The sequence below is a fragment of the Myxocyprinus asiaticus genome, chromosome 37 (genome assembly GCF_019703515.2).
Source record: "Myxocyprinus asiaticus isolate MX2 ecotype Aquarium Trade chromosome 37, UBuf_Myxa_2, whole genome shotgun sequence".
NCBI lineage: Eukaryota > Metazoa > Chordata > Actinopteri > Cypriniformes > Catostomidae > Myxocyprinus > Myxocyprinus asiaticus.
In genome coordinates, this window is record NC_059380.1 from 36,474,895 (window position 1) to 36,539,312 (window position 64,418).

General features: G+C 39.6%; 2 protein-coding genes and 1 pseudogene across 4 annotated transcripts; 1 reads left to right on the forward strand and 2 right to left on the reverse strand.

Annotated features, from left to right (window-relative positions):
• Positions 1–29,676: 29,676 nt before the first annotated feature.
• Positions 29,677–40,440, reverse strand: LOC127428030 (prolyl 3-hydroxylase 1-like; annotated as a pseudogene).
• Positions 40,441–43,293: 2,853 nt separating this feature from the next.
• LOC127427921 (uncharacterized protein C1orf50 homolog) lies at positions 43,294–47,674 on the forward strand. The gene is made up of 5 exons (XM_051675866.1): positions 43,294–43,440; positions 45,374–45,489; positions 45,579–45,665; positions 45,775–45,906; positions 46,231–47,674. Exons 1-5 carry the CDS (start codon positions 43,392–43,394, stop codon positions 46,414–46,416), a joined length of 570 nt encoding a protein of 189 aa, XP_051531826.1. The 5' UTR covers positions 43,294–43,391; the 3' UTR covers positions 46,417–47,674.
• A 69-nt stretch (positions 47,675–47,743) lies between these two features.
• On the reverse strand, positions 47,744–51,471 carry LOC127427852 (AP-5 complex subunit beta-1-like). Of its 3 annotated transcripts, none has more exons than XM_051675694.1 (3): positions 51,350–51,471; positions 51,080–51,234; positions 47,744–50,547 (listed from the first exon to the last, which is right to left on the reverse strand). In XM_051675694.1, the coding sequence occupies exons 2-3, from the start codon at positions 51,221–51,223 to the stop codon at positions 47,887–47,889; spliced, it is 2,805 nt and encodes a 934-aa protein (XP_051531654.1). In that variant the 5' UTR covers positions 51,224–51,234; positions 51,350–51,471; the 3' UTR covers positions 47,744–47,886. The 3 variants fall into 3 exon arrangements, with proteins under 3 accessions (XP_051531654.1, XP_051531655.1, XP_051531653.1); XM_051675695.1 differs by having other exon boundaries at positions 51,080–51,273; positions 51,350–51,432; XM_051675693.1 differs by having other exon boundaries at positions 51,080–51,460.
• Positions 51,472–64,418: the final 12,947 nt, after the last annotated feature.

Below are 64,418 nucleotides of genomic sequence, written 5' to 3' on the forward strand. Positions count from 1 at the left end.
AGCCAATCATGTGGCAGCAGTTCAATGGATAAAATCATGCAGATAAGGGTCAGGAGATTCAGTTAATGTTCACATCAACCAACAGAATGGGGAAAAGTGTGATCTCAGTGATTTCGACCATGGCCAGTGACGGGCACAAATACACGAAAATTCATTTAAAATAAAAATACAAAATACCCAGTTTAAATGTATCAAAATAAAATACAAATTACTATGTGGAAAAAATTTATTTAAAAAAATATAGTATTTTGTATCTTGAAAATATGCAAAATACATGAATTGGCCATTCAGTGAAGTGACACTATTAGGCTGAAATCTATCTGTAGCTATTCTGAATGCAAAGAACATTTTGGTGTGCAGCTGCTTAGAAACTTTTGTCTTCATTTCACCTACCTCTTCAGTCAATTAATGACAATTATATATAAACAGGTACATGATTACAAACTTATGTTTATGTTATGCAAAATGCCAAATACAGTAGCAGCCATTTCTATACTTATTGCTGTCCAGGTTACACTGCAGCCTGCTAACTTATGGTGAACCCTATTAAATAAATCACGTGTAAAACACTGGGTACTTTTCTTGCTATCTAGCAAGGAGTAATGCTTTACAGATTTGACTACCTAGTAAATACACAAGCAGTTGCTAACCAACCACGGATTAGCTAGCAAGACTGACTAGCTAGCACTAATGTCCAGCGCTAGTGCTAACGTTATTTTCCCCTTGCTAGTGCTCTTTTGTTCCTTCATGTTAACTGAGGGCAAATCTGAATTATGTTCCATTTTAGCTTGCTAGCTAGCGATCTAGCTAACAATAGTGAACTCCCTAACGATAGTTAGACTAGCTCACTAACTGGCTGCTGACTAGTTTTGATTTCCTCACTGTTGACATGCATTGCATTGGCTGGCGAGAAGAATCATAGCTACCTTAATATTTTAATGGAAATTAAATTACAGTTGCCAGCAATTATTATGTTTTTTGCAACAAGTAGAACCATCCTCTGTTGAAGACCATCTCACCCTCACCTTATCTTATGCTGCGATCCATTCAACTCAGAATGTCGGATTTTCCAACTACCTACTAAGAAAAGTGCAATGTACGCCGATTCAAGTAGGCATTCCAACTGGGAAACTTGTGCGGAAAGTTTCAACACATGTGCCCTTCAAGTGGAGTCAGAAATATCGTAATTACGAGTTCCGAGCATATGAATGACCCCGCGAAGGCATATTAACAAGTGGGAATCTCAGAATTCTAGATGATACATGAGTTTCCGAGTTGGGACGTTGGAAGGGGCGTGTCAACAGGAAAGATGATGAAAAGCAACTAATGACTCACCTTTCATGGCTTGTTTTAAGCAAATTAATGAATAATATGTTAGATACCATACATTAATAAATCATAAATGTCATTTATAAGTGATGCAGGTTTATTCACTAATGTTTATTCAGTACAACAGAAAAAGGGCTTTTGCCATCGTTCATTGCGTAATTGTTTAAGTTTGGCTTCATCCGTATCATTGTACCGCATGCCCGACTTGGAGGTCCAAGCTTCCTAGGTGCAGTTGAAGGCATCATCCAATTTCGCCGAGATGCAGGTGCGTGACTTCACACAAACATGCCGGCACCAGGGGAGATGTACAAAGTAATTGATAAACATTCACTTTTATTAAGTAATATTGATAAATGAGTCAAAGTTCATACATTACATGATTTTAAAGCTTGTTTAACAAACGCCTGCAGAAATTGGTGTATAAAACATGGTAGGCCTATATTATAATCTCTATTGCTAATCGTACACCTGTGGCACAAATGCTAGCGTTGCCGCATTGTTTATCAGTTGGGTTGATAGGAGACATATCTGGTGACAATCGCACACCTGCTAAGCTAACGAGAGCATTGCAGTTTTGTTTCCTTACACGTCACCTTCCGAGCATCTGGCAATGGAATGCATTTATGGTCGGAGATTGGAGATATCAAGCAGGAATATACCACATCCGAGTTGAATGGAATGCAGCATGACTCCATATTTCCTAGCATGAATGCAGAAAATGTACTTGTGTCATATAAAATGTCTAACATCATTACATTTCTCAGGCAGTCTTGTGTTACCCTATCTAGTGGTGTTTTCATGTTTAATGTGGACTATAAATGTAGCAAATGTTTTAATATAGGTTGAATATGGGTAAAGTGACAAAGCTATACATTTAAGGTTGATCCACATTGTATCCAAATGTATTCCTTTAAATGACTGTAAATCATTACTAAACTAATCTTTGGAGAGTAAACAATTAAAGGGATAGTTCATTCAACAATGAAAATTCTCTCATCATCTACTCACCCTCGTGCCATCAGAATCAGAATCAGAATGAGCTTTATTGCCAAGTATGCTTAAACATACAAGAAATTTGTCTGGTGACAGAAGCTTCCAGTGCACAAACAATACAACAAGACAGAGATAATAATAAAATAGAATAAAAATAAAAAGCTAATCGAAAATATAAGTATATATAGAAATACACAATAAGACTATATATATATATATATATATATATATATATATATATATATATATATATATATATACAAATCTGTTATATACAGATAGTGCAAGGGAATGTAATGGCAGAAGAGGTAGGAAATGTTAGATAAATATAAACAGACTAATCTGTGTTTTGCACATAATTATTGCTCAATAGGGCAGTTTTAACTGTTCGTGAGATGGATAGCCTGAGAGCAAAAACTGTTCTTGTGCCTGACAGTTCTGGTGCTCAGTGCTCTGTAGCGCCAGCAAGAAGGCAACAGTTCAAAAAGGTAGTGGGCTGGGTGAGTGGAGTCCAGAGTGATTTTTCTAGCCCTTTTCCTCACTCTAGAAGTGTACAGTTCTTGAAGGGAGGGCAGAGGGCAACCAATAATCTCAGCAGTCCGAACTGTCCTTTGTAGTCTTCTGATGTCCAATTTCATAGCTGAACAAACCAGACAGTTATTGAAGTGCAAAGGACAGACTCAATGACTGCTGAGTAGAACTGGATTAGCAACGCCTGTGGCAGGTTGAACTTCCTCAACTGGAGAAGAAAGCACAACCTCTGCGGGGCCTTTTTCACAATAGTCAATGTCTCCCAATTCAGGTCCTGTGAGATGGTAGAGCCCAGGAACCTGAATGACTCCACTGCTGCCACAGTGCTGTTCAGAATGGTGAAGGGGTCAATGTTGGGGTGTTTCATTCTGAAATCCGCAATCATCACCACTGTTTTGAGCGTGTTCATCTCCAGGTTGTTTTGACTGCACCACACAGCCAGCCATTCAACCTCTCTTCTGTATGCAGACTCATCATCATCATGGATGAGGCCGATGACAGTAGTGTCATCTGCAAACTTCAGGAGCTTGACAGAGGGGTCCTTGGTGGTGCAGTCATTTGTGTACAGGGAGAAGAGTAGTGGGGAGAGCACACATCCCTGGGGGGCACCAGTGCTGATCATACAGGTGCTGGAAGTGAATTTCCCCAGTCTCACTAGCTGCTGCCTGTCAGTCAGAAAGCTGGTGATCCACTGACAGATAGAGGTTGGAAGAGAGTTGGGTTAATTTAGTCTGGAGAATAGCTGGGATGATTGTGTTGAAAGCCGAACTAAAGTCCACAAAAAGGATCCTTGCATATGTCCCTGGTCTGTCTAGATGTTGCAGGATATGATGCAATCCCACGTTGACTGCATCATCCACAGACCTGTTTGATCGATAAGCAAATTCAAGAGGATCCAGAAAGAGTCCAGTGATGTCCTTCAAGTGGGCCAACACCAGTCTCTCAAATGACTTCATGACCACAGATGTCAGAGCAACAGTTCTCTAGTCATTAAGTATTGTGATTTTGGGTGGTGATGGTGGAGCATTTGAAGCAGCTGGAAACTTCACAGTGCTCCAGTGATGTGTTGAAGATCTGTGTGAAGATGGGGGCCAGCTGGTAGGCACAGGCTTTTAGACAAGTGGTTGAAACACTGTCTGGGCCCTGTGCTTTCCTTGTCTTTTGTTTCCAGAACACCCGGCACACATCCTCTTCACAGATCTTAAGTGCAGGTTGAGTAGCAGGAGGTGGGAGGAAGCTGATTGCAGGAGGTGTTGGTGTTTGTGTGATGTGAAGGTCGGAGTGGGTGTGGGGTGTGAGACTGGGCTTTTCAAATCTACAGTAAAATACATTCAGGTCATCAGCCAGTTGTTGATTCCCTACAGTGTTGGGGGATGTTGTCTTGTAGTTGGTAATGCCATTCAGGCCTCTCCACACTGATGCAGGGTCGTTAGCTGAAAACTAGTTTTTGAGCTTCTCAGAGTAGCTTCTTTTAGCCACTCTAATCTCCTTTATCAGTGTGTTTTTGGAATGATTATACAAGATTTTATCCCCAGTTCTGTAAGCATCCTCTTTGGCCTGAAGAATCTGCCAGAGTTTTGCTGTAAACCATGGTTTGTCATTGTTAAATGTTAAAACATTCAACGTTCAGCGGCATAAGCAATGTTTATGCTGCCTTTATGTGCTTTTTGTAGCTTCAAGGTTTTGGGCCCTGTTGACTTGCATTGTATGGACTGAAATATTCATCTAAACATCTTCGTTTGTGTTCAGCATAAGAAAGAAAGTCATATACATCTGGGGTGGTATGCGGGTGTGTCAATGATAAGAGACTTCTCATTTTTGTGTCAACTATCCCTTTATCTTTTTGAGGTTTTAAATTGATGATTTTACTTTGGGATATGTGGCAGAGCTCATTTCATGTCCACTGGTGGGAAAAGCAATGGGATAGAAATGATAGAAATTTGAGGTAAATCTTGTTTTGGTTACAAAAACTTAACGTTATGATATGAAAGTGCGTAAGAAAATATCAAACATTAATTCCAAATACTTTGTAGATATTTTCTAGAGAATAATTTTTCCTCTGTCCCACTTTACCAGTAGTGCATAAAACATCTGGGATTTGGTCAAAAGTGGGTCTTCAAAGGTTCTACTTCCCAGTATTGAATATTTCTTCATTTTTGCTTTTGACTAAGGTAGAAGACATCCTAAGCATTCTTCAAAGGTATAATGTTATGTTATGTGGCATTTGGATTATAATTCAAATTCACAAGAAAAGTCAAATTTCCAAAAGTGTCCCACTTTGCCCATATTCACCCTATTATATCAATGAATTTTAATTTTAGAATATTTTTTTATTTATATTATTTTAGTTAGTTTTTGAGTTATTAAAAAGTATTTTAGTATAGTTTTGTTTTTTCAAACAATTTAAGTTTTTATTTTTATTTTATTTAACGAAAATGATTTAGTTCGTTTTCTTTTTAGTTTTCATTAACTATAATAACACTGGACCGTGGCATGATTTTTGGTGCCAGATGGGCTGGTTTAAGTATTCCTGTAACTGCTGATCTCCTGGGATTTTCACAAACAACAGTCTCTAGAGTTTACTCAGAATGGTGTCAAAAACAAAAAACATCCAGCGAGTGGCAGTTCTGCGAACGGAAACACCTTTTTGATGAAAGAGGTCAACGGAGAATGGCCAGACTGGTTTGAGCTGACAGAAAGGCTATGGTAACTCAGATAACCCCTCTGTACAATTATAGTGAGCAGAAAAGCATCTCAGAATGCTCAACATGTAAAACCTTGAGTCGGATGGGCTACAACAGCAGAAGTCCACTTCTGTCTGCCAAGAACAGAAAACTGAGGCTGCAGTGGGCCTACCATCTGTGTACCTCAGCAGAAATTGAGATTCATCAGACCAGGCTATGTTTTTCCAATCTTTAACTGTCGAGTTTTTGTGAGCCTGTGAAGTATAGAAAAACTTACATGTAGAAAACTTGAAGGGAAAGTTCACCCGCAACTAAAACATTGATATTATTGTACCATCCTAATGTCCTTCTAAATGCATATAACATTCTTTATTGAGTGGAACCCAAAAGTAGGTGTTAGGCAGAATGTTAGCCTTGCAGTCGCCATTGCTTTCATTAAATTTTTTTCATACAATGAAAGTGAATTGTGTCATGATGTCAGAGAAGGACAGAGGCTCAGGACCCAAAAGCAGAGTTGAAAAAATAAGATAATTTATTCACACAAAAATAAAGGAAAAAACTCAAACTACCCCATAGGGGAAAAAACACTAAGTCCAGGGCAGAGCTAAGTGAAGAGTGGCTGGGGCAGGTGAAACAGGGACCAGGACTGACCAGACCGAACAGGGAAGGGGAACCAGATTGATAAGACACAAACTAGACTGACTGGAACACAAGACCAACACCGACTGAACAAACAAGATAAACTGGCACTGGACAGCACACACAAGGATACAGGGCAGGTGAGACTAATAAATTAATAATGGGCAAACAAGGAGGCGGGTATGACACAAGACAGAGAGAGACATGCAGCGATACAGAAACAAAACAAAGCCACATGCTCTCACAAGAACTCTCAACAAAACACCCGAATGGCATGAGTGCACATTGCCAAGACAATAAGGCAATATACGCTCATGCCAACCGACAAACAAGACGAGAGAATGTGTAGCAATGCCAGGGAAATGGCCTCTGTGTCCGTGGGCACTGGCAGGGGTAGGGAAACGGCCTCCGTGGCCATGGGTGCTGGCAGTGACAGAGGAGTAGGTGCCCTTCTCATCCTCCTCCTCTTCCGGGCAGTGAGGAGCACTGCAGAATGACCGCCACCTCCAGATGGTCGGTAGCAGGAACGACCTCCTCCTCCTGGCGGTAGGTAGCGGGAATCAGCAGTGGTGGATTCGGCCGATGGGCTGGGCTTCCTTCTTCGCTTTCTCCTTTGAGGTGCGGGAGCAATGGCCGAGGCATCCACCTCCGTGTGGGGAGTGCCTTGGTCCTTGAGTTGGGATGAGAATGGGAAGTCTCCTGAGGCACTGACTGTGATCAATTCCTCCCATTTGAAAGCTTGCCTGACTGCCTCAAGAAAGTATTCATCCTCACCCAATTCTGGGACACAAGATCTAATAGGTTCATTAAGACCTGCCAAAAAAAGATCAATTAGGCAGGTCTGATTGTATCCCAGACCCGAGGAAAATGACAAAAACTCTACAGCATATCCCCACATGGACTTGTCCTCCTGCCTTACCCCATGCAGCCTCTTAAAGTGCTCTGCACACTGGCGAGCAGGAGAACCAGTCAGAAAACAATATCCGCTTGATTCATCTTGGCCAGTTCGTAATGACACGATGGCAGAGAAGGACAGACGCTCAGGACCCAAAAGCAGAGTTGAAAAAACAAGGGAATTTATTCACATAAAAATAAAGGAAAAAACTCAAACTACCCCATAGGGGAAAAAACACTAAGTCCAGGGCAGAACTAACTGAAGAGGGACTGGGGCAGACGAAACAGGGACCAGGACCAACAGGACCAAAGAAGGATGGGAAACCAGACTGATAAGACACGAACTAGACCAACTGGAACACAAGACCAACACCAGCTGAACAAACAAGACGAACTGGCACTGGACAGCACACACGAGGAAACTAAAATAGGGAGAGAAATCAGCAGGTTAACGAGACAGGGCAGGTTAGACTAATAAACTAATAATGGGCAAACAAGGAGGCGGGTATGATGCAAGACAGAGAGACACTCGGCAATACAGAAACAAAACAAAGACACGTGCTCTCACAAGACAACAAAACACCCAATTGACATGAGCGCACATCGCCAAGACAATAAGGCAATATATGCTCATGCCAACCGACAAACAAGACGAGAGAATGCGTAGCAACGCCAAACAAATGATGCCACGCATTCCCGCACTAAACAAAGCCTGAGCATACATCACGAGGCAAACGCCACACGTTGCACGCAACAGGTGATAAAATGAGACAGGACACCTGCGCGAGAGTTCGGCCATACACACACACGACACCTCAGACTGAACCTCAGCACAACATGAAGACAGCTCATGACCCGGGCATATAGTAGAAAGCGAGTGCAACGCGCGTCTGCAGTCGCAAAAGACAGGCACAAAGACAAAGAACATGGAGCATGCGTGTCCAGATCCCGACACAGACTGAAACCGAACCAGACAGGGAAGTCAGGATCCAGACATCATGCTCCAGACATGAAACAAGACAAACCAAAAAGACTGACGTGAACGCATGCCTCCAAGATGACAAAAATGCAATGCACTTACGGCAATAACAGACAGAACAAGGAGCATGGGTGTCTGAATCCTGACACCAACTGAAACTGAACCAGACAGGGGAGTCAGGATCCAGACACCATGCTCCGAACATGAAACATGAGACCAACAGAGGAGCGTATGGCAGGGAACTAACCACCGAACCCGCACGCTCACACAGAGACAGAAAACAAAACACAAGGCAGACATGGGACAATGATGCCACGGTCCTGTCACACCAAAACCCAGACTGACAGAGTGACAGGACCATGACAGAATGGTGTCTGAGGCTGTCAGATCCTAAAATCTCCTATATTGTGCCACTGCAAAAAAAAAAAAAAAAACACTTTAAAGTTTAATGAAAAATACACATTATTATAAAAATGAAATGTATAACTTTTTGTGGTGGGACCAGTGAAAATATTATTGTAGAAGTAGATCTGACACTACTTTACCCACTCACAAGGTGCATGAATAGAAACAACAGGAATGGCACTTAGGAATCCAGCAACACTTGCAGTGAAAAACTTTATTAGACTTAAAATTAATAACATTAACCAATGTGTTTCGGCTCGTAGGCCTTCATCAGGGTTAAGATAAAAATACACAACATGCTGATTTAAAACAACCAGTGAAAATATTGCCTGGGAAAGTACAAATCCTTATTGTTAGGTCCTGACTACATTTTATTGACAGTATTACCAGTCTCAATGACAGGTCCTGTGATTTCACAGAAATCACTTGAACCTGTTGACACTCTGTGTAACATTAGGCAAGGGGCAATTGCTGTTATGAATGTCTAATAATAAAAGTTATACAAAAGAGCTTGTGTAGACACAACAGAACATGTTTCATAGTGCTTGGTACATTTCAATAAAAAAGGCATAGGTCCATGCAGTACTGTATTGTATGCAGGACAAAGTGTGAAAGCTTTGCTTTTCTTTTTGGTCCAAACAATAGCCAGCCACATACACCACAATCCCTGAAGCAGACAATGTGCTCTGTGTCTCCCAGCATTAACCAGAATTTGTGCGACATGGCAGGCAGCCCCACACAAAGACGGCATACAGAGAGGACACACAACCAAGGGCTGTAAATGCCCTCGGGCCACTAAGAAACATTTCAAAATGCAGAAAATTTTCATTTAAAAGGGTTAGTTCGCCCAAAAATGAAAACTCCTTCATCATTCACTCACTCTCTATTTGTGTAGAAAAAGAAAGTCATACGGGTTTGGAACAACATGATGGTGAGTAAATAATGACAGAATTTTAATTTTTGGGTAAACTTTTCTTTTAACAGTTTCAAGATCACGCTGTCCCTTTTGGACATCTCCACAAAAATAAATCGTACATTTTATGGTAATTGACATGCAGCTTATTTTTTGCTGACCAATAAATGCTAACTGACCACAGCCCTTTAGCACACAAAGTCTCTGTCCTCATGTTAAAGGTCAGATGGACATATGTAGGGTGTGCAGATGACAAAAGAATAGATATAACCCTAGTAAGTGTTTCCAAAGCCCTCAACATAGACCTCTGAATTATTTTGCATTTGTTTAACATCTCATCAACTCAAAGAAAAGACAATGGATGCATGGTAACAGTAAAGATCTGCACCAAACATCAGAATACTTAGAAATTAACACACACACGAAAAACCACAATAGAAAGACAAAACAAAATGGAAAAAATGTGTTGTCCTTCTTTTTGACATATGGTCACTTTCAGTGGTGGACTCCCCTTCTCAGTCATTGTTGGCAAAGGCTGTTACACGACTATGGTGACCAATAAGTACATGGTGTAAAAATAATAATTTCCTCTTTGGATAACCCCCTTAAACAACATAGTGAATCTGTGGTCCTTTTCATAAACCTTAGGACATTGTTTACTGGCTAGCATGAAAATACTATGGATGCTAAACCTATGATATGCCAGAGATAATTTAGTAGAGACAGGCCATTTCTCTTAAAATGAATGGAAGAAATTGGAAGGCTCAGCCGAGGAGCTCGTGCCCAACGGTCAACGGATGTAGAAAGAAAGTCCTGCCTTACAGGTTAAAGAGCCAATAACCTTTTAGAAGGCAGACATCGCCTGTCAATCAACTCAAGAATGTGCATGCGCATTAGCAAAACTAACCGGTAGAATTGCATTTTTCAGCACAATCTGAGGTAAAGAAGCACAATTTACTGACTTGCTAGGAAGCCTTTGGCTATACTGTAGGCTAGCTTAGCCAATGAAAGTGCAGAGTTATGCCTTTTTGTTTCTCTCATCCAAAAGTAATTTTCTGTACAAAAAAACATCTCTACTTGAGTACTAAGTAATATGATATTTGTGTGAAAAACACATGGACTCAGATTTTTTTTTTTTTTAGATAACTTGCTCACCTGCTTGAAAATCATGCTAACACTACCTTGATTGTGAAACGACTGTATTTTTAAACATGGTAGCTGGTTTCTAGCAGGTCCAAGCTGGCTTAGGTGATTGGTCAGCTGGACTGTAAGCTGATGGAGACCTAGCTGAGCAGCTATAGCCTATAGACCACGTTAAGCTGGCACCTATTTTTCTTGTGTTTTTTTTAATTATTATTATTGTTATTATTAACTAAGATGGTCTCCCAGCTCGGCCAGTACCCCAAAGGCTGCTCGTCCAACTTTTCAACCACCTAAACCAGTTTGGATCATCTAGAAAACTAGTTACCACGTTCCAAAATACAGTAACCACATTTGGTAGTTTCTACAGAGCGCCACACATGACTTGCGGGGAACAAAATTGTATTTCGTGGCCACGAATTAAGAAATCATTGCCATTCCCACGACTTATTAATACGTGAGTACGTTTTATTAATTCGTTTGCTCATTTTTGTTAAATCATGGCCACATTTTACTAATTAATTCCCTCGTTTTAGTTCAATTGTAAAAATAATTGCAAAATTTTACTAACTTAACTGCAAAAATAAAGGGCATCTTGTGGAGCACTTGCTTCTGTTTCACACACGACAATAAAAGACTGAGCACAAGCTGGTCCATGAATAAATTATTTAATCAATTACAGTAATGACAATTGTGCATGTGTACAATTAAATTTTTTACTCTGTGTTTGTGCATTGTGGGATTTACATGTATCCAAATGGCTCGAGTGTTTTGACTACATTCACCAAAATTCGTTTAGATCCATTTAATGATTCAGTGACCATTTCTGGTGATGTCGGAATGTGGTGACAAATGAGTGTCTTTTGTGAAATTAGTTAGTCACTGAATCAACGATCAAAAGAAAATTTGAATCCTTTAATATTTGTTTGTCTACAAACCTACATAAAGACTTTAGTAGAGGTTTTAAGCATTATAAGAACAAAGAAAATCATTTCCCTATAGTTTGTGAGCTGCTGAGCATGACTTTTATCAAAAGACAACAACAATAGTCTTATAATAATTATAATAATTTAATTAATAATAATTTCAATAACATCCATACCTTTTCATGTATAAAAAGCATGTCTACATATCTATTCACTTCAGTAAAATGCCTAAGTTTTCTAAGAACACAGCAGATCTATCATTTTTCCTACAGTCTGTCGACTGCACACCAACATAGAGGTAAAAAACAGGAGCTGATATTAAAAATAGCTTAACATATTTAAAACAGATCTAGTAATCTGCTTAAAATGGCAAAAAGAACCGATCAAACTATTACCTCACAAACATAATGTGAAAAGCATAACCTAATGAAAACTTAGGCGGTGATATAAACTCCACTTACAGTGTGTCAGTTTCACGTAATGCTGCCAATCAAGAAGGATATACCGATAAATAACTCTCGTTTGTGTGTTCCTCATCTCTACATTATTCAATTAGATCAATATCAATGCCGATAAAAAATGGAAAAATGAGCATTGTTGAAAGCAACTTTGTAGAAATGAACGGAGATTCGTTGATTAGACTGTCTGACTGATGGCCTATAACATAAGGGTTGTTTTGACTCATGAAACTCACCTGTGATTGGCTGGATGGTCGCTCAATCAGCCCAAAGTAACAAAACGCAAAGAATACTGTATACAAATCCACTATTTGGACTCGATATGGGTTTAGCTTGAAAGAGTGCGGAGGACGTGTCGCCCACATCCCCCATGGCTGCTACGCCCTTGCTATTAAGTGCAACTTAAACAGATCTTTCTGGAATATTTCATTATTTATCAAAGACAATGGGACATTTAATAAATTGTATTAATATATTTTGATCATTGGAAAGCCATTGTTAACTATTTCAGAGGATTAAAAAGTGTTGAAAAATCGTTATGAAATCAATAGGCAGTCTCCACAGTCTGCGCATGCGATGTGATAGGTCTAAATTTACAAGACACATAATACAGTATAACGATTTCCTCGCTATCTTCCTCCTCCTCCTCCTCTTCTTCCTTCCACCAATGGCTGGTTCAAATCGGCTCACCTATAGTCTTTTTACAAGGCAGGTCTTTTTACAACTCTAACCAGATGATGTATTATTATTTAGATAGGTTTATGATTAGTCCAATACTGATGCCCGTCATTTTAATCCTGTTCTGTGTGCATTTGTTCAGTTTCCAGCCAAAGGAACAAAACTTTAGGCTACGTAAGAGCGTCTTATAATTCACATCGTGTATATTCACGTTACATGTATTTATTGCATCACTTTCATTAATTTCTATGATTGAGCATCAATACATCTCCATCTTACTAAAGCCATCTGTAATGTTGCTGGCAACAGGCAGACAAAGAGACGATGATGAAGTGCGAACCCAAGTGCAGTTTATTATAAATCGTGATATCCAGAAACCCAAACTCTAAACGTGAACAAAACATAAACATGAACTTGACTTAACATAACTTTACATGACTTGACTAGATCATAGAACTGACAACGATACATTCACATACAATACTTGACAAAGGACAATGGTAAACACGAGGGCTTAAATACATGGACAAGGGGTAAAACAATGATGACGGAACCAACAAAATGCACATGACATATCCCCCCTACTAAGGGGCGGCTCCTGACGCCCCAACACATGAACAAACATATAAAACATGAATCAACCCAAAGTTCTGTAGGGAGCTGGGGGGGGATCTTGAAGCGTGGCTTGGCAAGACAAGGCGTGGAGCATGGGATCAGGACAATGCCATGAGAGACTCAAGGGGCGGAGCCTTGATACTTGAGGGGCGGAGCCATGAGACTTGAGGGGCGGAGCCATGGAAGGTGGAGCCGTGAGAGACTTGAAGGGCGACACCATGGAACTTGGTGCCCGGAGAGTAGCTAACGACTCGAAGGACCATGGTGGAGCCGGAGGTTCGGAGAACCGAGGTAGCGCCCAAGGCTCGGAGGACCGAGGAGGCGCTGGGGGATCGGAGGGCAGAGGCAGAGCCGGTGGGACTGAGGACCAAGGTGGAGCCGTAGGGAAGGAGGTTCCCAGTGGAGCCACAGGCTCGGATTGATGAAGCGTAGCTGTGGGATTGGAGAGCTCAGGTGGAGCCAGGTGACTGACTGACCAAGGTGGAGCTGAAGGGACGAGGGACCCTGGTGAAGCCGATTGGCCGAAGGACCACGGTGGAGCTGAAGGGACATAGAGCCAAGGTGAAACCGAGGGCTCGGAGAACAAAGGCGGAGTCCAGGTCTCGGAGGGTCTTGGCAAATTCGGAGGGTCAGAAGTTCCCCTCCGGGAAGAAAGGGACAGGGCACGACCGTGAGCGGCGCTCTGGGCCCAGGAACCAATCGTCGAGCCGCGAGGGTTCGGGGGGAGTGGAGGAGTCCTCTCCATCCCGACGCTCGCAGCTGCCCGGGCAAGCATGGCCGCCAGTTCTGCGTCAGCCTGTGACTGGGCTACCGCACCCGAGGGTGGGAGCCCAGCCGAGTTCTCTGCGCTGGACTGGGCGAACCCATTCTCCAATGCTGCTATCGATAACTCATCCTCTTCGCGAGCTCCGAATGAGATTGCGAACTCACCCTGAGACAAGCCCACATCTCATCCCAGAACCCGACCGGGGCACATGAGCGTGCTGGGGAATGGGAGGTCTGCGGGGGGTTTCCCAGCGGAGAAGCTCCCATTGAGGTACCCAAATCGCCCCCCAGTGCTAACCGTCTCTGCCTCATACCCGTAGGTAGAAGGACTGAGGCCGGGAGCCGCTGGGATGGCTTTTCCTCTGACGAAGGAAAGCCACGGCCGCAACGTTGCCATGATCATGTTCTCGCAATGAGGACACGAACCATCCACGAAAGATGTCTCCGCGTGGGAAGCACCCAAACACGTGAGACAGGAATAATACACAAACGAAAGGGCATCTTGAAAAAGACGCTTTCGTAAGTGCCACAATTTTAGTAGAAAATATACTCTTTATGAGGAAAGTATATACTATGTTAGCTGCTGAAGCGCCCAGGGGCATTCTCTGCACAACACCGGTGCAAGAGGGGGAGAAACCGCTGTAATGCGCCGTAAATCCAACAGCTTTCACTGGATAGAGGTGAATGGATCGGCAGAGTAATTCAGCTCGCTGAACACAACTACTTGGCTCCGAAGAAAAAATCTGAATGGTTACAAGCCAGCTCCTTTTATACCCGTATGTCTGGGGGAGTGGCATGCAAATTCCACTCACCAATTCCCATTGGCCTTTTCCCAAAGATCAGAGGTGTTTGGGGCTCCCAAGGGCGACACAATGTCGAGTGAGTGACAGAAGGGGAACATAAACATAAACATGACTTGACTAGATCATAGAACTGACAACGATACATTCACATACAATACTTGACAAAGGACAATTGTAAACATGAGGGATTAAATACATGGACAAGGGGTAGAACAATGATGAAGGAACCAACAAAATACACATGACACCATCATTATTTCTTTAACTAAATTCTGTAATAGTTAATACATTTCTGCGCTTCAACAAGATTACAGACAACTTCTATATTTGTTAGTATTTCCAGAATATTTTTATTTTGAGAAGACAAACTCCTGGACATATATTGGCCAAAGTGATCAACGGCAATTTGGACTGGACAGTTCCCGTAACGAAGCACTTAAGTTCTACTTTATAATGAGCGATCTACGTGCTGGTTTGGGAAACAGGCGTTACTCCATCGTAAAATAACAAGCAACATTAGTTAAGATGAATATAAAAGCTTAAGTTGCAACGTTATCTTGAAACCCAATCTCTGTCCATAACAGCAGCCATAGATGTATCTTCACTACACAGTAAAATGACTATGGATTCATCAAATTGCGGGCACAAATTAATAAAACATGGCCAAGATTGAACTAAAACAAGGGAAATAAAACGTGCTCACGTATTAATAAATCATGGGAACGATTTCTTAATTCGTGGTCACGATATACACATTTTTCCCCGCAAGTCATGTGCGGGGCTCCGTAAGTTTCTATGGTTTTAGTTAAATTTTCCACCACACAACACTGTAAATTTAAATTGAATTAAAATGCACACCAAGCCCTCTCCCATTTAACATGACATATGTTGACACTTTATCAGAATACACTGGTATTATGGGCACCTTAAATGAAATTAGACTTTGTTTTTTATTATCATTTGTTTTTAGAATATTGTTCTAGAATAGTCAGTGTTAAGATATTAGTTAACTCAATTTACAGAGTTATAGAGTAAATTTATTAAATCTTCCAAGGATAACTTATTTCATTAAAAATGAAAATTCTGTCATTTATTCACCCTAATGTTGACCCAAACCCAAAAGACTTTCTTTCTTCCATGGAACTCAAAAAGGAGAAATTTGAGGAACTTCAGACAGGTTTTTTGCCATATAATGGAAGTGGATAGAGGCTGGTTTGAGAGGCAAATAATTACTTCAATTTTTGTGTGTTCATCACATAAAGTGATCATATGGCTTCAGAAGACTTGGAAAACAGTGCATGAATCCAGGGTGCGAGTTACAGGGGGTCTTGGGTGTAAATGGAGACCCCCCTGAAAGGAACAGGAGACTCCCTGAAAAGCTATTTTGCAAATATCCTGATTGAAATCTGAGCTGATGAAGATCTGAGCAGATCCCTTCTTGTTTGCTGTTACTCCACATTGGCATATGCTATCAAGTCATTTGGGGTGAAATGCTTATGATGCTTAAACACTCTGCAGTGCTGAAGTCTAGCAGAATTGTTGACTTGCAAATTTTAATAAATGATAATTAGACTTGTTCCAATCGTGAATAGCCGTGCAATTTACTCGTTCAAAGCGTAAAAGATGGTCATTTGACGCAAAATTACGCAAGTGTAATTTGCAGAAATGGTCAGTGAACGAATGAGTTAACTTATCTTTTTGAAAATGAACAGATTCAAGACTGGAGTCACTGAGATGAATAAAAGTCACCATCACTACTGGACTGAGTACCTACAAGTTCTTTGAGCCAATAGATGGATCCACTGATGTAAAATGAAGTGGCCTAAAATGTAACATTTCACACAGATTTTAAATTGTTTCTATTTAGCCTACAATAGATAAACGTATAATGAAAGTTCTGCTGAAATGACTGGACCTTCTCTTCAATAGAGAAGTAAATTGTGACGACTTTCTCATGACTGCACACACTTAACTAGGGTTAAAGGAATAGTTCACCCAAAAATTATGTCTTTCATCATTTTACTCACACTCATGCCATCCCAGATGTGTATGGCTTTCTTTTTTCTACACACAAAGATTTTTAGAAGAATATTTCAGCTCTATAGGTCAACACAATGTAAGTGAATGTGTACCAAAATAGTGATGCTCCAAAAGCAAATAAAGACAGCATAAAAGTAATCCATATGACTCAAGTGGTTAAATCCAAATACAGATCAATATTTAGGGCCGTTTTTACTATCAGTCTTGACTTTCACTATCACATTCTTCTTGTGTTTTTGGTGATTCATTTTCTTCATGCATATCGCCACCTACATGGCAAAGAGGAGAATTTATAGTAAAAAATAACATAAATATTGATCTGTTTCTCACCCACACCTATCATATCACTTCTGAAGACATGGGTTAACCACTGGAGTCTTATGGATTACTTTATGCTGCCTTTATGTGAACTTACAAATTTGTGTATACATCTGGGGTGGCATGAGAGTGAGTAAATGAGGAAAATATCTTTAAATATCTGAAACATCCACTGTAACGGGCCCTTAGAGTAACATTTTCACTGAAAGAGTCATTGTGCCCATCAGTCGCTGGCATTCTGGTCATAGCTTGTTCCGCCCACTCCTTAGCAGTGGGAGGTTCACAGAGAGGGACTGTTTGTACCACTAACAGTGAGAGAGAGAGAGAGTTGTGGGGTCAGCGAGGTTCTCATTGCAGCTGTCACAAGTCAGTGTTTACTTTCACCTTCACTATTCAACTGCAAGCACAGTCCAACACAGTCCAGGTGGTCTATCCAGCAACTCCAGAGTGATTCTGTTGCTGGGTCAATCTATGCAATACATTTTCATATCCCAATGATAAATGGCTTAAAGGAAAGTTCTGAGTTTATTACAAGTAAAGCACTATCTACAGCATTTGTGGCATAATGTTGATTGCCACAAATAATAATGTAGACCCACGTTTCCCACGTTTATTTAAAACAGCAAAAATCACGGTTACAGTGAGGAACTTTCAATAGACATTAAAATAGACACTGTTTTAAAAGTATAGCCACAAGACATAAATGTTATTTATGTTAACACAGCTTTAGTGTGATAAACTCGCATACTTACCTTGTAAAGTTATATCCAATATCACAATTTTGTTTTGTCATGCCAACTTAACGCTACACTTTAATGTTGTCATTACTGGAAAAATCATGTTGTCTTAATTAAATATTACTTGAAATGTCAAGTTATAGGCCCACGACTCAAATATATGTTATATGTAAGGGATAATCCACAGCTAGGTGTGCGTTAAACGATTTTAATGCACAACGTGGAGGTGAAGAATCGGTTGCCTCCGAGAGGTGCATTCAAATCCTTTAACGCACACCTAGCCATGGATTATACTGCTTATACCATGGTCACTTGCCAACGTTGATTAGTTACAGCTGTCACTGATTTTTACAGAGCAAATTTTGACTGGAAGACAATACAATAAAAATAATGGTAAACTTTTTCTATGGGTCATTAGATCTAGAGCAGGGGCAGAGCTAGGGGGTGGCCAGCGAACAAGGGGAGAAAATACCCCCTCCCCCAAAAAAAGAAGGGTTGGCAACCCTCAGAACATGTAATATTTAATTTTTATTCTTTGTAGTTTTCACAATAATGAGGAAAGACCAGCGTTGCTGACGTGACAGGTGTAAAAGAAGCACTTACTGTACAAGACCAGGAGAAAACCATCCAAAATGCCCAAAACCCATAGACTTTGACTTCTGAGACATCCATATGCTATGCATGATTGATTGAATTAAGAATGAAATCACAATGTGGCTTTGCTTGATTTCAAAACAGCTAAACATTGCAGGTTATAAAACAGTATCCTTCAGAGCTTCAGTAAGTGATGTGTGATCATGGGGTGCCCTTTAGCGGCCATAGACGCACATGTTGAGCAGACAGTGCAGCTATTTTAGATGATGTAATATAAATAATCATGCCTTGTCTTGCCAGACAACGACAGATGCATTTGATGGGTCCCGGTTACCTTTACTCCCCCTCCTGGTTAAAATAAATGCAAATGTCAAACCATATTTTCCATTTTATTCATATTTTCCAGTGCTTTGGGTGAGTAATACAGGGCTGATGAACACTGTTGTCTTTTCCGTGTTTTCTGTAGCACTTCTCAGTTGATTTAAAGATGGCACTGCAAGACTTGATGATGTTTTTTTGTGATGTGATGATTAATCCCAGCTCTGAGACTACATTCACATCAGGAGATCATTTGAACAAAGGCATAAACCTCTAGCAATGTCTCATTGTAGAGTAGGTGCATTAAAACAGAACAGTGATTAAAACTGACTGGAACTACCTGTGCATTAAATGGTTTTAATGCACACATTCCATCCAATCAGAATTGAGGATTAAACCAGACAGTAATAATCAAATTTCTTTAACCTGTGTTATTAAAAACCTAAATTTGAGTCCATTCAATTAAAATTATTAAGTAGAAACAACAACATTTAAATAGAAAATCTGAGTTAAATTTACTTGCTTTTAGTTACCTTAAATTAAATAGTTAAGTTAATTCTATATGATCACCAGGTTAAGTGAACTACTCAATTCAACTGAGCAAAGAAGTTTACTCAATTAACTGAGTAAAGTCAATGTATTAGGATTTTCAGTGTGGCAAACTCTGTAATCTCGTAAATGCCGAAATGCCAGTAAATCCCTGATTTCATCAGATAAAATCATGGTAATGTATAATGTTTACATCTTGTCTTGTTCCTTAGAAAAGTGTGTCTTTTAGAGTTTATAGACTGGCCCCATTCACTTCCATTCCATGCTGTTTTTGAAATAAATGACTGACAAGTAAAAAAAGAATTTTTGGGGGGTAATCAACACCACAAATGCTATCAGTTGAGCTTAACTTCTATTAAACCCCACAACATTCCCTAATATATTGCATAAAATATACAAACTCCCAACTTTTTTATGTTAGTTTTCATTCGTCTTAATATCACAATTAAATGAAAATATGCATGAGTTTCAAATAATTTCACTATTTTGCTTTCAATTTTTTATTTATTTATTTATTCATTCATTTTTGTCCTTAGGAGAAAACGTATAATGTGGAAAATTTCAATGTATTAATGTTCCAGTGTTTCTTTAGTTTTTACCCTTTTGAAATGTTTACATTTTTCAGTCTTGAAAGATCAAGTACTGTAAGTAAATAGCTGACATCTAAAACACAATTTCACAATTATGAAGTTCACTGATGGTCTTTTAAAGTTATATTGATTGCTATTCTTAGTCCTGCTGCAACAGTTGTCAATATCTATATTAATTAGACACTGTCAGATATAGCTGCATTGATATTGTGGCTAGGGGTTTAATATTTGATGATTATGCAATCACTATGCCATTAGAATGATGTATTATCTGAATGAGAGTAGATCTAATATCTGTCTTTGCATTATGACAATGCATATAGTATGTCAGCAACAATTGTGTAGGTGTGATTCTAGTCACTTGCAAAATCCACAGGGCTGTCTGGCTGGATTACTGTATACAACACCCACAAAGAAATACTGTGGCTACTCTGGTTTCCTTTTAAAGACACAACCAATTTTGAGACAGACACCTTTCAGGAAATACATAGAATGGACCCTCAGCTCTATTTTGCCACCTAGTGCAAAGTTATGTTAGTGCATATGTACAGTTACATGCATATTCACATAAATGTGTTTGCTTTCTATCCTTTTAAAAAAAAAAAATGTGCAGCAAGACAGAAATTCAGTATGTTGATGGGTGAATCGCTTGTTTTGTGGTAAATTAAAACTGATTATTGGACGTTCTTGCAAATGCAAGCATCACTATTAGCAATATTGATTATACTTACGGTTAAACTATAGGAATGTTCCAGGGTCAATACAAGATAAGCTCAATCAAATAGGTGTTCATATAGGATTAACTTAACTATTTAAGGTAACTAGATGCAAGTAAACTTAACTCAGCTTTGCTATACAAATATTATTGTATTTCTACTTAATATTTGTTGAATTGACTCAAATTTAGATCATACAATAATACAGCTCAAATAAACATTGACTGCTTCTAGGTCAGTCATTAAATAAACTTAATTCTCCATTGAAATGCATATATGCCTGTACTTCAGTTGCCCATGCAAAGGATGAACTAAAGTTAACAGGGTTAAACTTGACCAAAGGGGACACTGATCACCCTAATTGTGACACACGAATCAACTATTTGTAACAAAACAACATTAATACTACAATATAGCTAAAACCTCAAGAATTCTTAATAACAACTATTTAATTTATACAGAGGTCTTCAGGAAGGTTGTCAGGTAACCCTTAAAAAAAACAAAAACAAACTAGAGTTACTGGTTTTAATCAAATCAAAATATTATTTAATATAACTATCAACCTTACTATTTTAGACAACACCAACAATTCATTTTTAAGTCAGATCAGGTAGAAATAGTTATTTCCCAGATAGCACATGTACATTTTCAAGATGTCTGTTTTATATCTTTTCATCTGGAAAAGGGAACAAGTTTAATCATTTGAGTAAAGTCAACTTATTAGGGTTTTCAGTGTGGTAATGTAACGAACTGGCCATGGAGACGGTGTTAGGATCCATGTGCAGGAAGTTTATTAAAGTACACAAGCAAATAATCCAAATTGGCAGGCAAATAGAGGTAGTTGTTAAGCAGGCGGTATAATCCAATAAACCAAAAAGACAGTCCAACAAGACAAACAAAACAAAGGGGTATCCAAAAGGCAGTAAATCCAGGAAAACGGGCAATTGTCATAACAAGAGAACAATCATCAATGGCAATGGAAAAACACTTGGTAAGGCAGGGTAAACTGGCAATACTTCGCAAAGTCAGAATGGAACAGCATGGTATTTATATAGTTCAAACAGGAAATCACCAAAGAAGAAACAGTACAGAGTTAGTATTTGGGAGAGGGCTCCCTCTGGTGTTTGGTAGGAGGGGTAACAACCTCAGATGTTAAAGAACCCCCCCCCCCACGACGAACAACTCCTGGTGTTCTTCTACTGGGACGTCCCCTTGGTTGTGGTGCTGGACAATTAGGATGGGCATGATGAAATTCTTGGATCAGGGAGGAGTCCAATATGTCCTTGGCGGCTACCCATGATCTCTCCTCTGGTGTGTAGCCCTACCAGTCCACCAAGTATTGCATCTGGCTCCCTCGTCGTCTTGAGTCCATGATCTCTGACCATATACGCTGGGGCTCCATCTACCGCCAGTGGAGGTGGAGGCTCAGAATCCGTGGTTCCAGAGCCAGATGCCAGGTGGATGGGTTTCAGCAAGGACACATGGAAGGAGAAATGCGGTAGTTAGCAGAAAGCTCTAAATGGGAAGTAACTGGGTTTATTTGACGGATAATTCTGAAAGGACCTACATACCTTGGACTGAGCTTCCTGCAGGGCAGCCTCAACTTGAGATCCCTTGTGGACAACAAGACCCTCTGTCCTGGCTGATAGTTGGGATGGGGGCGCCTCCGTTGGTCAGCCTGGAAGCATTGTGCTCGGACCGCTTGCTGTAGCCAGACATATGCACTGTCCCACACCCTTTCGCTTCGCCTAATCCAATAGTCCACCACTGGCACCATAGAAGGTTCTCCTGACCAAGGGAACATCGGGGGTTGGTAGCCCAGCATGCATTGGAAGGGGGTTAAACCCGTAGAGGTATGAGTGAGGGAATTGTGCATATTTGGCCCAGGGCAGGAAGTCGCTCCACTTCTCCGGTTCAAGGCTACAATAGCTCCGAAGCTATCTGCCAATCTCTTGGTTTAGACATTCCACCCATCCATTGACCTGAGGGTGATAACCAGAGGGGAGACTCACATTAATGTCCAGTTGTTTGCAGAACGCCCGCCAAACTCGGGACGTGAACTGTGAACCTCGATCGGACACGATGTCCTCTGGTAATCCATAGATCCTAAACACTTGGAACAAAGCATTCGTGGTTTCCATGGCAGTGGGTAAACCCTTGAGAGGGACAAGTCTACATGATTTAGAAAATCAATCAATTATTACCAGAATGGTAGTATATCCATGGGAGTTTGTCAGGTCTGTGACGAAGTCGATGGACAGGTGAGACCATGGTCTTTGCGGTATGGGCAGTGGTTGAAGCAACCCCGCGGGCAGTTCTCTGGGGGTCTTGGATTGGGCACATACCTGACAAGACTTCACATAGTTAGTCACATCATGAATCAGTGATGGCCACCAGAAAGAATTACGTACCAGGGTAACAGTTCTTTGGATACCAGGGTGTCCTGTGCTCAGGGAAGTGTGGACCCATTGGATAGTCCTCCGACATAGAGCTTGGGGTACGTAGTGTTCAGTAGGGGGGGCAGTTAGGTGGTGACGGTTCATGCTGTTGTGCTTGTTGTATCTCCTCCATGAAGTCCCAGCTAATCGATGCTACGATGACAGATGGTGGTAGGATGGACCCAGGGTGAGGTTGGAGGTGGGTTGGATCATGTCTGCATGATAGTGCATCTGCCTTGCTGTTCTTGCTGCCAGGACAGAAAGTGACTGTAAAATTGAACCTGGTGAAAAACAATGACCATTGAACCCACATCAAGCACAATCTCTTGGCTGCCTTGATATATTCAAGATTCTTGTGATCGGTGATAACTTGGAATGGGTGGACTGCCCCCTCTAACCAGTGATGCCATTCCTTGAGTGCCGCTTTCATGGAAAGTAATTCTTTATTCCCCATATCATAGTTATATTCAGCGGAGTTCCACTTTCTGGAGAAAAAGGCACAAGGGTAAAGCTTTCCTGGTGTTCCGTGACGTTGTGACAGGACCGCTCCAATCCCACAATCTGAAGCGTCTACCTCAACGATGAAGGGAAGATTGGGGTCAGGATGTTTCAGTATCGGAGCGGTCATGAAGCTTGACATGAGGGAGATGAAGGCTTGGTATGCGGCATCATTCCATGGCAACTTGCTTGGCTTTCCCTTGAGCAATGACATCAGTGGTGCTACAATGGTACTGTAATTCCTAATGAAATGGCGATAGAAGTTGGCAAAGCCCATGAACCGCTGTAGTTCCTTAATTTTAGAAGGTCGAGGCCATTCGGTGACTGCTGTTACCTTTGAGACATCCATCTCCACTCCATGATGGCTGATATTGTAACCCAGGAAAGTGGTATGGAACTCACTTTTCTGCCTTGACAAATAGTTGGTGTTCCTGGAGACGTGATAAGACTGTCTTGACCTGCTGGATATGTTGTTCCATGTTTTGTGAGTAGATGAGGATGTCATCAATGTAGGCCACCACACAATGATTCAGTAAGTCTCTGAATATTTCGTTGATAAAGGACTGGAAAACTGAAGGGGCATTAGCAAGTCCATACGGCATGACCAAATATTCATAGTGCCCCCTGGTGGTCTTCCACTCATCCCCTTCTCGAATCCTGATGAGGTTATAAGCTCTCCTTAGATCAAGTTTGGTATAGATCTTGGCTTCACAGAGTTGTTCAAGGGCCGAGGGGATAAGTGGTAATGGGTAACTATATTTTATGGTGACAGTTCAGGCCTCGATAGTCGATAAAGGAACGTAGACCTCCATCACTCTTTTCTACGAAAAAGAAACCTGCAGCAGCTGGGGAGGTGGAGGGATGGATGTAACCAGAGGCAAGGGCTTCCTCAATGTAATTCTCCATGGCGAGGGTTTCGGGGCGTGACAATGCATAGCCCTTGCTTCTCGGTGGAGCTGTAATGGACAGAAGTTCAATAGCACAGTCCCATGGACGATGAGGAGGAAGTTGTGTAGCTTTAATCTTACAAAACACTTCACTGAACTCTGCATACTCCCTGGGAATCGTGGTCTCCTTCTGTGATTCAGGACTCTCAGTACTGGTGATAAGGCAAGGCCTGGAAACAGCAACATGGAGACAATGTTTATGACAGAAACTTGAACAATGTGCGAGCTCACCTTGGTTCTAGGATATCGATGGGTCATGGATGGCCAGCCAGGGATGACCCAGGATAAGAGCGTGCTTGGGTGTGTTGATGACATATAGTGAGATATCCTCTACATGAAAAAGTCCAATCTTGATGGTTATAGGAACAGTCTGTTGTGTTATGCCAGTACCAATAGGTGCGTTGTCGACAGTGGTGATGTTAATCTTAGGAAAGCATTCAGTGGTGGGTATGTTGAGTTCTTGAACAATCTCCTGATTGAGATTAACAGCAGCCCCAGAATCCACTAATGCTGTAACACATCTTACATGATCAACAATGGAGATCTCTACAGGCAACAGAATTATGTGAGATGGGTGATATAATGTTCATGGTACTCACGTGCTGCCTTGACTCAGGGGAACTTGATTTCTTGGGTGGACACGCAGCATTGAAATGACTTTGTGAACCACAGTAAAAGCAAAAGATTTCATTGCATTGACGTTGGCGTTCCTCCATGGAAACACGATTGTATGCAACTTGCATGGGTTCGGGTGATACAGTGGATGCCTGGGCCTGTACTGAGACTGTAGAATTTGAGGTGAAGCGAAACTGAGGCCGTGAAGCATTCTGAAGCAGGTTATCAATCTTGATGGCCATAGTTATGTATTCAGAAAGATTCATACCTTCACCCTTGCAGGTCAGTTCCATCCCAAGTTTCAGGTTAAGCCCTACACGGAAAACAGTCTTCAGAGCGACATCATTCCACCCACTCTGAGCCGCTAGTGTCCTGAACAGAACTGCATAATCCGCTGCTGATCGATGACCCTGGTGCAGATGAAGTAGCTGAACAGATATATCTTGGCTGCCCACTGGATACTCGAAGACTTCATTTGAACAAAGTAATCAAATGAAACCTGGATTTGAGTATCTTTATCCCAAACAGTGGCGGCCCAATCGAGAGCTTTGCCGGGAAGCAGTGACATCAAGAAAGAACTTTTCCTGGCATCTTGATCAAATGATTCAGGCTGATTTGAGAAAAATACCTTGCATTGTCATAAAAACCCCTGGCATTTATCAGCAGAACCATCAAACTTGTCAGGTAGAGCAAAGCTTACCGGTTTAGCATGGGGAGCTGGCTGTGAGTGAATGTATTGTGTCAAACATTCGTTGGCAGCTCGTAGGTTGTTCAGCTGGTCTTGGTAACCCCTTAATACTTCGCACTAGTGGGCAAATGCAGCCTGGAGCTGTGAACCTTCCGCTGAATCCATGTTTGGCGAAGTATTCTGTAATGAACTGGCCATGGAGACGGTGTTAGGATCCATGTGCAGGAAGTTTATTAAAGTACACAAGCAAACAATCAAAATCGGCAGGCAAATAAAGGTAGTTGTTAAGCAGGTGGTATAATCCAATAAACCAAAAAGACAGTCCAACAAAGCAAAGAAAACAAAGGGGTATCCAAAGGCAGTAAATCCAGGAAAACAGGCAATGGTCATAACAAGAGAACAATCAGCAATTGCAATGGATAAACACTTGGTAAGACAGGGTAAACTGGCAATACTCCACAAAGTCAAAATGAAACAGCATGGTATTTATATAGTTCAAACAGGAAATCACCAAAGAAGAAATGGTACAGAGTTAGTATTCGGGAGAGGGCTCCCTCTGGTGGTTGGTAGGAGGGGTAACAACCTCGGATGTTACAGGTAAACCCTGTAATCTGGTAAATGCTGAAACGCCACTAAATCTCTGATCTTATCAGACTAAAATCATGCTAGCATGTATAATGTTTACATCTTGTCTTGTGGCTATACTTTAGAAAAGTGTGTCTTTTAGTGTTTATTACACCATTAACTTCCATTCAATACTGTTTTTTAAATAAACGATTGACAAGTCGAAACAATTTTTTGTGGTAATCAACACCTCAAATGCAAACAATTGAGCTTAACTTGTATTAAACCCACAATATCCCTTTAATATATTGGTTAAAATATTAAACTCTCAAGTTTTAGAGATCACAGTAGTTTTCTTTCACCACAATATCACAATTAAGTCAACTTAGGTGTACGTTATTTTTTTATAAAAAATTTTTTCTATTTGGCTTTCAAATTTTTTCTGCCTTTTTTTGCTTTATCGTTCGCAGCAAACTTCTTAAAAGGATAGTTCACCCAAAAATGAAAATTATCTCATTATTTATTCACCCTCAAGATATTCCAAGTGTTTATGACTTTATTTCTTCACCAGAACACATTTGAAGAAAAATATCTTAGCTCAGTAGGTCCTTAAAATGTAAGTGGGTGGTGATCCGACTTTTGAAGCTCCAAAAATCACAGAAAGTCAGCATAAACGTCCTCGATACGACTTCAGTGGTTAAATTAATGTCTTCTAATTGTGAGAGAAATTATGAGAGAATTTTCATTTTTGGGTGAACTATCCCTTTAAATGGAAAATGTTCAATTTATTAATAGTGTTTATTCGCTTTTTCCTTTTCCTAATCGAAAAGTTTCAATCTTGAAAGATCAGGTAAGTAAAGGACTGACTTCTAAAACACCACATAAGCTTCACATGGTTGGATTCATATGGAAATGATGTGACATTATTTCACATATACAAAGTTCACTGATGATCTTTTAAAGTTATCTTGATTGTTTTTCTTAATCCTAATGCAAAAGATGTCAATATCTATATTAATTAGACACTGTCAGATATAGCTGTGTTGATATTGTGGCTAATCATGTTTGATGATTACCCAGATAGAAAACTTACACCTCCCAGATGTCTGTTTTTTTGATCTTTTCATCTGGAAAGAATCACAATGTAATTAACATCTGCTAAACATCTTAAAAAGATCAGATTTACAAACATTCTAAATCATAAATGTCTCAAAGACATCTCTAAATGTCTTACTGACATCTGAGACATACTTATTGACACACATCTTATGGAAGTAAGGCAGATGAGCAATCAACAAAAAAAGAAAAAAAAAAGTCTTCCAGATGTAAACACATGCATCAAATAGACGTCTGGGTAATGTACGTGTGCTATCAGGGTTAAGTTAACAACGACACATTGTAATTTTTTAGTGTACTACTAAGTGTTGGGCCTCATGTATTCAGACAGAAGACAAAGGCAGGCCTAACAGTCATAAAAACATAACTCAAGCCCCACCTTCCAAGTCGTAAATTTTACTGATAAAAATCACGCCAAAATCAAACAAAGGGAGTCCAAAACAGACTACAAATCCATGAAGCCTTGCTCACTAAAGGATCGAATTCTCAACTCCTATTGGATGAGGCACACAACAGAACGTCCCTCAAACATGACATCATCAGGAGTTGAAATAATTCTGAAATGCTTCCAGAATTCACTTCCAGTGACTTCGTTCACCGAATATAGACGTAGCTCTTTGCTTCTCTCAGGTGCAACCTCGTGGCACAAAGAAGTAATGTCCGACTTGAAACTGTAGCCATACAATCTCCATCTCGCTGGACGAGTTGAGATTACTCTGTGTTCCACCGAACACTCTAACGGATCCGAAGAAGACCGCCGAGCAATTCACATCTTCATCCGTTTGCCTACAGAAGAGATTAAAGATTTCTCTTCCATCTTCAATCAAGTCGACATTTCTGAGTTCTCCGCCAGCCCGCCGACAATCAACAGCCGTACCGCCCGCCGACAATCAACAGCCGTACCGCCTGCCGACAGAGCGAGGAAACGGCCTCCTGTCATCACACGAGCCTCAAGGAACCGGGTCAAAGTTAAAGGACGGAGGAAAACACATTCTACCTGTGTCCTCATGCGATACAAGTAAGAGGTTTACGTCTGGGCAGAGATAGAATATTATAGCGTGTTATTCTTGTGTTTCAAGGTATTTGCTTGTACAGTTTACGGATTGCCATGTCTGTTCATTATTAATACTCAGGGTATTAATTATCACAAATTTGTTTTGCTGTATTGTGGTCCAACCAAATTGGATTGTGCAATTTCGCCATTGCGGGTGAGACAGAAACTGAGTTCATCCATTAGAGTCAAATAACGCAGGACTTTTACGAGCCCCGTTCGTAAAACCGCGTCTCTGAATGATGAACACAGCTGCTTTCTCTCCCACTATCGCGAAATCGGCTTTAGGGCTGTCACTTAATCATCTCTCTCTCTCTCTCTCTCTCTCTCTCTCTCTCTCTCTCTCTCACTAACCACACTGACACACACACACTGTCACACACACACCTTATGTGTTATAGGATTATTTTATTTCCATATCTAATCATATCACTGTTTAGTTTGTAGTTGTAAGTCGGAAGTTTATTGACTGCATTGTATTAATTATTAATTGATATTACTGCATAAATAAACTTTGTTTATATTACAAAGAGAAGTGTTTTGGTTTGTTTTGGTTTTGCATACGCCTGTGTCATGCTGACGGGATGTCAGTGCACAGATTCAAACCTTCATTCATTGTTTTTTTCCCGAAAATCGATATTCTTCGGATGTCGATTTTCCTAAGAAAACAATCTAATATTGAGACTGTTTTAATATTTGGTTACTAGTCCCTGATTCCAGGGTGGTGCCCCGTCAATGTTAATCCTTATTAATATTCTATTGATTTTTCATAATTGATAATTATCTTTGATGATTGTTGAATTTGAATGATCAATAAGCTAGTGTTAATTTTAATTAATGTTTCATCGATGTTAACAATTAACGATTATCTTTGATAATTGTTGATTTTAAAGGATTAAAAAAGCTAACATTGATTCTCATCAATGTTCTATTGATTTTAATAATTAGTAATTATCTTTGATAATTATTAATTATTGCTAATAACCAAACTTGCTCCTAAACGTAGCATACTACATTTACTGGAGCCCCATATGAGGTTTTAATGAGTTAGATCCAATTAATTAATTTAAATATTAATTAATAACTACAGAAATAATTATTAATTATTTCTGATAGTAACACTGATCTAAACAACCAGTAAAGCCCTACATAAGGGACTGAAGATGTACACTGGAGAGGCGATGAAGTTCTCGACACTCGTTGTCCGTGGTTACGCCATCCAGAACGACTCGTTGTGAACCATTTAGGGCTGTGGATGTCATGGTTACTGTGATGGCATCAAACGGGAGTTTGTTGCCAGTCGTCTGGGTAGGTGTTGGTTTGATATCTGCAATAGCACCAGTTGAGGAATACTGAATTATTGAATCGATATTGGTATCAGAGTATCTGGTCATGTGACACATACTGTACAGTGAATTTTACTGATTCTGCACCAAAAGTCTTACCATCTTTTACCATCTTGGCGAGGTCTGATGATTCTTTGCTCTTTTCTACAACAAGTGTCTCGATCTCTTTCATCAGGTTACCGATTTCTTCTGTAATACGAGCAGCTGTCTCTCTGTCAGCCCTAAGTGCAAGAAAATACGTAAACGAGAGCAGATCAGCTTAACTTTCATCTCATGAATTTTCTTCTATTTGAAACAACAAGAATGTGCTTTACTTTTGTTTTTCTCTTAGTTTTTTGGGCATGGCATCCTCAGGGGTCCATGTGTCCTGAGATCGAATGAGATAAAGATTAATCTATGACTTGTAATTGAACGAAAAACAAATATGGTAAGTTCTGGGCAAATACAGTGCATCCGGAAAGTATTCACAGCACTTCACTTTTTCCACATTTTGTTATGTTACAGCCTTATTCCAAAATTCATTATTTTCCTCAAAATTCTACAAACAATACCCCATAATGACAACGTGAAAGAAGTTTGTTTGAAATCTTTGCAAATTTATTAAAAATAAAAAATCACATGTACATAAGTATTCACAGCCTTTGCCATGACACTCAAAATTGAGCTCAGGTGCATCCTGTTTCCACTGATCATCCTTGAGATGTTTGTACAACTTGATTGGAGTCCACCTGTGGTAAATTCAGTTGATTGGACATGATTTGGAAAGGCACACACCTATCTATATAAGGTCCCACAGTTAACAGTGCATGTCAGAGCACAAACCAAGCCATGAAGTCCAAGGAATTGTCTGTAGACCTCCGAGACAGGATTGTATCGAGGCACAGATCTGAGGTAGGGTACAGAAAAATTTCTGCAGCATTGAAGGTCCCAATGAGCACAGTGGCCTTCGTCATCCATAAATGGAAGAAGTTTGAAACCACCAGGACTCTTCCTAGAGCTGGCCGCCTGGCCAAACTGAGCGATTGGGGGAGAAGGGCCTTAGTCAGGTAGGTGACCAAGAACCTGATGGTCACTCTGACAGAGCTCCAGCATTTCTCTGTGGAGAGAGGAGAACCTTCCAGAAGAACAACCATCTCTGCAGCACTCCACCAATCAGGCCTGTATGGTAGAGTGGCCAGATGGAAGCCACTCCTCAGTAAAAGGCACATGACAGCCTGCCTGGAGTTTGCCAAAAGGCACCTGAAGGACTCTCAGACCATTAGAAACAAAGATCGAACTCTTTGGCCTGAATGGCAAGCGTCATGTCTGGAGGAAACCAGGCATTGCTCATCACCTGGCCAATACAATCCCTACAGTGAAGCATGGTGGTGGCAGCATCATGCTGTAGGGATGTTTTTCAGTGGCAGGAACTGGGAGACTAGTCAGGATCGAGGGAAAGATGAATGCAGCATTGTACAGAGACATCTAAGCACACAGCCAAGATAACAAAGGAGTGGCTCCAAGACAATTCTGTGAATGTCCTTGAGTGGCCCAGCCAGAGCCCAGACTTGAACCCGATTGAACATCTCTGGAGAGATCTGAAAATGGCTGTGCACCGACGCTCCCCATCCAACCTGATGGAGCTTGAGAGGTCCTGCAAAGAAAAATGGGAGAAACTGCCCAAAAATAGGTGTGCCAAGCTTGTAGCATCATACTCAAAAAGACTTGAGGCTGTAATTGGTGCCAAAGGTGCTTCAACAAAGTATTGAGCAAAGGCTGTGAATACTTATGTATATGTGTGTTGTGTGTGTGGTTTTTTTTTTTTTTTTTTTATACATTTGCAAAGATTTCAAACAAACTTCTTTCACGTTGTCATTATGGGGTATTATTTGTAGAATTTTGAGGAAAATAATGAATTTAATCCATTTTGGATTAAGGCTGTAACATAACAAAATATGGAAAAAGTGAAGCGCTGTGAATACTTTCCGGATGCACTGTATTAGTACACTTACTGGATCAACGAAAGTTTTATCAAATATTTCAAAGCCGAAGTAAAGCAGCTCTTGTTCCAAGAGAGACCTTTTAATATGCTGCTTAACAACCTGCAATAAGACAAAAAATACTTCAACTTAAAAGAAGCCTAATTAGTAGTGCTAAGGCATGCATTTCGTCTACACCCTAAGTCTAGTATTTAACTTCTGCTTACAACTCATTCTGCAGCATTTGTGCTACAAACATGAATGAAATGATGTAGTTTGCTGAGGAAAGGTGTGCTATTACTTTTCAAAGTGATCAGACTTACAATAAAGGAGGGACCCGAGCCATATATAGGGAACAGATATTCATAGAGACTGGGCTCTAATGTGGTTCCAAAAAATAAAGCTCCCATTCATTTTCTCCATAGATTTTTAACGATAATTAATAAGCCTTTCAAGTCAGATCTTCTGTGAGCTCTGAGGTTGTTAATAGATGGTATATACTTTTGTTGAATCTATCAGTCCTCATTATTACAACTTAATTTCTAAAATACAGTGTTTGATATGGGAATTCCTGGTGATTGAACTACACTTCCCGAGATCCTGAAGGGAAACGATTTAGTAATTGGAGAATCACGGCGAACAAAGCGTGCAAAAATAGCTCTGCTGTGGCTGCTCACACCCATGATGCATTTGTGAATGACGAGACCAACTGAGATGGTCTCACGACCAGGGCTGGTACTTGGATGTGATCTTTGGAGGGGGAAGGGGGGTATTTTGAACTTTGTTTTGCCATCTTACTAGTGGGGCAGAAGGAAAATTTAGGGGGAAATGACCCAGCCATGCTCCCTACACTCTCAAACTACATATAGATATGTGCATACATCTGAATATCAATCACATATATTGTTTATATACTTAAATAAACAACTTTTGATCAATTGTTTTTAATTTTGATCAATTTTGATAGTTTTTAGTTTAATTTTTAAACTAATAAAACATTTTGGTTTATAAGTATTTTTTTAAATAATTTTTATTTATTTATTTATTTCCTTCATCTTTACTTCTTTTCTTTATAACTCAGTGATTGTATTCATACATTGTTCCATCTGTGTAATTTTATTGAACATTTATATAGCAAAATATCCACAGTTTTAGCACAATGTGTGGACTTTTTAGACGGTCCCTTACCACACCCTCCACAGTAGTTAGCACATTTTAGCACAATGTGTGGACTTTTCAGATGGTGCCTTACCCATCATAGGCAACATTTCCACCTTATGTCAGTGTTTTTTTTTTTTTTTTATCCTGTTTTTATTGGCCGCGAATGTCAGCTTGTAAATCCACCGGCCACCCCAAAAGCGACACTGCGTCCCCTTCCGTTGATGGAGGTCCCCTACAAGAGAATTGGAATGGACCTCGTCGGGCCATTAGAGCAGTCAGCACGCGGACATCGCTTTGTATTGGTCCTAGTGCATTATGCAACGCGATATCCGGAAGCAGTGCCTCTACGCAACATCTCAGCATGCAGTGTAGAGGAGGCGCTCTTCAAAACAATCTCCCGGGTGGGGATTCCGAAAGAAATCCTCACCGATCAAGGCACAACATTTATGTCACGGACACTACACGAGCTGTTCGAGTTATTGGGCATTAAGTCAATCTGCATCAACGTGTACCATCCACAAACAGATGGCCTGGTGGAGCGATTTAATAAAACCCTTAAAAATATGATTTGTAAGTTTGTACACAAGGATGCTAGAAATTGGGACAAATGGCTCGATCCCCTGTTATTCGCAATACGAGAGGTCCCGCAAGCCTCCACGGGGTTTTCCCCATTTGAGCTACTATACGGGCGGCGCCCGCGTGGCGTGCTTGATGTTATGTGCGAAGCTTGGGAGGAGGGATTAAGAATGAAATTCAATATGTTCTTGATCTTAGAGCAAAACTCCACACCTTGGGGCAACTAACACGGAGAATTTGCTCCAAGCTCAAGAACGACAGCGCCGACTGTATGACAGGGGAATTCGGCTGCGGGAATTTGCACTGGGAGATAAGGTACTCGTATTACTTCCCACATCGAGCTCCAAATTACTCACCAAGTGGCAAGGACCCTTTGAGGTCACACGACGAGTGGGGGATCTCGATTATGAGGTAAAGCGAACTGATAGAGGGGGCGCACGTCAAATATACCACCTCAACCACCTGAAATTGTGGAGCGAGGCGGTCCTTGTGACGTTGGCTACGGTAGTCCCGGAGAGGGCGGAGCTCGGGCCAGAGGTGAATACAAAACACAATCATTTCACCCCAGTAACTTGCAGAGACCACCTCTCACTGCATCAACTCGCAGAGGTTGCCAAGTTGCAGAAGGAGTTTGCAGACGTGTTTTCCCCTCTACTGGGTCGTACGAACCTCATACAGCACCACATCGAGACCGAGCCGGAGGTGGTGGTACGTAGCCATCCCTACCGATTGCCCGAGCACAAAAAGAAAATTGTCCGGGAAGAATTAGATGCTATGCTCGATATGGGGGTAATAGAGGAATCCCACAGTGATTGTCCAGCCCAGTTGTTCTAGTTCCTAAGAGCGACGGGTCTGTACGATTCTGTGTGAATTATAGAAAAGTCAACACAGTGTCTAAATTTGACGCATACCCAATGCCTCGTGTTGATGAGTTGCTCGATCGGTTGGGCACTGCTCAATTTTATTCAACAATGGATTTGACCAAGGGTTATTGGCAGATCCCCTTGACACCAATTTCCTGTGAAAAAACAGCTTTCTCCACACCGTTCGGATTACACCAATTTGTGACGCTTCTGTTCGGTTTGTTTGGAGCCCCGGCTATGTTTCAGCGTCTCATGGACCGAATCCGCAGACCACATTTGGCTTATGCTGCTGCCTATTTGGATGACATCATCATTTACAGCAATGATTGCCAGCAGCATATGCAGCATCTGAGGGTGGTTCTGAGATCGCTGCGACGGGCTGGACTCACAGCAAACCCCAAGAAGTGCACGGTTGGGCGGGTGGAGGTACGGTATCTGGGGTTCCACTTGGGCCACGGGCAGGTGCGTCCCCAAATTGACAAGACTGTGGTGATTGCGGCATGCCCGAGGCCCAAGACCAAAAAGAGGGTGAGACAGTTCCTGGGGCTGGCTGGCTATTATAGGAGATTCGTGCCTAATTATTCGGACTTCACCAGCCCGCTGACTGATCTCACTAAAAAGGGAGCTCCAGACCCGGTCCAGTGGATGGAGCAGTGTCAGCAGGCGTTTATGCAAGTGAAAGCCGCACTTTGCGGGGGGCCGCTTTTACACTCACCCGATTTCTCTCTCCCTTTTGTCTTGCAGACGGACACTTCAGACAGAGGGCTGGGGGCCGTACTCTCGCAGGTGGTGGAGGGGGAGGAGCACCCGGTGTTGTACATTAGCCGTAAGCTTTCGTTGAGGGAGACTAAGTACAGCACCGTGGAAAAGGAGTGTCTCGCCATCAAGTGGGCTGTCCTCACTCTCCGGTACTACCTGTTGGGGCGGGTCTTCATCCTCTGCTCGGATCACGCCCCACTCCAATGGCTACGGATAGAAATGCCTTGTTGATGAGAGAGGTCAACAGAGAATGGCCAGACTGGTTCAAACTAACAAAGTCTACGGTAACTCATATAACTGCTCTGTACAATTGTGGTGAGAAGAATATCACCTCAAAATGCTATTCTGAAATGCTGGTTGCCGCTGTTTTGGCGGCATGAGGGGGACGTATACAATATTAGGCAGGTGGTTTTAATGTTGGGGCTGATCGATGTATGTATATATATATATATATATATATATACATACATATATATATATACACACACACACACACAGTATATGCTATATATTTATAGTATGAAGTTGTTCCTTGTGCTTAAAGGTGCTTGTTTAACAAAATCAGAGTAGATTTTTTTTGCGGTTGTTGTTATTTCATCATATATTCGGGTCACAGTTCAGTACCCAGGTCCCTGGCTGAAGTATGCATACCTAAAGAACACAGTTTTTACCGACTGAGAAATGCATCCTTCATCAAACATACACATACATACTGTGACAGTATACGATTTCGTAGGCAGGGTGTGTTTACAGTATGTATTGTAGGTAAATATTCCACTTTACCTGTGCTCCAGTATCCCATTACAGTGTCACAGAGTGAAAAATAACTGCAAACGATTCAGTACATGTGTAGGAGCCATCTGAATGATTCAGACTGAATCACGAACCGATTCAGAATATTTTCTATCCAGTTTGATCATCAAATAGATCTAACTCAAAAGATTGATTCATTCGTGAATCGGGCATCGAAAGTTCTGATTCTAAACAGTCGACAGAAAATTCCAGACATACAGCTTGATTGTTGATATATCATTTGATTACAGTATTCAATTTCTGAATGTTTAATTGTATAATTGATACTGATGTTAGAAACCTGATAAAGTTCAAGAACTATTTTTATTTAATTTGTTCTATTTCTTGCAGTTTGGATAACTGCTAAAGAACTTGAGAAAGAATGTTTACTTAAAGGAATAGTTCACCCAAACATAAAAAATTCTGTCTTCATTTAATTACTCTTATGCCATCCCAGTTGTTAATGACTTTCTTTCTTTTGTATAACACAAATTATGATTTTTAGAAGAATATTTCAGCTCTACAGGTCCATACAATGCAAGTGAATGCATGCCAAAATTTTGAAGCTCCAAAAATCACATGAGTCAACATAAAAGTCATCCATACGACTCCAGTGATTAAACCAATGTCTTCTAAAGCAATATGTGTGGGTAAGAAACAGATCAATTTTTAACTCCTTTTTTTACTATAAATTCTCCTCCCTGCAGTCAGTCTCCACTTTAACTTTCACATTCTTCTTCTTGTGTTTTGGTTGATTCACGTTCTTCATGCATATCACTCCCTACTGAGCAGGGAGAAGAATTTATAGCAAAAAAGGACTTAAATATTGATCTGTTTCTCACCCACACTTATCATATCACTTCTGAAGACATGGATTAAAACACTAGAGGCTTATGTATTACTTTTATGCTGCCTTTATGTGCCTTTGGAGTTTAAAAATTTGGCACCCATTCACTTGCATTGTATGTACCTACAGAGCTGAAATATTCTTCTAAAAATCATCATTTGTGTTCTGTAGAAGAAGGAAAGTCATACACATCTGGGATGGCATGAGTGTGAGTAATTGATGAGAGAATTTTCATGTTTGGGTGAACTATCCCTTTAATTTAGAACTTAATAATAGTTTTTTTCTATGGTATCGAAATTGGTATTATGACTCATGAAATGTTATTGTCATTGGTATTTACTACTGAAATGTAAAGCTGCTTTGAAATATAATGCATTATGAAAAGCGCTATACATATAAATGGAATTGACTGTGTCATACTGTTATAGTATGAGAACTGAAGGTAGTTGAAATGCGATGGCAAGAAATCTTCAAATGGTTTCTCTCTTCCAGTGGTTGACGCCAGCTCCACTGCACAGTTCTGCTTACAGCTTAAAACATGCAGGTAATGATCTGTGATTAAAGCAAATATAAACTCATGAATGCCTCACAAATCCACATTTACAATACATTTAGTTTAACAGAAATGTATACAAAGAACATAGACATATAGACAAAAAAAAAAAAATGTCTTCTAGAGTAGCAAGCAGAGTGTTTTCTAATTTTTCTCAGGACTGAAGTAAGATTCGGAAAATAAGAGCAGAAGTCTACTTAACTGTCATGGATTGAAAGAGGTCAGCATTGTACTGCATGTAGTTGTAACCGTCATAATCGAACGCCCCCTCGCAGAGAACTCTGCACTCCTTGTCCACAGTAAAATATTCTTCAACAGCGGCCTCAAAATGCTCAATGGCTGGGGCAAATTCTTCCATACTGTAATGCTTCTTGCCTTCTAAAAATTCAGCCTGAAAATGTAATAATGACAATGTTACTAATTGTCAAATATAGTCGCTTAAATCAATTATATTTCAGCATCATAAACATGTTTTACAGGGCTTAGAATGCAGCAGTCAGATTAAATGAAAAAACTCCTTTTACCATGTGCGGTCTCTCATCCAGGTCTTTGAAATCCGTCTCTCGCACCCCAGCCATCATGCTGTAGTATTCTAAATTCTGTTTCATCTCTACATGGTCAGGATTTGCCATGAAAAATTTATTTGCTGCTGCCACTGCCTTGTCAAGCTTATTTATCTGCAAACATACAGAGATGAAAACAATATTATTATATTTACTGGAATACACCCGTGATTTTCAAGTATCCTTTAACTGTTTTATGGAGTGAAAAACAACTCCAAATGATTTAGTCTGTGCAGGAGCTATCTAAATGATTCACACTTAATTGCAAACTGATTCAGCCCATTTTGCTAACCTGCTTAACCTATACGGAACAGAACGATGCAAAAAAAAAATAATTTGATTCACAAATGGAGCATCGCTACTTCTGATTAATCTGTCGACAGAAAATACGGGACATATAACATGATTGCTGATTTTACATTTATTTGACATTTTTACACTTACATTCAGAGATGAAAACAAAATAAACAAAAAAATATTTTATTTACTGGAAAACACTTGTGATTTTCAAGACAATTATTATCAGTCCTAGGCTGTATAGTATGATGTGTATAGCAACAAAGTACAAATACTTTATTCCTAAATGGCTGCTTAAGTAAATCTCATTAATTATAAATATTTCTTTTGACTTTCACTTTTATATTACTTCAAACACTTTGGAGAGAAAATTAATGCTTTTAGTGTAATCTCTTCAGTTACTTTTGTGACTAAACACTGCAAAAAATAACATCCCAGATGTGCATGACCTTCTTTCTTCTGCTGAACACATACGAAGATTTTAGAAGAATATCTCAGCTCTGTAGGTCCAGACAATGTAAGTGAATGGGTGCCAGAACTTTGAAGCTCCAAAAGCACATAAAGGCAGCATAAAAGTAACCCATGAGACTCCAGTGGTTTAATCCATATCTTCAGAAGCAATATGTTAAATGTGGGTGAGAAAGTCATTTTTTACTATCAATCTCCACTTTCACTTTCACATTCTTCTTCTATTGTTTTTGGCTATTCACATTCTTCATGCATATTGTCACCTACTGGGCAGGGAGGATAATTTAAGGTAAAAAAAAAATAAATAAATAAATAAAAAGCCCACACCTATCATATCGCTTATGAAGACATGGATTAAACCACTGGAGTCTTATGGATTAATTTTATGCTGCCTTTATGTGCTTTTTGGAGCTTCACATTTTTTGTAACCATTAACTTGCATTGTATGGACCAACAGAGCTGAAATATTCTTCTAAAATTCTTCATTTGTGTTCTGCAGAAGAAAGAAAGTCATACACATCTGGGATGGCATGAGAGTGAGTAAATGATGAGAGAATTTTTTGTTTTTGTTTTTGGGGCTGAACTATCCCTTTATAAGTACATTTAATGTAATTAAAGTTATTTTAATACTTAAAACGTTTTCTTGTGAGCTATTTTAACTTTTACTTGAGTCAATTTGCATAACTTTTATTAAAACTTTTTGGTACTTTATACAACACTGGGGATTGGGTTACGCATGGCATTCATCTGAACTACAATTGCGTTCTAAAAGCGCCTTATTACACATTTATTGCACAATTATTTAAGCGTAATAGCAGCAGGTAGAACCCAAGTCTAAAAAAATAATAATAATTGTCATTTATATGCAGATAAGTAGCCATTATTTTGACAGGAATAACACATTTCTGATTTATATCATCATTTTAAAAGATATTATTCTGAAAGCATCTCACAAGAGTTCTGGAAGTACTGTCTGTATCTGAGTCGGCATAAAAACTTTGCAAGTCTCCACCTAAAGACGTGGCACAGGGTTTGTTGGTTGGGTAACCGTGGAAACGCTTCTCATACATTTAACCATTCAGTTGCATTTGCATTAAAAAAAAAAACACACACACACATTTGCACAGAAAAGCCCTTGTTAACATATAGGCCTAACCGATGCACACATATGCATTAATACAATATATCTGATACAAACGCAAGCTGTGGCAATGAGATGCACTGATTTTATCTTCTTTTTAATGTTTGCATATTATTTTTTTATTATTATTAAAGGCCCTGCTTATCTTAAAGTAAGCCACTTGGAGATAATTATAAGGCGTCCTCTTCTTAAACTCCAGTTCAACAGTGTCAACAGTGGTCCCAGTTTCTCAACTTCACATGCACTCACATATTCGGCCCGTTTGAGAACCTTCTGAAAAAATGCTAAATCTTCCACGGCACCGGTTCCTGGGACAGGAACACCCAGACCTGGGAAAGGATCCCCGAAAGCGGTCTGATTTGCGCAGGATACTCGACAGTGCGTCTGGACTTTACGCAGCGTCGCTTTATTCCGCAAAGCTCTTTCCATATTCAGAATAACAGACAGCCAGTCCTGCTTATAATAAGCCTCCACCGCATTGTTAAAAAGCAGATCGTATGGTTCAAATATTCCATTGATTTGTGTGTCACTGAAAGTGAAATGAAAAGAGGAGAGGATTGAAATCAAGGACAGTGAGATCCACATCTTAAAGACTCCGGGCCTGTGAGGTAGAGCTCAGTTTGGGGATGTCGGTGGTTCTTCTGAACTCTGTGGATAAGGTGGAGCTCCAGAGCTTTGAATACCTGTGTTTGCCATTAAAAAATGAAGTGAAAGTCACTAAACTGCAACAACATGCATGAATTGAGCTGGGATTTAGTGGTCTACTAATAAGGAAAACTAATTTTTCCTAAAAATGCATGAACTAGGTTGGTATAAGAAATCAGAGTTTTTTTTTATTTTTTTTATTTGACATAAATAAGCCAGATAAATTTTGTCTTTGACAATTGAATTGAACTGCATTTTAAAAGCGCCTTATGTTTGATTTTCAGAATGTATGCTATACATTTCAGTTGCTGTTCTTAACCAAAGGCAACATTAAAACATAGTAAGTTTCTTTAAGTAATGTGCTTAAGTAATGTATTTTCAAATATCAGTGCATCTGTTTGAATGCATATTAGTGATTTAAGTGTTACATAATGTAATAAAGTTTGTTCTTGTTTTAATGTAACTTATTTTAAAGGTTTAAAAAAGTTGAGCTGCATCCATTGCCCTATGTTTTCTTCTTGCATTGAGTCTACAAAGTCACCAACAAATGAAATGGAATAATTCAATACACTCAAAAAATGTACATATATTTAAACAATATCACACTAAAGCTAGGAAATAGCTTTAAACAGCTTTAAACTAACAACTTCAGCATTAAGGCTGAGATACACAACAGACTGATTAATTAAACAAATTCAAGGCACTTACCTCTTACCGGACTTTCCACATTGGAGAGGACAAAATGGTGGAAGAGATTGCGGTTTCTATAGTGAAAGATTCTTGCACACCGGCTACTGCGAAATAGGGAGGAATACCCCCACTTGGATGGTTATTTTTCCACTGAGAAAATACGATGCATTTCACCAAAATGACATTATCTTCAGAAAGCTGAGTAACAGACTACAGCATCATCAACAGGTAATCGTACACGCTCCATCTCTCTCTTTATCTCTCTCTCTCTCTCTCTCACACACACACACACACACAAACTTGTTTTTATATCATTGTGGGGACTCTCCATAGACTTCTATACATTTTATGGATTTTATACAAATCTAATGATAATTTCTATCCCCTAACCCTTCCCCTAAACCTAACCCTCACAGAAACCTTTTTGCATTTTTACATTTCCAAAAAAACATCGTTTAGTATGTTTAATAAGCCATTTCCCTTGTGGGGACCGCTGGCTGGGCCCCACAAGGTAGGTGATCTCAGGTTTTACTATCCTCACAATGTCCCCACAATGTAGTATAAACATGTACACACGCACACACACACACACACACACACACACACACACACACACACACACACATACACACACATCCACATCCTTGTTTCTCCAATAACATGTTCGAAACAGCCCAAGCTGTGATACTAGTATTTCTGAAGTGATGTTTCTGAGAGGCTTGGACGCATTATTTGGTTCGAACCAGCAATGGCAGATTCTTATCCACCACGTAAGAAAGTAGTTCCATTCACAAATGTGTTTTTTGTGACTGTACTATATATATATATATATATATATATATATATATATATATATATATATATATATATATATATATATATCTTTATAAAATGTATTTTACATTTCAATTTGATACAATTTTGTTATGAAATGTATATGCGTGAATCTAAAATACTTTTTTTGTGTGTAGAGTATTCTTTACATATTTATTTCTATATGCTAAGTAGGCTACAATATAATTCTTATCATGGGTTCTCTTGGAGCATGGATTTGTTTCAACTAACACCTTTTTTTCTAGACATTTTGACATTAATAGGTCAAATAGGATTATATTTGATAACATAACGAATCTTTGGTGATCAAATGTAAGTCGTATGAGCATCTCATTCATCACACAACACTGGCATATGTATTTATATTCCTTTCTATGATTCAGCAAAAATATACCTTATAAGCTCTGTAATGAAAAATCAAAAATTAATAAAAACAGAAAAACAGCTTGCATAATAAGACAGAAATGGCAACAGTAAAGGTCAATAGTGTAATACAAAACAAAAGATAAACTTGTACATGCTTGCAGTTGTTTTGTTTTTTAGACAGGCACTTGTGATCTGTTGCATTTTTCTTCCAATAAGTTAACAATTTATGTGGCTTCCTCTTCAAACCCGGATCAAAAATCACTGATTGCTTCTTTCTCTTTTTTTGTCCACATCTGCATCTCTTTTCTCATCATTGTGAGCAAGCCAAGCATTAACCAGACTAAAACTGCTTAAATGAACTTTCTAAAACCCAAGAATTAAATATGTAAAAAATAAAATAAAATAAAAATGATATGATATAATGGAATATGAATTAGCCTAAAAAGATGAAAAATAAAGGGAAAAAAAAGCTTGCATAATTTATTGGGGGGGGGGGGAAAGAGGTTAGAAGCAATAGTTACGTTTAAAAACTTAGTAAAAAAAAAAAAAACGTGTATAGACTTGGACATTTTGTTTTATAATCTCAAACTCGCTACTTTCATAACTACAAAAAAATTACGTTGCAACATTCGTCAACAGTCAGATTACATAACATGTCTCTTTGTACAAAGGCTGATCCTAAACATGCATGATCGATTAGTTTGTGAGTTATCCATATAATTAATGACCTCGTATCTTTTAATACTGAGAACTATCATCCTAGAAGCAACAAGTATACATTCTGTAGTTTCACCCAATGAAATGAGTGTGAAAGGTATTAGATCACAAAATTGAGATCTTTTTAAGCAGGCGTCTGTAACGGCTACTCTTAGGGGCGGAAACAAAACAGAACCCAGAAACGCCCCCTTTATGTTTTGCACAGTTTTATGAAACCGCTCACGAAACTCGTGTTAAATCACAGCGATTAAAAGAGTTTAGAAATATATATTTCATTACCAAACATGGATAAAACTGTGAGTCTACCACACCAACCCAACAAAACCACCACAGGTAAGTTACATTTAAAATACTGTAACTGTCACAGCAAGTTTGTTTTTGTTTTATTATTTATGTCCCCTTAATAGTGATCATATTGCACGTTTGTCGTAGGGGAATCATTATAACAGGTGATATTATCATATTATTTATTTGATATTTGATTACAAACATTACATAATTCAATATGAAATTGAAAACGCGTAAATCCTAAAATAAGGCAAAAATGTATTTTATTTTTTTGAGTGTAGAGTGCATAGAAATGAGGTACACATGATGTATACATATGCACAGGTTCATTTTTAAATTGCTCATTATATAATGTTTAGTGCCAGCGTTGTCTATGCCTGACAAAAGTGGATGTTGTGTAACGTTCTATGTATATTATTTTCATTTTGTATATCGAACATTCTTTTTTTTCTTTTTTTTTTTATATCGAACATTCTGCATAAAGACATATCATAAGATTTTCACTCACCATTACATTTGTGTAAATGGTCAGTGACGTTACCGATATTTTAAATTATTCAAAAAGACATAAAAATTCAATTCACACAAATTTATGATTTATGAAATTTATGATTTAAAGGTTATTTTATTTATTCTGGGGCTAAAATTAAAACAAATAAATAAAAGTCAGTGGTGTCCGGAGAGAGTAAAAAAAATAAACAAAATAAATAGAAATGTTGGCATAAGTAATTCAGAATAATCCTTTATTATTATTTCTTAAAAAATAAACTGGGAAACAAATTTGTTTTAAAATAAAAAATCCATAAAACAGAGAGGACCCCTTTAGTATAGCTTTAAACGATATCAGATATTTGGACATTTTTATGAAAAGGCACATTTTGTTCAGGTCAAATGGTGTTGCCCTATGAAAACTTCTTGATATTTGTGACTCAAAAATGTATGACATTTGGAAAAAAAAAAAACAAACAAACAAAAAAAAAAAAAAAAATATATATATATATATATTACACACACACACACACACACTACCGGTCAAAAGTTTTGAAACATTTACACATTCTTTATTATAATTTTTTTTCTTCACATTTTAGAATAACAGTAAAGTCATCAAAACTATGGAATAACATAAATGGAACTATGGGAATTATGTAGTGACTAAACAAAATCCAAAATAATTCAAAACTGTGTTATATTTTAGCATCTTCAAAGTAGTCACCCTTTGCCTAGAATTTGCAGACATGTACTCTTGACATTTTCACAACCAACTCCTTGAGGTATCACCCTGGGATGATTTTTAAACAGTATTGAAGAGTTCCCATCTATGTTGGGCACTTATTGGCTGCTTTTCTTTATTATTTGGTCCAAGTCATCCATTTCAAAAACTTTTTTTTTTTTTATTAAATTGTAGTTTTATAATGAAATAAATTAATATGGTGGCACAATTATAGTTTTGTCTACAAAACTAATTTCAAACATTTAAGCATGCGCCTTCAGATCAAAAGATTTTTAAGATCATGGGAAACATTTTGGTCGTGTTTCAAAACTTTTGACCAGTAGTGTGTGTGTATATATATATATATATATATATATATATATATATATATATATATATATATATATATATATATATATTAACCTTGAAAAGCAATAAAATACTTTTTAAATGAATGATTAAGTTGTGCGCACTCACGTGTATTCAGGGAGCAAGGAAAGTATTTAATACCTTTTACTTGATGGTTACACCTCTTGACATTTTTAAAGGAATTAAATCAATTGTTGTGTAGTAAACGCTATAATTTGTTTTTCAAAAATGTATGAAACCAACACAGACACAAAGATTACATTTCTATGAACTTGAAACACGTGTTTTAATATTTCTCATTTGTACCACCTCGACTTGGACAACCTTATTTGTCAATGACCCACTTGACAATAAAGTGATTTGAACATTTACATATTAATAACATTAATATTTCAGTAACTTTGGTGGAGACCAGCAGTAACCCTAGTGGAATGGTGCTGGTTAGCCCCTACCAAATGAATCGTGTTGGGGATCCTATGGATCTGGTTGCTCTGGCACAGCAAGTACAAAAGGTAATTGATGCTTTAACTTTGTATGGACCTTGTGGCACAGATATATTGAACAAAGAAATGTAATTATTTTGTTTTTGTAATAATTTTAGGGAGATGAGTTTATCAGAGCCAATGCAAGCAACAAACTCACAGTCATCGCTGACCAGATAAGATACCTTCAGGAGCAGGCAAGAAAGGTGAGATTAAAATGTAGATCCAAAACCAGCCCAAAAAACCTCAACCAATGAAAAACATCTCTACGTGACAAATAAGTAATTACTTAAACATGTTCATTGTACACTTAAGGTGTTGGAAGACGCCAAGAAAGATGCTGAGCTTCACCACGCAGCCTGCAATGTTGTAAAGAAACCAGGAAACATGTACTATCTGTATATGCGTGAATCTGGACAGCGATACTTCTCAATTTTGTCTCCAAGGGTGAGTGGATTGCCACATTATGAGAGTGTCTGGGTCCAAAGTCTTATCAGTGGAAAGTGAAGCCAGTCTGAAGTGGTGTTAACTAGTTATCCGTACACGTGACCGTGAACACACATAAGCCCACACTGGGAAGTTATTGACCCTGGTGGATTCAACAGAATATAAAAGTAGCTATTTTTTACACAATAAGTTGGATTTCTTTTTTAAATGTGGGAAATTCTCTGGATGTTCATAAAAGATGGAGCCTGCAGCCACCAACACCCATAAATCATAAATAGCACAATATTTCATAGTTTTTCAACATTGTTTCTCAATCTTTTACAGGAATGGGGTCCTAACTGCCCTCACAAGTTCCTCGGTGGATACAAACTGCAGCATGACATGTCTTGGACACCACAAGAGGAAGTAGAAAAGAGGGACGCTGAAATTGCCATCTTGGACAAACTGTTGAACAGACAAACAGCTTTGCCGGCTTGCACAGAGCCCAACTTTGAGAGTCTTTCAAAGTGAGATGACATTGTTAACTCGGACAGTTTGGGCCATGGAAGCCACCAAGTCTTAAAGAACACAAAATGGTTTTAATATACAAGGCAAAATGTATGAAAAAAACTTTAGTTTTACAGTGCATCTGACCTTTTAATCTCCTTCCATAGAGAAGAGTCAGTCATTGGTCAAATGTTTTGCTTTTACTACTGGGCCACACTGTGGACAAAGTATAAGGATCAGGATCTTTAAAATCTGTAATTTATTCAAACATTTAAAGGGATAGTTCACCCAAAAATGAAATTTCTGAAGTATGCACGCTGTTTTTTTTTTCCATGCAATGAATGTGAATGGTACGAAGCCTTTAAATGACAGGAATGGAATTTATTTTCTAAAGTATTAGCTATGAATTACCTTGCAATAAGATTAGCCTTCCCTCGCAATAGCTTTATTCATCCCTTATGGAAAAGAACCATGGTTTTACCATAGTCACCATTGTTCAACTATGAAAATTGTATTAAAATCACAAAATTTATCATGGTTTTACTACAGTAATCATTTTTAACCATTACATTTGTAGTAAAATAATAGGAAAACCAGAACTATGGTGATAAATATCAGTCTTTCTATAAAAAACAAAAAACAAAACGTTTTGCTAGTTTAACATCATGGTAAATTTTTGAAACATGGACATGTTCCTGCCAATAAAACATCGTTACTAGTCATGGTTACCGCAGTTTTACTACAGTGAAACAATGTTTAATTTTCATAAGGACATGTTTTTATTTTTTTGTAGGAACCATGTTCTTAAAAACCATGGAACAAATTAACCATGGTGTTGCTATAGTAAAACTGTAGTAACCATGATTTTGTTTTTTTACAGAATAGTTTTGGTTTTACTACAAATGTCATGGTTAAATTATGGTTACTGTTGTAAAACCAAGATAAATTTTGTCCTTATGGATTACAACAAATACCATAGTTGAACTATGGTTGCTGTAGTAAAATCATGGTAAATATTGTGATTGCTTTTGTCTTACTACAAATACTACAGTCTAACATCTCCATTTGTGTTCGACAAAAGAAATGTAGCAGGTTTTGAACAACATGTCGGTAAATGACTAAATGTTTGGGTGAACTTTGTCCCTTTAATGTGTTCTCAAACTTATTTAAAACTTTTTTACAGGCAAACTTTAAATATTTTTATTTTGAATGTTGCTTTCACAAATGTATCTTTTAATTCATGAACTACACATTTTGGACCCATTAAAGATTCATTCAATAACTCAGTGGCTTTTCTTGATTTTGAGAGCAGTAGAAAAACCCACTCTTACATGTAACAGCATAACATATGTGCACATAAATGTATTATTTATTAAACACTTTATTTACATCTCAAATCTGCTACAACATTGCTAATTCAAAATGAGGAAGTAATAAAAATAAATTCAATTTATTAAAATCAAGTATGTGAATCGAGGCTTGCAATACATCCATTTAGGCATCTGCTATTGCTGTGCTACAATGTTCAGTAATATTTTGAAGGTAAGAGTTCACAAAAGGTAACAGCTTCCAATTGTCTGTCGCAATGCTGACTTGAACGGCATCCTCAGCCTGTCTGATCATCAACAGAATGTGAAACATGGGTGGAAGAAAGAACAAGACTTTCCATGATCTTTCGCTTTGCTGTTCTGTGATCAGGTAACCCTCAAAATGCGTCTTGATCAGATCCGCGAGACTCTCATCTCCAGTCTTGAAACAAAACAGACTGATAGCAGACTTGTCTGGACTCCCCGAGGCTGTGGCCTTCCAAATGCAGTCAAACACTTCCTCTTTGCATGTACGTGGTGTGTTTAGCGGCAAAGGGAGAGGAAGAAATATCTCTGGGAATGAAACACTCACATCAGGCAATTGGCTGTGCCAGGAACGTCCATCTTGGGTAGTAAATATGGCACTAACGTGAAGAGTTGTTGGGTAAGGCTGAAAGGGTTTGAGTTTAACACTGACCTCGGGGGGGTTTCGGTCTCTGATTATGCATGGCATGTGTATGTCACTTACCTTTGCGTAGTTGGAGTCTTTCGGCTCAAAATGGAGACAAACTGTAAAGATTTTGTCAAACAAAGGATCAGTTTCTTGCACATGAGCAAGATTGTACCTCAAGGTGACCTCAGAGCCAAAGTCGGACATCTGGAACTGTCCTTGATAAACCTCCAACCAATTCTTCGACTCTCCCGATGTCTCGAATAAGTCTGAATTTGCCAAAGTGCTTTTCGAGGCTTTCTCCTGCATTTTTATAAATCGCAAAACATGCCGTTCAGTTTTGTGTATGGTCAGGTTATTGGCAATGCCTTCGCTCTCAGCCATAATGGCGGAATGCGACCGCTCCTTGGCTCGTCCTCCATCAGGTCCTTTGGCAAGAACCCCTGTCAGCTTTTCCCATGAAAGGTTGGTGAGCAATGTGTAGTAGAAGCGAGCGTGATCCTTGATGTCAGTGTCATCATAATGCACTGATATGTATTGCAACAGGTCAGCCAACTCGATAAAGACCTGGTCAATGGAAGGGTGCTGCAACAAGTTGCGACAAACCGCAAGAACTGCATTTCCAACTTGCCAATTTCCTCTTTCACACAAATTGGAATTGATGAGAAGATTGAGAAGAAGGTAGATTGTGTTTCTTTGGGTAATTTGTCCTTCTTTCGCCACTCTTCTTAACAACTTCAAGTGCCAGCTCAAATTATGAATTGTGAGTTGAGACGGAGGCATTTCCATAATGCATTTTTGAAGCCCCCTCAACAACTTCACGGACCAGATGGGGTCATCTAGACATTCTTGGATTCGATCAGCGAGGCCAATTAAGTTTGGCGCGAGGTGGCAATGCCTGGAATACAGATCGCATAATTTGTTTATCAACTTCTCCGAGAGGTCTTCGATACCATTAAAGTGCATGAGAAAAATAAACAATGCCCTGAACGATGTCACCACCACTTCTCTGCTTCCGTCATTGTCTACGATTGTGATAAGCGCCAATACGTGATCGAACAGGTAGCCAATCCCTTTATCGGCTTCACCCTCATCAGCTTCAAGGTGCACCAGACAAAGAAGGTTCAGTCGGCAAAGCATGGTAGCACTATCATTGAAAACCGTTGGAAGAAGAGATGCTGCCAAACGTGGCGTAACTAGCACAGGTAAACTCTCTTCTATGGAGCTTGATATGGGCCTGTTTTCAGGGAAGTGCAGGATACAATCCATGTAGAAGAGCTTCTCAGGAATTCTTAGGAGCGGATGTTGCGCCATGCCCACAAGACGTTTGAGCAGAAAGTTCTCATCCTCACCGGTAAAAAGACTATCGGTGAATGTGTCCTTCATGAACAGCGTAGTGTGCATGAGCTCAACTTCTGCAGTCCCGAAAAGTCGAAGAAGCTGTGATTTGAACAGAGCAGGAGAGAGTCCCGGCACCATGGCCACAATTTCTACAAGCTCTCTGAGCAGGGCGGACTGGGAAATGGGCGTTAGTAGGTAAGACTCCTCCAAAAGTGAGGACATTATGGACTTTAATTCCCTGCAGTCCAGCCCTGGTGGTAAGCGTGGGACCTGCACCATCATGTTTATTGGCAACAAGTTCAAGGGTACCGGGCAACTTTTCCAAGCAAACCCTTCATTTCCTCCTAAAACATCTTTAAACTCTAGATCAGTAACATCTTTATGGTTAGTCAAGATCTGTATGGCATTCTTCAGCCCTAATGTATACAGCATGCAGTAAGACTGATGCAAAAGTGTAGTTTCTTGCTGTTTTAGAGTATACAGGGCCTCTAGCTTTTGAGAAAGTAGACCAGGGTTACAGCTCTCCATTTCTCGTAGGCACTCACAGGCCATGGCCCTTATATGCTGCTGGGTCAAGCCACATCTGTAGTCATTTGTGTCCTGAATTGTTTGAAATAAAAGTTCAAGCCAGTCTTCAGCCATCTTTGTGCAGATGGCCAAGCAGGATGTGCATATTATGACGTTGGTGATGGCCAGCATTACATTGCATTTGAGGCTGATGGATTTCTGTGGTGTGTGGGTGAAAACTGACAGAAGTTCAAGGGCTGTCTCCTCTCCCACAGTGGCAGAAGGGCATAGAATGGTTGGATGTTCCAACAGCACTGACAGGAGGAGTATCTTATGAGCAAAAATAAAAATTTGTTAAATAAATTACAGGGAAATGCACAATTTCAATAAAACTATACAGTATGCTTAATAGGTCTAGTAATAAAAAATAAAATAAAAACTTAAAACAAAAAAGCACTGTAGTGGTACCATTGATATGAAATTATAAGTATTTATACATCATGGAAGTGCTTGTTGTACAGCCTTTAAAATATGTTGATTTAAATAAAAATTGTATTACAAATATTGTTTATTAAATTATGCTGGTGTGCTTAATTGTTATGATAATAATGCCAAAGTGTAATGCAAAACGGCCTAATGGTGCTAAATATAGACTTTCTTTATGTAAAATATAATGTGATGTTTTATTCTGGCCTGGGGTTAAAATGTAACCATAGCTGGACATGTTTTGACTTTTAAATGCAATTAAATACATTTTAATAGCATGCAACAGTATATGGCAATTTAATACCATCCAACACTACTTTATTAACTCACAAAGGGTAATTTATTTAAATGTATGATCTGTGTTTGTTTTCATTACCTTGAGTTGATCATTTGCTTTATCATTCCTCAGTTCGCGTAGAAGTTCAGCCAAGAAACTTTCAGGAGTGACGATGACTAAAAACTGAGACGGGCTCAGAAGAAAGGCAGATATTCTCTGATCCCAGACGTCCCCAACAGTCATGATGGAGATAACTGTCACAACATAATATGTTTACGTACATATCGAACGCGCTGTGAATGGGTTTAATAGTGTCAAAACGCGAGCATTAAAATACTGAGAAGTGTATTTTTCAATTTAACAACTCACCTGTTAGATCTACAGTTTTAATCTTTTAAAACATTAATATAGTGTAAATGTAGAGTAATATTTACACTATGTGTAACTACAGACGTTTCCGAAAATCATCTGTTTTCAAGCTGTCACATGATAAACCAGGCAGTGACAGGAATGTATACACTTCAAAATATAAGCCTGCAAAGTCTCATAATAATTATTTATATTATATATTAGCATTATTTTTTGAGATTATAATTTTTTTTATAAATTATATATATTTTTTTTTTTCATATTTTTTTTTTCTCTCCATATTCTACGCCCATCACATAAAAGAGAATTTAACGTGGGGACTTTAATCATGGCACGGTGTTGCGACCTTGTTTCTGTAAAAATCTGTTTACTGCCATCGCGTGGTGGTGGTTTAAATGTTTAGTGAAGTAGGTCAAAAAGCAACCTTAATTAGAATTTTAAATAAAAAATAAAATAAACACAAAAAAAATCAGGCCAACTACCATGAATTATAGCATAGTGGTTTAAAAAAAAAAAAAAAAAAAAGGCGATGTGCATGTTATTTTGAAAATTTTTATTTTTTGTAAATTACAATATACACAGTAGCTACAGTATGATTCTAGAAATTAAGTGTTTATAATATTGCAAGTTCCATAAACTAATTTCATACTATTATAAACATGTTAAAAGGCAATTATACTAACAGACATCACTACTGATGTATATTTACAACAAAATTATAGTCTTTCAAAGTTGTACCCCCATTCTCCTCATATTAATAGGCTAATAATACATTTTTTATTCAGCCCACGTGATTACCACCATATTTATGTCAAACAAATGCATTAGCTCATGAATTACAAAGTCATGAAACTGATTTCTTTCTTATGTCTGGCCAAAGCTCACTGATTTTTCCGTTTCACCCTTGGAAAATTCCAGACTATTATAAACATATTCAAAAGTAATTATACAGATGTATATTTACAACAACACTAATTACTCACAATGTTGTATGCCCAGTCTCATGTCAGTTATAATATTAATAATAGGCTAATAATAATAATCCATAATATAAGATATATGTAATTACCATAATATTGATTGCGTAAAATAAATTAATAAACTTGTGAAGGGGAAAGAAAAGCCATAAAACTGATTACTACATGCCTGGACTCTGGACAAAATCCTTAGTTTTTTCCAGCCTTTTTAAATAAATATTAATTGAATCGTAAGGTCAAACATACAATTAATAGACAAAGCTGTTTAATGGGTATATCATAAGAGAGAATAGATCCGGGGCCTGGGTAGCTCAGCAAGTAAAGACGCTGACTACCACACCTGGACTTGCAAGTTCGAATCCAGGGCATGCTGAGGGACTCCAGTCGGGCTTCCTAAGCAACCAATTGGCCCGGTTGCTAGGGTGGGTAGAGTCACATTGGGTTAACCTCCTTGTGGTCACTATAATATGGTTATTGCTCTCGGTGGGGCGCGTGGTGAGATGTGCATGGTTGCTGCGGAGAATAGCGCAAAGCCTCCACATTCGCTAGATCTCCGCGGTAACGCGCTGAACAAGCCACATGATAAGATGCGTGGATTGACGGTCTCAGACGCGGAGGCAACTGAGATTCGTCCTCCACCAGCCAGATTGAGGCGAGCCACTATGCCACCACAAGGACTTAGAGCACATTGGGAATTGGGCATTCCAAATTGGGGAGAAAAAGGGAGAAAATCCACCTCCCAAATAAAGAGAAAAGATCCCTTGAAGTGTTATAGTGTGCATACTGGTGTGTTTTATAGTACTGGTGGTTAATATGTACAGTAGTATGTTTGGTGTCATTTTAAAATCTTTGAATGTATTTTATTTGTGATGCACTTCTGACAACTTAGTTGCATTAAATGTGCTATTTAAATAAAGTTTGATTGGATATATCAAAAGGAAACTGACAAATATTGACTCTAAATATACTGTATGTAGTAGGTACATTATGTCATCTTAGCCTTTTTATTCTTTCCATTTAACAGTTTTTTTTTCCAAAACCTGTTACGTCCTCAGCGCACTATATCTAGGGGTTTTAGAGGAGTAACATGATTGTGGTTTCAAGAGCGATGATCTGTACCCTGCCCCAGCACCACAGACAACAGAGTTATTATTGGGGGGAAGAGAAAAAAAAAAAATCACTAACAATAGTAAATACGTTTAGCCACGTTTAGGCTACAAGCTTAAAAATTGGAGTCACTATCAACAGTATTTAAAGTAATAACTGTGAAAGCTTCAGCTAAGCTTTCTAGTTACTCAGAGTACTAAGCAGTACAACATAACACTCTATAAAGTACAAAGCAACACAACACACAGAGCTGGGACAGGACAAAGAACACCACTCAAGAACTTCTAAAGGAAAAATTCTCACTCTCTGTGAGTTTCCCCTCTGTTTTTAATCTGCCTCCCTTCTGATTATTGAGCAGACTCAGCTGGGAGCAATCAGCTACCTGCTGGAGAGAGTGTGGGAGGAGCAAAATAGGGAGAAAACACGAGGAAAAAACACACCACAGTAACTCCAATCATAGACAATATCCACAACTAGTGACAGTGACAACTATACACAATAACAACAATAAAAATAAATACGTCCCTGGACGTAACACTCCCACCCATAAGTTACAAACATTAACCTCTAAAACATTTTGTGAACTCATAAATAGGTGTCAAACGACTTACCACACTGTATGTTAACATATTTACTCACTAGCACTATACACTTCTAGAAAGTGCATCAGCCACAACATTCTCAGTACCTTTGCTATGTTGAATGTCAAGAGTGTACTCTTGTGTGATCAAAGACCAGCGCATAAGATGTTTGAGTTACACATCCTCGACAAGAATACTAAAGGGTTGTGATCCGTGTACACCACTGGACTACAGTTACCTCCTAGGTAAACCTCAAAGTGTTGCAAGGCTAAAAGTAAGGCTAAGGCCTCCTTCTCGATGGTACTATAGCGTTGCTGGCCCTTTGTGAACTTCTTGGAGAAGTAAAACACGGGATGCTCTACACCATCTGCATCTTCCTGCAGTAGTACGGCTCCTGCACCTGAAGAACTCATGTCCACCTGCAACTTGAATGGCAGAGTAAAATTAGGAGCAGAAAGAACAGGAGCATAGCACAACAGGTCTTTTTCATTGAATGCACAGACTCAGTCAGGATTCCACACATATTTCCTGGAAGTGCTGAGGGGATTTTTTTTTTTTACAAAAACTCCTGTAGTAACCTACCATACCTAGAAAACATCACAGTTCTCTTTTATTAATAGAAGTAGGGAAATTGAGTATAGCAGCAACTTTTTCTTCCACAGTTCTCACTTGCCCCTGGCCCACATTCTTGCCAAGGTAAGTAACGACAGCTTTTGCGAGCTCACACTTCAAGTTTAATGTCAATGAAGCATCAGATAGTCTGCTAAAGACTTGCTCAAGACTATTCAGGTGATCTTCCCAACTTGCTAAATAGATCACAACATCATCCAAGTAGGCTTCACAGTTGGTCACTCCTGACAATACCCTCTGCATTAGCCGCTAGGAAGTGGCAGGCACATTTTGCATACAGAAGGCCATAACGGAATACTGGAGGAAACTGCCGGGGGTGACAAAGGCAGAGTTAGACCATTCTGAGGCATGAGGTGTCAGTGGTACCTGCCAGTATCCCTTGAGAAGGTCTAACTTGGTGATGAGCTGAACCGACTCGATCAACACAGTCCTCCATACGAGGTAGAGGAAAGGAGTCTGGCTTGGTTACACTATTTACCTTGAGATAATCAGTACAAAAATTAAAGGACGAGTCAGGTTTGGGAACGAGCAAATAGGGTGAGGTCCAAGGACTTTGACTGGGAGTGGCAAAACCATGCTGCAACAAATACTCGACTTCTGACCTCATCACTTCTCGTTTTTGAGGGTTGACATGGTAGGGATGCTGTTTGATAGGTAGGCATTCACCTACATCAATGTCGTGTGTGAGAACGGTAGTTTGGCTGGGAATGTCAGAAAACAAAGTGGGATACTTATTAACACAACAACAGCTACACTCTGGTGTATGGGCAAATGAGCAAGATAAGCATCTAAACTACTCAACACTACAGAGTTTTTAAGATGCATACTGGACATTCGGTCTTCACTTATGACCAATTCTTCCTCCAGAGGACAGTATACAGTAGGCAATACTGCAATGGCAACAGCAGGAATAACACCAGAGGTAAGAACTTTTTGCCTCGTTTTTCACAACATAAGATTTCAACATGTTCACATGGCACACTCTACTTTTTCTCCTACGATCTGGGGTCGCGATTATGTAATCTGTTTCACTAAGCCTTTCCTCAACACTGTAAGGGCCAGCAAACTTAGCATGTAAGGCCAAACCATGAATAAGGAGCAAAACCAGAACCAAATCGCAAGGCTGAAAATTACGTGTCACACTTTTCCTGTCATAATGCGATTTCATTTTTGGTCTGTGTGGTTGCCAGATGAGCTTTAGCCACATCACAGGTTTGTGTAGGCGCTCACGGAAAGTACTTACATAATCTAGCACAGTGACTGATAATGGGGTTTTGGACATTAACAATTCACTCAATATTAATGGCCCGCAAACTGTGTGACCAAACACTAGCTCCGCAGGACTGAATCCCAATGATTCCTGCACAGTTTCTCGAACTGCGAACATTAACAACGGCAAACCCTCAACCCAGTCTCTACCAGTACTAATACACTGCACACGCAGCATTGATATCACGGTTTGGTAAAAATGTTCCAGCGCACCCTGGGACTCTGGGTGCTATGCACTGGACAGTTGATAACTAACTCCTAATTCCTTTCAAATCTGAGCGAACATCTTGGAAGTTAAGTTAGTACCCTGGACCATTTGGATAACTTTGGGCAATCTAAACATAGAGCAGAATTTAACTACCTCTTTCACTATTGCCTTGGCTTTAAGAGTACGCAACGGGATAGCTTCTGGGAATCGAGTGGCAGCACACATCAGGGTCAAAATATACTAATGTCCTGATTTAGATTTCGGTAAGGGCTTAACACAATCCAAAAATCAACCGCTCAAACGGCTCTCCCATCACTGGAATTGGATGAAGAAAGGCGGATGTTACGGTTTTATTTGGCTTACCTAAAATTTGACATAAATGGCAACATCTGCAGGATTTTGTAATGCTAGACTTCAGTCCGGGCCAAAATAAATATCTGGAGATATGCTTGTACGTTTGGTTAATCCCTAGGTGACCTAGGTGAGAAAGGATGTTCATGAGCCAGCTTCAATACCTTAGGGCGATAATCAGAAGGTAGAACAATCTGATAAATTGCTAAGGCATCACCAGCATCATATGGTTTCCAACAATGCAGTAAAACATCATTGTCCCAAAAGAAATCTATGCATGCTTTGTGAGAATCATCTAACTGAACAGCAGCTTCAACACAGGACATTAGAGATGGGTCAGATCTCTGAGTAGCAGCTAACTGCTCTTTGCCAATTTTCAGAGACCATTCTACTTGATATAAATCAGCAGATTCAGAAGTGACTAACTCAGGTTCAACATAGAGAATGCATTCAATCGAATCTGTTGTAGGATTCAAGAACGAGTCAGCAAGATCCACAGCCTCTTCCCATTTATGTGCCTGTGCACGAGTTACTATGCAAGCAGGAAAAGCAGAAGGGAAACAAGTAGCCACATTCAAGTCATCAGATGTGTCAGGCTTAGTAACAATAAGACAAGGAAAAACCTTACCACTTGCTAAGTCATTCCCTAAGATAAGGCTTACACCATCCACTGGCAGTGCAGCTCGTACTCCAAGAAGAACTGTACCTGTTACCAGATCAGACTCAAGGTAAACCATATGCAATGGCACCCTCACATACCCTAGCTCAATACTGTGGACTAACACACCAGTACCGGAGTAAGTTTCAGGTGAGAATGGCAAAATGTCAGCTAAAATGAACGATTGTGCTGCACCAGAGTCTCTTAATTGACATGGAATTACCAGGAGAGTCAGCACTAAGAGAAACAGAACCTGCTGAGAGAAAAGGTTCATAGCCAGAACTCATAGACAGCATGGATGAGCATTCAAGTAGCGAAACAGCCTGAGCAAAAGCCATGCTTTTGAATTTTGCTGCATCGTTTTTCTGTTTCCATGCTTTGCAATTATCAGAGTTATCAGAGCATTTTGCAACAGACTTACCACCCTTCTCTGTTCTCTCAGACTGAACATGAGGAGACTCTTTCAGTCTGCTCAACAGTTAAGGACTGGCGTTTGGACTGACGCGAAGACGGAAATGCAGTCTTATGAGTAAGCACAAACTCATCCGCTTTCACTGGCTCTTCAGAGAGTGTGTTTACTTTTTGCTCATTCAGATGAACTACGTTCTTGGGTGCTCAATTTTTAAATTCCTCTTGTAAGATGAGTTCTTGCAACTGCTTAAGGCTTGTGACCCTACTAGACAGACACCATTTCTCAAAGATAACTTTTTTCTCGAGCAAACTCGACAAATGTTTGTTTGACTTCAGAAGCATTGGCGGTATGCTTCAGGAAGTAATTTGTATGCTCTCAACACTACCATTTTAACGATGTCATAATCAAGAGACTGTTAAATTAGAAGTGCCTTACCTGCAAAATTGCATGAAGGAGCAGTCCCCACATGTCCTTCGGCCACCCCAATTTAGCAGCGATGCGTTCAAAGGCGATGAAGTACGAATCTACCTCAGCTTCTCTAAAGTGCGGTACAAGTTTGATGTACTTTGCAACATTGAAGTTTGGCTGGTTACATTACTAGCCAGAGACAGGGCATTACCAAACATAGGCGAAGAGGGAGCTCTACAGAGCGGCAACAGGACAGGTCTCCTGTGCAAAGACTTAGCTTCTAGCTCAAGACTTAACAGTTTAATGTCTTGGTGTGCTTCAATTTCGACGGTACGGAGTTGGACTAACTTAGTCTCGTGCTCTTTTTAACTCCAAATCAAGCTCTTTCAATTTAAATCGCCATCTTTGGATCAAGAGAAGATTCACTGCTGAGGGGAAAACCTGAAGCATTGGTTTCACCCGCAGTTATGTCTTCCTCTGACACATCAATCTGCAAGTCAGAAGGCAAAATACTTGCACTTACCAAAATGCTGTACAGCTCCTCTTTGATCAGCATCTTTAGTCACTGTAACATTAAAGAAATCTGCGATCAACAACAGATCCTTTTTTCTGCACTGATTAAAAACTTCAGTCGATGGACAAATCAAATTCCATCTTACCTACTGCACATCTCCTTACCCTCACCCAAAAAAATAAAATTAAAAAGCAGCCAAAACTTACCACTTAGGGAGCACAAAAATGTCTTGTAGACGAACAACCAGTTTGTGCTACAATGAGCTCTACTTACTCTATAAACTGGTTTCTTACAAAAGAACAAGTCACCAATTACTCTACACAAAAGACCCCAAAACTTAACTTCCAATCAAATAAATTCACAGAGGACGAGCCCCCAAAAACATGTTACATCCTCAGCGCACTATATCTATGGGTTTTAGAGGAGTAACAAGATTGTGGTTTCAAGAGCAAAAAATAGGAGAAAACAATGTAATACAAACAGAAATGGCTCCCATCTCCCTACAGCTTCCATAGAAAAGTTAAACATGAACAACTGAACAGTGTTTAAGCTGTGCTACAGGTTACAATAAATAAGCCATTTTTAGGCTACAACAAAGCTTAAGTTGGAGTCACTATCAACAGTAGTTAAAGAGCCCATATTATGCTAATTTACAGGTTCATGATTTTATTTTGTGGGTCAATAGGTTTACATGCTTTAATGTTCAAAAAAACATTACATTTCTCATACTGTCTTCAAACTTTTGGCACCAGTGTAACACTTCTCAGTGGAAAGGAGGAGGCGAGAAGCAAGATTTCCTGGTTCAGGTAGGCGTTTAAATGTGCACCCTGACGCTTAGAGTTCCACACACACTCAACAGTTTCACAAGCAAATATTTACTTAAAGAGTCCCACTTCATTACATCATCAACATAATAACATATAGCACCGTGGCCTTCCTTGCGCCAGTCTCTCTCCCTGTCTGCTGGCGGTGTGGCTCTTTTATGCCGCTCTCCCCATGCTCACTGAAATTAGAGACAGGTGTAAGACATAATCTAGCTCAGGTGTAAGCACCCTTACCGCTTTCTCTCTCTCCGGAGAGATGCTTGACCACGCCCCCGCTGCAACATGTACATTTCTGCTAAACCTATTTTCATACTCTGGCTCAAACGCTCTGATATAGGTCCTGTCTCTTTAAAGCCCTCCTTTCCAAAAAGCCCAGTCTGCTCTGATTGGTCAGCATTGGGAATTAACATTACTTGTGTTTGAACATCATATTTACGGGCAAATTGGCGTCATTTGTTTTATACATTTCCGTTGAAGCAAAGAATTGTGGGTTGTGAGTGCCCATGAAGGATACACCTCATGCATCCTCCGAATTCCCGTGAAAGAAGGTCGTATTCGAAGGCTGCATTCGAAGTTTCCTACTTGCTTTTATGAAATGAGACAGCCTCGATGACATATGCGGCCGACAAATGCGACCTCCTGAGGACGCATCCTTCCAAACGAGACACAGCCATAACTGAGTTTCAGGCTTCCTTAACAGCTGTAAACATTATTGTAACTATGGTAACAATGGCATCGGTTTTTGCCGTACCAGTTTGAGTCCTAGTCCAATAATGAATGAAATAATGAAAGTTTGGAAGAACAAGCTGATCGACTGAAACCACCTTTGCAAGCACAACTTGAGCAGGACATTTCATAGTGGTAAGTTTTAATTTAGTAGCTTTCTTACACCATGTTACACTGTTGCTTATTGTGAACCTAACAAAGCTTCAAGTAAAAGACACATAGTGCATCTAAGTTAATCACCTTTTGCTGGAATGGGTGTAGCCGAATTTCTTTTCACCCGAGATATGAACGGAGAACAGAGGCTTACTCCCTGTTAGCGAGCAAGTTATCCGTGGACTACCGTGGATAGCGGCCATAACATTACAGCTTGTTATTATATAATTATATAAGACTCTTGAGATCAACCATTTTGTTACACAGTTTTAGGTAAAAGCTGGCCCACAGCTGAATAGTAAACCCTTACTAAAACAGTAACTTTACATAGCAAGTTAGCCGAGCACTACCGTGGATTGCAGACGTAAAATGATCATTTGTAAAAATAAATCCATCTCCACACTTGATCACTATTCATGATAGTAAGAACGATAAACAATCTGCATAATTCTACACAATTGTTGGTAAAAGTGGGCCCACAGCTGATTAGTAAAACTATTTAAACAAAATAACATTAGCTAGCAGGTTAGCAGAGGCCTAAATCTGTGCAATGGGTGTACAACGTAGTTACAATGCAAATCTCTGCTTTTGAACTCTCGGTAGCAGATAAATCCACAAATAATCAAGCATACTTACAGGTTGTGATCCTGAAGTTCCAGATTTTCCCAACAAAGTGGGAGCTGCATTGGTATTGCATTGGTTTTGGTTGTACTGCTGAGGAATAGTGGTAAAAATACATTTTAACCACTGATTCTTCAATTCATCTGCCTTTGGAAGTCCAAACAAAGAGGTTTTGCTTTTGCAGTGAAGAAAACAGCGTCTTCTCGACATGGCGACAATACTAACCCAACTCATCCTGGCCTCGTCTATAACTATGTTTGTTTGAGAGCGGGCCAAAGTAGCCCTTAGGCGGGCATTATGCAAATTTATTACATAGTGACGTAGATACTTTACGGAAGAAATGGCTGGACTACAATCCAGCTGTTTCTTGTAGTTCTTGAGCAGTGTTGTCTGTGGGAGAGAATAACTCCCTTTTGTGCGGACTTTGTGCTTTGTAATTTTGCAGACCTTTTACATGCACAAAGAGCTATATTACACACTAAAGTAAAGATAAAATCCCAAAAAGCATAATAGGGCCTCTTTAAAGGAGACCTATTATGCCCCTTTTTACAAGATGTAATATAAGTCTCAGGTATCCCAGAATGTTTCTGTGAAGTACATGAAGACTCTTATGTTCACTTTTACAGCCAACAACAGAACACTTATGACGCTTATGAAGCTGAGACATTATTCTTCTCACTGTAGCTGCTCCAGTGCAGAAAAAAATGGCGGACTGTGTGTCGATCACTCAGGGGAGGATCTATGATAATAGGGTGGAGTCTGTCACCAGTCGTGGGCGTGGCCTGCTCTAAAGTGATGTCACTTTAGAGTGGATATGAAAACCAGTCATTTTGAGACACTGTTTTTGATTAATAGAAATATAAGAAAGAGGAGTGGGTGGACTTTTAACATTGTAGGGTGGTTGTGTACACACACTGCCGACCCACATTTATGTTCAAACACCATGTAAAAGTTAATTTTGCATAATAGGTCCCCTTTAAAGTAATAATAATGGTGAAAGCTTTGACTAAGCTTTCCAGCTACTCAATCAACAGAGTTCTAAGCAATGCAGTACAACAGGACAGGACAGGACAGGACTCTCTGAAGGAAAGGTTATCACTATGTGAGTTTCCCCTCTGCTTTTAAGCTGCCTCCCTCCTGATTATATATCATCATCATGATGGTGCCGCGGATGGCTGCCTCAGTGTGGAGCTCCTCAGTTGTTTTGTTGTTTTGTTTGTTTGTCCTGTGTTTAGTAATCTTTTTCCAGTCAGGTTTAACAGAGACAAACTGCTGAACATTTAACAGCATGTACCAGACAATCTTTTCCCAGTTTTTGAATATTCAGATGTTTTGCTAGTTTTAGTTGGAGGCGCAGCTCTGCTGTTCAAGCGACGCAGGTGAGGGAGACGAGCTGGAGCGCTGGTCAAACTCTGTCAGCACGGATTTCAAACAGCACTGCCGAGTATTCACTTAGCGAATCTCCGCTCTCTTCCTAACAAAACGGACGAACTACATCTCCTCACCTGCACAAACAAGGACTTTTCAACCTCTGCTGCCTTGTGCTTCACAGAAACCTGGCTGAGTGAAGCCATTCCGGACAGCACATTACATCTGCTGGGCTTTCAGCTGTTCAGAGCGGATCGCATCGCGGAGTTAACGGGGAAAATGAGAGGCGGTGGAACATGCTTTTTATCAAAGAAAGTTGGTGTACAGATGTAACAACATTAAAGAGGATGTGCTGTCCTAATTTGGAAGCACTCTTTATTAACTGTAAGCCTTTCTACTCACTGTGGGAGTTTTCCTCGTTTATTCTGCTGAGTGTGAACACAGCACTGCAACAGCTGGCTGATCAAATCACAGACATGGAACAACAATACCCGGACTCAGTTATTATTATTCTTGGGGATTTTAACAAAGCAAATCTCACACGTGAACTGCCCAAATACAAACAGCACATCACATGCCCCACCAGAGACAGGAACATACTGGATCATTGTTACACAACAATAAAGGATGCATATCGCTCTGTCCCTAGCGCAGCTTTGGGACTCTCTGATCACTGTCTGGTTCATCTTCTTCCAACCTACAGGCAGAAATTAAAATCAACCAATCCAGTAGTAAGGACTGTAAAGATATGGACCAATGAAGCAGAGCGGGAACTACAAGCCTGCTTCGATTGCACGGATTGGAGTGTTTTTGAGGCTGCAGCCACAGACCTGGACGAGCTCATAGATACTGTTACATCATATATCAGTTTCTGTGAGGAAATGTGCATTCCTACTAGGACTTATTTAAAGTTCAACAATGACAAACTGTGGTTTACAGCAGAGCTCAGGCAGCTTCATCAGGCAAAAGAGGATGTTTACAGGGGTGAGGATAAAGTCTTGTACAATCAGGCCAGGAACACACTGAACAGGGAAATCAGAGTGGCTAAAAGAAGATACTCTGAAAAGCTGAAAAACAAGTTTTCAGCTAACGACCCTGCGTCAGTGTGGAGTGGTATGAAACAAATCACAATTTACAGGACTCCTACCCCCAACACTGTAGGGAACCAACAACTGGCTGATGACCTGAATGTGTTCTACTGCAGATTTGAAAGGCCCAATCTCACAACCCACCCCCACACTGACCTTCACTTCACACAAACACCAACACCTCCTGCAACCCCCCTCCTCCCCCCTCCTTCTACTCAACCTGCACTTAAGATCTGTGAAGATGATATGAGCCACGTCTTTCGGAAACAAAAGACGAGGAAGTCTTCAAGCCCAGATGGCATCTCACCAGCGTGTCTTCGGTCCTGTGCTAACCAGCTGGCCCCCATCTTCACACAGATCTTCAATCGATCACTGGAGCAGTGTGAAGTCCCATGCTGCTTCAAACGCTCAATCATTATTCCTGTTCCAAAGAAACCAAAAATCACAGGATTTAATGACTACAGACCTGGCGCCCTGACGTCTGTGGTCATGAAATCATTTGAGAGACTGGTGTTGGCCCACCTGAAGAACATCACTGGACCCTTTCTAGATCCCCTTCAATTTGCTTATCGAGCAAACAAGTCTGTGGATGATGCAGTCAACATAGTATTGCATCATATCCTGCAACATCTGGACAGACCAGGGACATATGCAAGGATCCTTTTTGTGGACTTCAGTTCAGCTTTCAACACCATCATCCCAGCTATACTCCAGAATAAATTACACCAACTCTCTGTTTCCATGTCTATCTGTCAGTGGATTACCAGCTTTTTGACAGACAGGCAGCAGCTTGTGAGACAGGGGAAACTCACTTCTAGCAACTATACCATCAGCACTGGTGCCCCCCAGGGATGTGTGCTCTCCCCACTACTCTTCTCCCTCTACATAGCCAAGGACCTCTCTGTCAAGCTCCTGAAGTTTGCAGACGACACCACTGTCATCGGTCTCATCCGAGATGACGATGAGTCTGCATACAGAAGGGAGATTAAACAGCTGACTGTCTGGTGCAGTCAAAACAAGCTTGAGCTGAACATGCTCAAAACGGTGGAGATCACTGCGGACTTTAGGAGAAACACCCCAACACTGACCCCCCTCACCATTCTAAACAGCACTGTGGCAGCAGTGGAGTCATTCAGGTTCCTGGGCACTACCATCTCACAGGTGGACCTGAAGT

What these genes read in the sequence shown, in the direction of transcription:
- LOC127427921 (XM_051675866.1), top strand. Translation starts at nt 43,392, where the DNA reads ATGGATAAAACTGTGAGTCTACCACACCAACCCAACAAAACCACCACA. An exon ending in ACCCAACAAAACCACCACAG is followed by an intron (nt 43,441 to 45,373) that starts GTAAGTTACATT and finishes TTAATATTTCAG; the next exon opens with TAACTTTGGTGGAGACCAGC. An exon ending in TCTCAATTTTGTCTCCAAGG is followed by an intron (nt 45,907 to 46,230) that starts GTGAGTGGATTG and finishes AATCTTTTACAG; the next exon opens with GAATGGGGTCCTAACTGCCC.
- LOC127427852 (XM_051675694.1), bottom strand. Translation starts at nt 51,223, where the DNA reads ATGACTGTTGGGGACGTCTGGGATCAGAGAATATCTGCCTTTCTTCTG. An exon ending in AAGCAAATGATCAACTCAAG is followed by an intron (nt 50,548 to 51,079) that starts GTAATGAAAACA and finishes TTTGCTCATAAG; the next exon opens with ATACTCCTCCTGTCAGTGCT.